Raw genomic sequence first — 72,089 nt, forward strand, 5'->3', positions numbered from 1 at the left:
AATTTCTTACCGAACACGTCTATCATTGCTTTAGCCGTGTTTAAGAATGGTCTTCCTAATATGAGAGGAACTTGAGAATTTTCTTCCATGTCCAGAACAACAAAATCTACTGGAAATACTAAAGTACCAACTTTAACTAGCATGTTCTCCATTATCCCTCTAGGATATTTTATTGATCTATCGGCTAGTTGTATGCTTATTCTGGTTGGTTTCAATTCTCCAAGGTCTAGTTTAGCGTATAGTGAATATGGCATTAGATTTATACTAGCACCTAAGTATGCCAATGCTTCTATTGAACTAAGACTACCCAGAAAACATGGAATTGTGAAACTTCCTGGATTAGATAATTTTTCTGGTATCTTATTCAACAGCACTGCTAAACAATTAGCATTCATAGTAACAGCCGAGAGTTCTTCCATTTTCTTTCTATTTGAGATTAGATCTTTCAAGAATTTAGCATATCTAGGCATTCCTGAAATCACATCAATGAAAGGAAGATTTACATTTATCTGTTTAAACATATCCAAGAATTTGGATTGCTCGGCTTCAAGTTTCTCTTTCTTCATTTTACTCGGATAAGGAAGTGGTGGTTGGTATGGTTTAACATAAGGTTTAGCCTTAACTGTGTTATCTTCATTAACCTTTTCAACTACCGGTTCTTTTTCCTTATCTTGATCAGGTTGTGGTTCTTGTGGAGTAAGAATAGCTTCATCAGAAGTTTCAGGTATTTCAGGTGGTTTAAGTGTTGTACCACTTCTTGTGGTAATAGCTTTAGCTGTTTCATTCCGGGGGTTAGCATTTGTATCACTAGGTAGACTTCCCGGTTTTCTTTCACCTATTAACCTTGCTAGGTTACTTACTTCTTGTTCCAGATTTTGAATAGAAGCTTGTTGATTTCTAAATGCTTGAGCATTTTGTTCATTAGTTTGTTTATGAGATGTAAAAAACTGCGTTTGAGTTTCAACTAGCTTCGTCATCATATCTTCTAAATTCGGCTTTTTATCATCGGTTTGTTGTGGTGGTTTGTTTTGAAAATTAGGTCTTTGCTGATTGTAAGTATTATTGGATACTTGTTGATTGCTAGGACCTTGTTGGTTGTTGTATGGAATATTTCTGTTATAATTCTGGTTTTGATTGTAAATCGGTCTTGGCGGTTGATAATTATTCTGATAATTATTTCCAGGCCTTTGGTTTATGTATGAAATATTCTCTCTTTGTTCCATTGTTAATTCAATACTGAGACAATCTTTTGTCAAATGTGGTCCTCCACACTGCTCACAACTAATTCGTATTGAGTGAATATCTTTAGTCATCTTTTCCATTCGTCTCTCGACATCATCTATCTTTGCGGAAATGGAATCTAAGTCATGGCTAGAATCGGCTCTAGCTGCTTTAGATGATCTAACGATGTCTTTTTCTTGGTGCCACTCATGTGAGTGGGAAGCAGTGTTATCAATAATTTTGTAAGCATCAGTTTCGGTTTTCTTCATAATAGAACCACCAGCTGCTATATCTATGTCTTTTCTTGTAGTGATGTCGCATCCTTGGTAGAATATTTGTACTATTTGACAGGTGTCTAAACCATGTTGCGGACATCCTCTTAACAACTTTCCATATCTAGTCCATGCCTCATATAGAGTTTCATTCGGCTTCTGTGTAAACGTAACAATTTCTGCTTGAAGTCTTACGGCTTTAGATGCAGGAAAGAATTGTTTAAGAATTTTTTCAACTAAAACATCCCATGTATCAATCGCCCCTTCAGGTAATGATTCCAACCAATCTTTGGCTTCTCCCTTTAAAGTCCAGGGAAATAACATGAGATATATCTGTTCATCCTCCACTTCTCGGATTTTAAATAGTGTGCAGATCCTATTAAAGGTACGTAGATGTTCATTTGGATCTTCCTTCGGCGCACCACTAAATTGGTATTGATTAGTTACCATGTGTAGAATTTGTCCTTTGATTTCATAATCTGGCACATTAATGTCTGGATGAGTAATTGCGTGACCTTGGCCAGTGCGTTTAGCTCTCATTCTGTCTTCCATACTTAAAGGTTCCAGATTCTCCATAATTGAACTTGTTGAATCGGAATCACTAGAGGATTCTGATTTAATGGTTCGTTCCTCAACAATCTCTGTTTGAATGATTGGTGGTTCCGGAGGAAAATTTAATGGTTCAGGATCTACGAATCGTTCCTGAATATTCTCCGGATTCTCAATTGTGAGGTCGGGTTCAAAAAATGGATTATCGAAAATTTGAACTGAAGTACTTGGTCGACTGGATGACGATTCTAAAGAAAAATCAACGGCAGTAATATTTGCTAAATGTTTTGATCTAGTTATAGGTGGTGAACGTACAAAAGGTGGTGAACGTCTTGCTCGGTGCATTCACTGAATATCCTATTAGTTTTAAAAAGGAAAGAAAAATTATAATAAGTTATCCAATCAATAGACTTTTCTGATTTTGCCCACGTTTCGAATAGCCAAAAGATGCAGCAGAGGGGCAGGATTCGTTTGGTCTCAATATAATTGAGGACTGTTTGGCTCCAATAACCCGGTCCACGTACAAATCCAACTATTACTACGAACCAGAAAATTTTGATGTATATTAATTTAACCACTTAAAATAAATTTTCGTAATTTTAAGAAATTTAGATAAGAAGTAGAATAAAAATCTATGTCCTAAAAACTAGAATAGCGAGAAATAAGAAAGAAAAAGATTTCGTCGAAAAAGGTCGAAAAAGAAAAATGGTTGAAAAATAAAAGGTAACGGAAAAATAAAAGAAACTTATAAAACTTAAAAATACTTGACTAACCTAACCTTATTACTACAACTAACTTAAAATTATAATCGCAAATTGAGATTACTAATTGGAATGATAATTGATACATAGGTAAAAGTTGTCTAAAATATTAAAGCTTACAGGAAAAACTAAATCCCAAATGGAAATAACTTAAAAAGAAACTAAAATTTAAAAAGGCGTCGCAAAATTCTAAAACACCTAAATCTTAGTCTAAAGAAAAAGCACTTAAGGAATTCTACGGCAAAGCCTAAAAATCTAGAAGTAAAAATAACTATGGCAAAAACTAAGTTTAAAACTAAATATGAGCGAAAAATACAAATATTACGCTAAAACGATTAAAAAGGGACAAAATATAAAAATATACAAAAAGTTGTAAAAAGTACAATTTTTTATAAAAATATTATTTTTATATTATTTATTTAATAAAACTACTAATTTTACAATTTAATTAAACTAATTAAACAAAATATTAATAAAAACTAAAATAAATAAAAAGTAAAACTTAAAATAAAACTAATAATAATAATAATAATAATTAGGGTTAAATAATAATAATAATAATTAATTACCCGTAATTAATTGCAGTTAGGGTTTCTGTCGGTGTCAGAGTTACTCCGCGAGTTGCGGTATTTAAAGCAGCAAACCTCGCGAGTCGCGGGGTTTCAAAATTCAACTGACAGGTTAAAAATTTGACGCGTTTTTCTTTTTATTTTTTTTTATTTTCTGTTTTATAATTTATGTTTATATCAAAATATTTGTATAATAAAAAAAAACTTATATTTAAAAACTTAAATAAAAATTGAACTTCTTTATAAATTTAAAAATATCTTAAAAATAGATTTATATAGATAAAAATATTTTTTTTTCGGTTTTTTTTTTTTATTAGCGTTGCGCTTCCGGCTTTTAAGAGAGTCCCCGGCAGCGGCGCCAAAAATAACTTGATGTTTCGCGAGGTGTATATAAAATAGCTTATATTTTTAGAGGAAATACTATTAAATACGATCCAATTTTACACAAGATATTTATTTATTTAGAGAATGGATATACTTAAACCTTGCTACAACACTTATAGGCAGTGTACCTAATCGTACAGTAGTGTAGTTTTTAGTAAGTCCGGTTCGTTCCACAGGGAATCTTTTTAAACAAAGCTTAACGCTATATTAGTTTACTTTTATAAAAATACAAATATATATATATAAGTAATATTATTATTATAAAGGGGGGTTTTTACCGTTTAATGACCGGTTTGTCGATTTTAAAACTTTAGTCGCAGTTAAAACCAAATGTAAAATATTAAAAATAAAACAAGACTTAAATTAAAGCGTAAAGTAAATAGCGATAATGAAATTGCGAATAATAAAAATGCGATAAAATAAACTTGCGATAATTAAAATGTACGATAATTAAAAGTGCAATAACAATAAAAATGCGATAATTAGAAGTGCAATTAAATATAAAATAAAGGAAATTAAATATGAAATAAAAGAATTATGCTTATTTAAACTTCCGTAATCATGATGTTTGACGTGTTGATTTTAGTTTTATGCCCATGGGTTAATTGTCCTTTGTCCTGGATTATTTAATATGTCCGTCTGGTTTTTGTCCATAACAGTCCATCAGTCATAAATATAAAGTGCGAGTATCTTCGTCAAATTATCCTTATACCCGAAGTTAAATATTCCAACTAATTGGGGACTTAAACTGTAACAAGATTTTAATACTTTGTTTAATAATTACACCAGGATGTCGACTGAGTGTAATCCAAGGTTTTAATATTTTGTTATCAATTATACCAAGTGTCCTTGTACATAATTTCACCCCTGTTTTAATTATTCTAGTGGCTATTAATCCATTCTCGTGTCCGGTTAAATGAACGATTATTCGTACATATAAATACCCCGCCCATCGTGTCCGATCGAGTGTATATGGTAATTTATAGGGACGCCCAATTGTAAATCTTTATATTAACATTAACAAACTATCATTTAGTTAAACAAATATAAAGCCCATTAATAGCCCATAGTCTAATTTCCACAAGTGTCGTTCTTTTGTCCAAACCCCAATTATGGTACAAAGCCCAATTACCCAATTTTAGTAATTAGCCCAACATCATGATTACTTCGGATTAAATAAGCATAATAATAACTTAGCTACGAGACATTAAATTAAAAAGATCGAACATAACTTACAATGATTAAAAATAGCGTAGCGTTACACGGACAGAATTTCGACTTACACCCTTACAACATTTGCTAACATACCCTTATTATTAGAATTATAATTAAAATTAAAATTAAAATATAAATTATAAATATAAATATTACGTATGAATGGAGAAGAGAAAGATAGATGATAAAAATGATCAGAATTCGGTTTGCTTTATAGGGAGTTTCAAAACTTGGGGCTCCGCGACTCGCGGTCCTTTTGGCCTTCAAACTCCGCGAGTCGCGGAGTTTGCTTTTACAGCTCACACGAGTTTGGCTCTTTGTTTACCGACGGTTTTATAAATAAATATAATATATTAAATAATTATAAGAATTATTTAAATATTATATTATATTTATGTGCATAGTTGACTTGTAATTTTTAGTCCGTTGCGTCGAGCGTTGAGAGTTGACTCTGGTCCCGGTTCCGGATTTTCGAACGTCCTTGCGTACAATTTTATATCTTGTACTTTGCGTTTTGAATCTTGTACTCTTGTAATTTCGAGACGTTTCTTATCAATAATTGGAACCTCTTTGATTGTCTTTTGTACTTTTGAGCTTTTTGGTCGTTTGCGTCTTCAATTCGTCGAATCTGTCTTTTGTCTTCACCTTTTATTATTTAAATGAATATCACTTGTAAATAGAACAATTGCAACTAAAAGCTTGTCTTTCTTGAGGAATAATGCTATGAAATATATGTTCGTTTTTAGCATTATCAAGGGTTTGTCTCGGATTCACGAACCTATATTAAGTATATATATTTATATGTTGGTCAATATCTGTCTAACAATTTAGGTCAAGTCGTAGTGTATCACAATCCTAATGCTCGAGACCAACATGCAAAAGTCAACAAAAGTCAACTTAACCCAAAATGACTTCCAAAATCTATACATGTTTATTATATAACTTATATATAGTCGTTTTATGTATTTAAATATATTTATCAGATCTTATTATACTAAATAATACAAGTCATTTATTAATAAATAAAAATTTATATTTAAATTCATATATGATAAAAATATACTTTTATATATCTCAAGTAATAAAATTTATAAAATTCACTTAATATCATAAAAATATAGTGGTATGTATTATTAATGTAATTATATTACGTGTGGTAAAAATATCTTTGTACGCATATTTATTTGATAAAATAATATTGATAATAATAATAATGATAAAAATAATAAAATGATAGTTTCAATAAAAATATTAATTTTTAGTAATAAAGATAATTTTAGTAATAACATCAACTGATAACAATTATAATAATCGTTTTAATAATAATATTAAAATTAATAATAATTCAGTTGACCATATCTTTTAATCCGTTCATCGAACCCACACGATTTCTAAATGAAAAGTTATTAATTTTTCTTTAGCTTTTCAACGACATGCATATCATATACCTTATCTCAGTAGCATATGTATCAAATTCGTGATTTATCATAAACTATTTAACGACGAAACTAAGCATACAAACATGCATAATCATATATACTCGAGCACTAGTCAGGGATACACTATTAATATATAAAAGATAAGATATGAATGCTCACGTATCAATATTGTGATTCAATATTGCAGGAAAGTACGTAGACGCAACGAAAATGATAAACGTTAGGTTGACCTCACGAGCAATACCCTCGAACAATACCCATAACCTCCATAGCTATAACCCATGATTTCCTTAGCTCTATCTCGTTTGAAAACTTATTTTGAAATCGTCTGAATATAACTCCGTCGTAGTATTTTAAGTATACTAATAATATCTTGAAATAATACTAAGTAAATATATATATGTAATTCGATTGAGAGAGTTTAGAGAAATATATTTTCAAGTTTCTATGAAATAATGAAACCTATTGAATTCTATTTATAATAGATTTTTGAATTATTAAAGTGAATTATTAAAGTATGAATTATTAAAGTGAATTATTAAAGTATGAATTATTAAAGTAAATTATTAAAGTATGAATTATTAAAGTAATTATTAAAGTATGAATTATTAAAGTAAATTATTAAAGTGAATTATTAAAGTTAAAATAAAGTAAAAGTAAAGTAAAGGTAAAGTTAAAGTATAGTAAAAGTATAAAACTATGTACGTATAATACGCGTATAAATATATTTAATATTAATTTAAATCGTTATATCATAAAACATTTTAGAAAAGTAGAATTATATATATTCATAATAGGTTTCAAGTTTTTAAATTACAGTCTGTTGGTGAAGCATGGGATAAAGTCCAAAGGTTTAATAAACGTATGAAATCATCTTAATGAAAAATGTCGAGTTACTTAACTTGTCGATATCCAACATCTAAGTTATTTACACTCCACGTTCTTACTTATAGATCACTTTACCATTTTCTGAATATTGTCAAAAAGAATAGATTTCTTAAATCACAGTGGACCTCATAACATTGGCCCCTAATCATATCATAATGTATCTGATAATTCAATCATTTGATATTATCTCTTAATTCTGTCGATAAATATATCGAAACAAATACGTTCATGTAAAGTATCATATATCTAATACTTTGTTAATGTTTTCAGTTAATATTATATATTATATATACATATCTATATACACATAATTGTTCGTGAATCGTCGAACACGGTCAAAGGGTAATTGATTACATGAATGTAGTTCCAAACTTTTTGAGATTCAACATTACAAATTCTACTTATCATGTCGGAAACATATAAAGGTTAGGTTTAAATTTGGTCGGAAATTTCCGGGTCGTCACACGTGCCATATGGCCCTTTTGTCCACAATTGTAGCAAGCATAAGAAAAATCTCCGGATGCATCTTTCTTCACACTACCAACACTCTCGGAACCCTTCTTGTTCTTTTTGTTTGAAAAGTTCGAATGGCTCGAACCTTCAATCTTTCTTTTGCCAAAAGTAAAGCCACTCTTCCTCAACATGAGCGCCTCAAAACCTTTGGCCATATTGAACAACTCATCAAAGCTTTTCACCACATTCACACTAATCTTCTCTTGATAACTATCATTTAAGATTCGATAGAAATCTTCCTTCAACATTTTATCATTCCCGACATAGTCCGGGCAAAATTGGGTCTTGGACAAGAAAACGGATTTGAGAGTGTTCAAATCCATCGACCCTTGCCTCAAGGAACGTAACTCGTCCTTAAGCCTTGTAAGATCGGCCGAAGTTCGGTATTCGTCGAAAATCTCCGCCTTGAATTCGTCCCAAGTGAATTCCATGCATTGTTCTTCACCATAAACTTGGATCTTTGCGTCCCACCACAATTTAGCATCGCCGCTCAACATACTACACCCGTACCTTGTCTTCTTATCAAGAAGACATTCACAAGTACGGAAGGCCCCCTCCATATCGGAGATCCATCGGGCACTCTTAAGAGGGTGTCGTTCACCTTCAAAGGTGGAAGGTTGAGAGCCCTTAAAATTCTTATAGAAAAAGTCCCGTCTTCCCACATTATCTTCGTGAAGAACGGCCTTAATTTGTTCCTTTACTACATTGACTAGTTGCTCGTCAATAGTGTCTAGGAACATCTTCTTAACATCTTCTAAGAAAGACGCATGATGACTTTTCAATATGGCCTCAACCTTGGCCGTGAACTCGGGGTCCTCACTTGTGCCCCCATTATCGGTGTCGTGTCCGTTTCTCATCTTCATTCTATAAAACGGAAGAGGTTAAACATTGAAACAAAAAGACATAACACACACACACACACACACACACACACACACACACACACACACACACACACACACACACACATATATATATATATATATATATATATATATATATATATATATATATATATATATATATATATATATATATACATATATATATATACACACATATACACCGCAACACCTCATCTTTCTCAACAACCATCGTACATCGCTTTTTTGACACGAATTGCACCAGTAATCATGGTAGCTAGTCATTATTACGCGAGCACTTCGCATTAAATCACTAGTACAATGTCTATCTCGCTTGATGATTGCAAATACAACACAAAACACTTAGCGCAAGGTTAGATCACATAAACCTAAGCACTAACGATTCCCAATCCGACCCGAAGTCCTACAAGTCCCGCATAAAGCGCACACACAATAAAGTCTAAGTCTAGGTACCTATCTCAAGTCGCCTAAATCCCTTAGACCATGCTCTGATACCACTTGTAACATCCCAAACCTTGATGCGCCCAAAATATGACCCAATTTTTTTTCTGGGCTAGTACATCTGGACGGCGTCCAGGATTCTGGACGGTGTCCAGTACTGAAGGCCTGGATGACGTCCAGCCTTTTGAGATGGCGTCCCAATGAACTGCCAGGGATTGTGTGACGACCAGAAAATTTTCGACCAAATTTAAACTTAATCTGAATATAATTTTGACACGATAAGCAAACTCTGTAATATTAAGTCTCGAAATTTTTGAAATGTTTTATGAAATCAAGTGACCTTGACTATTCCCGACGATTCACGAACCTGTAATTATAAACAGAAATGTTTATATAGATAATTATATATGTAAATAATTATACATAATAAATTAATGAACTATTTAGTGATTTAATTATTATGAAAGATATAATTTAAAATGATTGAAATTTATTATCTTGAATATATAAAGTATATTGATTAAAAGTTATTATCAGTAATATCGTTATTAAGTATTATTTGTATTATTATTATTATTATTATTATTAGATTATTATAAAAATAATTATAATTATTAATTAATAATCTTATTGATATATTATCATCATTTTTATTATTAGTTTCATTAATATTAATAAAATTAATATGAGATACTAATATAATGAATACTATTTTGTTTCATTATATAATTAATATACAAAAAAAAAAAAAAAATATATATATATATATATATATATATATATATATATATATATATAACGATATATAATGATACAAATGCAGATAAATACGTAATACATATGCATATATGAAATATAAGTATACATATATATACATATACATAATGTATGTATGTATGTATATATATATATATATATATACACACACACACAAACACTGATTTATACCCATAAATATATGAATAAGGGGGCATTCTGTTTAACATTACACTCTAAAAATCTTCTCATGTCTATTATCTTGAAGAAAAATTCGGAAGCCAAATAGATGTATCCAAAATTTATTGTTAACAATCAACATCAAAAGTTCCTTTTATTTTCTTTATCAATTTTTCTTGTTCTTCTTCTTCTGTGCACCTGTGACTTCATCAACACATAAACCTACCATATATTGAATCACACAACCACTTGCTACTACTTTAGAAAACATATGACCACACCTTTTATTTTTTTCTCTTATTCAATTCAAGTGTCTGCATCTTTCTTTGCCTATTTCTCTCTACATTTATATATATGTATATATATATATATATGTATGTAAATATAAAAAAATATATAAAAAAGTATGATTAATAGATATACAAGATGTCACTTAAACTAATTAAAATGAATGGATACAAATACATAATATATTACCTTCATCTATGCTCCAAAAGTTGTTTACAAAAGAGATAGTTACAGGGTCCTGAAGTTATTACAGTGACAAAGCCCAAACAACCTTGTCCCAATCACAAACAACCTTTCATATTCTTCTATAACACAAACTCCATCTATTATACCATACAATAACAACAACACAATTGGCACATAATAAGTATTCGTACAAATTAACTTTTTCTTTGAAGCAACCTTACCCATAATCTCATTATAATGAAACCACAAACAAATCAATATGAGGTAGTATACAAACTAATCTCATAAACTTTTAGAATGTAAAATCAGTTAGTAAACTCGAAAGCATAAAGACTTTAATTTTTAAATATAATCCAAACCAAATTGTGTCAGTAAGAGAAATCAAAATTTATCATATAAATATATATATACCTGTTTGACTGAATCATATCTTGGCAATCCTTCCTGATGAATCAAAAAGGACCATACCTGTTGCAATCGACGGAGACTTTGTAAACTCATCGAGATTCAACCAGAACCCTACAAACAACTATCATCAGACCTGCAAATTCCATGTAGCTGATACACGGTTACAACCTCTAATTAGGGTTATTAATTTTTTTTCATTCAATCAAACCTTCTAATCAATCACCATCACCACCTATTTTAAAACATTCTGATTCATCATCATTATCATACAAAACCTTTCCATCTTTAATGTTCAGGTTCGATTCAAAAGAAATAAAAATAAATAAATAAATAAAATACAGAATAAATCTATAAGGGATGAAGAGATTAAAAGAATAATAACGAATCAATTACCTGATCAATCGATGAAGGATGATAAGATGATGATCCTGATACAATAAAGATTGCTATTGATGAACTGATATTCGAGTGGGATAATACTCGAACGAAGATGATGATGAACCAATAATCTACTGTACACCGAAGAATTTCTGGATTAATTAGTCTGATTGATGAATTGAAGAACCCTAGATCGTATTCTTCCTCTTCCTCTGTAGTTGTCTTCGAATATATCGATCTGTTTTGGGAACCTTAGTATAAAACGCGTACTCTTATCATTAAATATTATCATTATTATTATTATTATTATTATTATTATTATTATTATTATTATTATTATTATTATTATTATTATTATTATTATTATTATTATTATTATTATTATTATTTTTATAATTATAATTATAATTATAATTATAATTATAATAATTATTACTATTATTACTATTATTATTATTATTATTATTATTATTATCATTATTTTTTATGACAAATAAATACTATACATATAAACACATATCTTTATTACACATAATTATATATTAAACATATTTTTATATAACAAATTATTGATATAATACTAATTATATATGTATATATACATTGATATAACTACAAACATTAATTACTTTAAATGTATATACATAATAAATGTAGATAAAACATAAGCTAAGATATAATAAATAAAATATATATATTCTACTTGCAATCTAGTATAAATTTTATATAACTACAACACTATATATATATATATATATATATATATATATATATATATATATATATATAACTATATATAACTTTTTAAATAACAAATACATTACTAAATTAAATAAGCAATATATATATAAACTAGTTTGATTATTATTACATGTTAAGTATATGTGTTAATATATATATACTTGATATAGGTTCGTGAATCCGAGGCCAACCCTATACTTGTTCAATGACGCCATATGTATTTTTACTACAAAATACAATAGGTGAGTTCATTTGATTCTCTTTTACTCTTTACATTTTTGGGACTGAGAATACATGCGCTACTTTTACAACTGCTTTATTAAATTCTTTTGAAATATATTTTGAACTGCGAATACATGAAATGCTTTTATAAATGTTTGACGAGATAGACACAAGCAAAACATTCCTCGAATGAATTATGTGGACTTGATAATTGCCACCATTGAATTATGTGGACGTGATAATTGCCACAATTGATATGAATATTATTCCCCTGATTATTATTGCTTGGTAACCTAAGAATTAGGGAACATCACTAATTTTAAGAATTAGTGCACGCCTAATTGACGCGAATCCTAAAGGTAGCTACCGGGTTTAACACCCCCACCCAGAATGTTCACTAGACGGAAGGGCTAGTGGGCGTGGTGTTTAGTACTTCGAAGTTTATATGATTATTATACAGACGAGATGTTCTGCTTTGGGGATATTATTATGCGCATTATATGTTAAGGTCGGTTACCAAGCCAAGCTATGAAGGCAATGAAAAGTGAATGTTATGTATCAAGAGAATGATTTTATACACAGATTATGTGTATGTTATTTTTGTGCACAAAATATGTGTACGGTTACTAAGATTTATGAAAGATGATTTCGTACACGAGAAAGGTGTACTGTATTTAAAAGATATCTCATGTACATTACAGGTGGGTATAGGATTCGGGCCCATTTGTACCATGCAACATTTAAATCTTGTGGTCTATCAAAATGATGAATTTTATTGTTTTATGATAAACCTATGAACTCACCAACCTTTTGGTTGACACTTGAAATCATGTTTATTCTCAGGTATGAAAGAAATCTTCCGCTGTGCATTTGCTCATTTTAAAGATATTACTTGGAGTCACTCATGACATATTTTAAAAGACGTTGCATTCGAGTCATCGAGTTAATCAAGATTATTATTAAGTCAATTATAGTTGGAGGTATTATGAAATAGTATGCTTGCCGTCAACTTTCGATGTAAAGAAAGTTTGTCTTTTAAAAACAAATGTAATATTTGTAAAATGCATCATATAGAGGTCAATTACCTCGCGATGTAATCAACTATTGTGAATCTTTTATATTGTATATGAACGGGGCATTTCAGACTGATCCCCGTGCTCAACTTACGCGAGCAGAAAACCCGCTTCCCGACACTTTCAAACGAAACCCTTTTTGCAACATGTCATTATAAGTTAAACTAAGATATTTCCACAATAAAATCGAGTTTTACAACATCGGGCCCACATCGGCCGTTTTACGTGTTTCGTTCAAAAATACAAGTTTCGACCGTACTAGTTTAATTTCTAAACTACACTAGAGCATGGTGTTTGGGCTTAAACTACCCAAATCTTGGCCGAACTTCCAACAAGCTAAACCCCCGAGAGCCACTACTAATCCAAACGAATACATTTGCCTTTATCCACGCCAGAGCCTAAAAAGGTAAACAACGAGAGGGTAAGCTGAAGCTTAGTGAATGCAATAATTATACACGTACATATACAATATACCTACTTGCAAACACATACACACATACCGCATACATGCTAGCAACACAATTAGTTTATCATCTCAAATACAAGCTATTAACCTCCAATACCACAAGCTAGTAATTCAATAGCATATATACAATTCGTACAATATAATATGCTTACGCTACAACACAGTAATCATGGTTAACCAATCGTACAAGGAATGGTACTCGAATTTCCCATCGGTGTTCATAACATCCGTTAGGATACTTAACACGTCGTACACTAATCCCACGGGTGGCATCTTAACACGTCGATACTTAACCCCGAGTGGTGTCTTAACACATTGACACTTCACTCTTCATATTACTTGAGGTGGCATCTTAACACGTCGACACTTCACCTCGAGTGGTGTCTTAACACATCGACACTTCACTCTTTGTCATACCTTGGGTGGCATCTTAACACGTCGATACTTCACCCCGAGTGGTGTCTTATCACATCGACACTTCACCCATTACGTTACATGGAGTGACGTCTTAGCACATCGACACTTCACTCGTCACGTGAACGTGGTGTCTTAGCACATCGACACTTCACATCTCACGCTACACAAATAAATACATTATATACCTACGCATATAATTATCCCACTCACCTGAACACGTCGGTGATGATTACACTTCCGTACTCTTCAAAGCAAAGTACCTAATACATTACGCACATATATCAATCATACATTCAAGTTGGTCAACCACCTTATTCACCATGCAAGTGCCATTTGGCCCATAGTGCAAACGTGACCCATTTGCACCATTCATTCTAACACTAGGTCAGGATTTCATCAAACCCTTACCAATAATTCGATTTTGGTCTTAATACACCTTTTAACACGTGGTTATCTCATTTTCATACCCATTAACCCACCTAGGTCATCAAAGACTCATTTGACCTATTTCAAGGTTAACACACTCATTTGGGTCACTATCATACCCAAATACACCCATTCACTTTAAACTCTAAGTGTGCTAGTGATTTACTATCATTTAAGACCCATATACACCATTTAACATTTTCAAACCCTAGGTTAGTCATCTTTGGGTCCTCATAACCCAAACTTACCCAAAAACCCCCAAAACTCTAACAATTGAGTTTTATGTTCATCTTTACCCCCAAACCCCAACCCTTAAACAATTAACAAGGGAATCAAGGTTAAGACTTACCACTACAATCAAAATGTAGCTAGGGAGTAGACGAACAACTTTAAAACACCACTCTGACCCGAAACAAGCTTCTTCCTCTTTGGATTGAGTTTTCTCCCACTAAAACCCTTCCCTCTATCTAGAATTTAAGTGGATGGGAAGTGGTGGTTGAAAAATGGAGTAATGGCACTCCATGAACTGACCTAGAGGCCGTAAACTCGCTCCATAGGTGAAATTACCAAACAGTCCCTTTAAAAATATCCTAAAAAAGTCAGCTGGCCCGCCAGACTATTTGGACGGCGTCCAAAAGTCTGGACGGCGTCCCGTCCTTTACATTGGGACGGCGTCCCATAATTCTGGACGGCGTCCCAAACAACTAGGAAAAACTGGATCTTACAACATGAGGGCGAGGGTGGAGTTTAATGGGAGTCGAGTAGTCCAACAACTAGTGATGGTGGTGGCGGTTTAATGATCCACAAAGAAGACGAAACAAGATGATCGATTTTACGAAGAAAAGAAGAAGGGAAGTATTAAGAAAGGTATGAACAACAATGAGGTTGATGGGTTTCTATGGGAACAAGGAATAAGACGAAAGCCGAAGCCTATTTTGATAAAGATGTCAATGGGAAAGGTGTCGAGCTTCTCAACGGTTGTGTAAGATGATTGTTTGTTTTTCGTTAATTTCTGTATTTCTTCCAATTTGGCAACAACTACATGCAGTATATAAACGATAACAATAATGTAATTCGAATAATTGAAGCAGTGTTCTTGATTGTAATTTAGTGATGGTGGTCGACAAGGAATCAAAGAGGAAGGACAGAATCAAGAATGGGGAAGAAAAATTATAAAGTTTGATAATGATTGGAAACAGATTCGTACGATTTGGGTATCGATATCTAACAAGAAACAAAATTATAAAGGTTGAGAGTGGTCTGCAATTTGGATTGTTGTATAGCCAGCCAATGTAGACAGAAGGATTCGAGTAGACAAGAAGAAAGAAAAAAAAATAAAAAGCTGAAAGTGATCTCTAACAGATTTTGTTTGCAATCGTGATTTATTCGATTGATAATTTCAATCATGTTAGACAATTCAATTAGAACAGATAGCGATGTCAAACAGATTCTGTATTTATCCGTGTTTTAATTTTTTTATATAATAAATATTAATATTAAATATAGTAATTAAAATTAATAATAATACTAATAATAATAATCATAATAATAGATAATATTAATGATATTAACTAAAAAAAATGATAATAATACAAATCATGATATTAATAATAATAACTAACCTAACAATAATAACAATAATTAATAATACTTATAGTAGTTATTGATGATAATAAAAATGATAACAATAATATTATTAATAATCCTAATAGTAATCCTAATTATAATGATAATAATAATATTAATAATCATAATAATATAACAATTTTTACATATTAAATTTTATGTTTATCTGTTATATATAATAATATTATTAATACTGATATTACTATTAATATTTATTTTAATGTAAGTAATAATAATATAGTAATTATATTTTCAACTTGTAATTACATTTAATATATTAATATTACAATCTATTAATTATGTAATTATATCATTCATTATATTATTTAAATATTTGATACTTATTCATTTTATATATATATATATATATATATATATATATATATATATATATATATATATATATATATATATATATATACATACATATTTATTTATAAGTACAAGTTCGTGAATCGTCGGGAATGGTCGAAGGTCAATTGAATATATGAAACAGTTCAAAATTTTTGAGACTCAACATTACAGACTTTGCTTATCGTGTCGAAATCATATAAAGATTAAGTTTAAATTTGGTCAAAAATTTTCGGGTCGTCACAGCTATCGTAACTTGTCTTTCAAACATAGTTTTGGTATATTGTCAATTTTTAAAAGGGCATTTATATTTACATAATTTTTTAATATATTTATTATACTTGTGCATTAACATATTATTACAGTAAAAAAAAATGTAACTAACCTTTTAACTATTAACAAAGGTTGTTACACCCATGTTAACATATAATATTATATTGTGTTTGTATAAAAAAATGTAGTATATCACTCCATTCTATTGTAGGCTATATGTCTAGAAAAGATACGTCACATAATTTTTAAAAAAGTGTTATAATGTAGGCTATTGGTGACCGATTACTCGAGTGTCCGTTAGTCCCAGGGACTGCACACGCAGGTAACCGGTCACCAATAACCTACATTAGAAAACTTTTTGAAACTACGTAACATATACTAATATTTTTCCGAGTATATAAATTACATTAAAATAAAATAAAAGTATAAAACTATTTGTTAGCTTTAACTACGTATTGAAAATGGGTGGATTTATAAATGTAATAAAATTAAGAAAAACTGATTTTTTTTCCTTTTTTAAATGTAAATTTACATATAAACTAATAGACAAAAGTTATGAATAGTACCAGACGCATTTTCGACTTTTCACCTTTTTTTTAATTTTTTTTTTAACTAAATTCCATTTTACCAACAAAGGCCCCCACATTTTATTGAAAAATTCAAATCGACGCCCAAACAGGGGGTAAAGTGTCAAATAAACATTTTCATAAAAAATCTCAAATAAACTCCACTCAAATATTCAACGGGTCATATCTTCTCGCTCGCAACGAGTTAAATTTTAAAGACACCATCGTTAAACTCGAAATAATTTTAGGAACACAATATCACTAGCTATACGCAAAACGGATGCTTTTTAAAAAACGCTAAATATTTGGGGTACTTTTCATACACGTTGATTTTGCGTTAAATTTTTAAAAGTCGACAATTACATAGCGAAACGCGGAGATGCACATATATTGTTAATTTAAAATAACATTTAAATCTCTCACTGGTTATACCTTTTAGTTCGACTCGAGTTGCGCTTCAACGATATCATCGTTAGCCACAAAATAATTTTACTAAACGCAATAAAATACATTAAAAATTGAAACCCAGCGCGAAGCCAGGGTTAAATAACTAGTTGAAAATAAAACATACTCGTACATATCATCACCATTCATCCACCCCACCGGTAGGGTGGTTGTGACCTCCGTCCTGCTTCGATACATCCAAGGAACAATTTCACATTTCAAATCAAAAAACTATAAACCCCCTTCTTCATTTACATTCATTCAATTCAATTCTATTTCAAATTATAATTTTCAAACAATGATGACTCAACTCCTGAATTCATCATTGTTCACTCCGACCACCACTAACCACTCCCTCCGCCGGTCACTAATCACCCACACACAACGCAAATCATCAACCCTAAAAATTAAAGCCAAGATCCGTGAGATCTTCATGCCAACATTATCATCCACCATGACTGAAGGCAAAATCGTCTCCTGGGTTAAATCAGAAGGCGACAAGTTATCTAAAGGCGAGCCTGTTGTTGTCGTTGAATCCGATAAAGCCGACATGGATGTCGAAACATTCTACGACGGTTATTTAGCCGCCATTATGGTCGAAGAAGGTGGTGTTGCTGCTGTGGGGTCCGCTATTGCATTTCTAGCCGAAACCGAGGATGAAATTCAACTAGCTGTTGATAAAGCTAAACAACAATCAACTGGTGTTGTGTCCGCACCTGTGCCAGCTGTCACACCCGAACATGTGACAGCTGTCACACCCGCACATGTGCCAGCTGTAGTAGCGGTTGCAGCGGCTACTAAGACGGTTTCGACGCACCCGGCGTCTGAGTGTGGGAAGAGGATTGTGGCTTCGCCTTATGCGAAGAAGCTTGCGAAAGAATTGAATGTTGATTTGAGTGGTGTGATTGGGAGTGGGCCATTGGGTAGGATTGTGGCTAAGGATGTTGAGGCTGCAGTTGTTGTTGGTGGTGCTGTTGTTGCTGACGTGGCGAAGCCATTGGTGGCGACGGGTGGGGTTGAGTTGGGTTCGGTTGTTCCGTTTACGACAATGCAGGATGCGGTTAGTAAGAATATGGTTGAGAGTCTTGGAGTACCTACTTTTAGAGTCGGATATACGATTACTACTGATGCCCTTGATGCTCTATACAAAAAGGTAGCACCTTTTTGTTGTTTTACATGTGTGATTGACTGTTTGAATAGTTTTGGTAACCGTTTGTGATTAGAATAAGTGATGAAGTATGTAATAGATGTTTTTATTTTAGGTAGAAGACGAGTGCATACATAGAATTAGTTCGCGTGTTTAAGTAACAACTTAAGAGAATTGTAGGTTAGCTTACCAAAGACAACACATGTTGGTGCTACAAGCACATCAAATATCATAAGAACTTTAGAGTTGAGTAACATAGTTGTGTATGAGACGTTCCATTATCCTAGTCGTAATAATCACTTTTAATGATGTTTGCTACTCCCTTCGTCCCAATTTAACAACTATCTTTCATTTTTAGGTTGTCCTAAATTAATAGTCCACTTCTGTATATAGATAAGAATAATTGGGTAAATATTTTTTTATACCCTTACTTTATGCGTATAAAACAAAAATGTAGGTAAAAAGTTAGGGGTAAAACTGTAAAGTAAACAATAAGTACAATGTAAAGTACACAATAAGTATAGTGTGATGGTGACATTTGTGATTTTTGTCTGGGAGTGTTAAATTGGGACGGAGGAAGTACTATAACAACATCATAGTCTTTTCATCGATTTTTATACAAAAGTGATGTCATGATAGTCTTTAGATCAAGATTTTTTTAGTAAAACATTTGTTTTCTTCATGGTTATATAATTTAATGTGATTAAGTGTCACTATCGTCGCGTGTAACTTCATAGATAAAGTCAAAGGGACTGACAATGACGGCATTATTAGCAAAAGCCACCGCACTTGCATTGGCTAAACACCCTGTTGTGAATTCGAGTTGTAGAGACGGAAAAAGCTTTACATACAACACCAATATCAACATTGCTGTTGCAGTGGCTATAGACGGTGGGTTGATTACTCCCGTACTTCAAAATGCGGATAAGGTTAACTCCTATGCATCTCTTACTCTTTTTAATTGATACCCGTGTATTATACTTATTACTTAAATTGTATGTTATGCTTGTTTTAGGTTGACATATATTCATTGTCAAGAAAATGGAAAGAGTTGGTCGACAAGGCACGTGCAAAGCAACTGCAACCTCAAGAATACACCACAGGTATTTTATCTGAAGTGGTTAAAATGGCCTAATAGGTTGTGCTGATCTGCATCCACCATTTTGTAATTAAATTGTTTAATCATACTTGTAAATAAGTGGTGCATTATGATTGCAAAAGCCTTATTAGTACAAATTTGACCTTTTCTGCTAATATAACACTTTAACAGATCTTTATGCATTTGAATATCAATTGACCTTTAGTTGTTAAATCTTTGAGAAGTCCATTTGCTGACCCGTTTGACCAATTTACGATAAAAGAGAACCCAAGGTCACAAATTGACTCATTTATCAGTAAATGAGTCAAAATGACCACCTTTATTAATAAGGTTGTTGCATCAAGGAGTGTATGTGCCAAAAAATGGAGTCCATACATTTGAAGAGTAGTTGGGAAACCATTTGTTATGACATTGTTCTAAGATTGATGTTTGGGCTAATCGATGACTCAATAATAATTAAATAAATTATTATTGAGAGTTGCTTATGCGGGATCTATAATGTTGTTTAGGTACATTTACTCTTTCAAACCTTGGAATGTTTGGAGTGGATCGATTTGATGCTATCTTTCCACCTGGAACTGTGAGTCTTCATTTTTATTCTCAACTACTTTAATGATGTCATTATGAGTTTCACATGATGAATATGATTTAACCAATTTATATGATCATGTTGGTGCAGGGTGCAATCATGGCTGTCGGGGCATCCGAGCCAACTGTCGTTGCTACCAAAGATGGCCGAATCGGTATGAAGAGTCAGATGCAGGTATTATTTCAATTACTTGCAATTGTTTCTAATCATCTTTTGTAGATATGCATTAGAAGTGGCAAAATGGGTGTATTATTCAAAATAGGCAGTTTTTTGCCAACGGTATTATTTTATATTTACTATCAACTATTATTTTTTGTAATAAATAATCAATGTCAAATATGTTAACAAAAGTAATATTACCTGATCATAATCTGTCTTTGTGGTTAAAATTTTTTGGCAAGTTTTATGAATAAAAAAAGGAATAAAAAATGCAAGAAAGTTGTGTATGTTATTTGTAAAAATTTAGAAAATGGAAATTTGAAAATTTAATTAACAGAGTGATGTATCCGTATGGTGGGTATATATTGATAAAAATGTATTTGCTTACTTGGGTGTTAATTATGGTGCAGGTAAATGTTACAGCTGATCGTCGCGTAATATACGGGGCAGATCTTGCTCAGTTCTTGCAAACCCTAGCAAAGATTATTGAGGATCCTAAAGACCTGACATTTTAACCTAATCGAAATTCTTAGAAACGAATGTATACCATGAGGTTCGGCTTTCAATCCACTGGTACTGTTGTCTATACCTTTGGCACGAGATTCTTGATCCAGGTCCCATGGGAACACATCATGACCTAATTTTTGAAGACTCAACACTCTTTTGTGAAATTTCAGACTAAATGAAAATTGTTTTGATTGTGTTCTTGATCGAATTTGTGTCCCTAGTTTCATTTATCGTTTATTAATAAACAAATTTCGCTCGCGTAAACTCACCAAAGATTGTACCCGTAGCCCACACCCATATAACCCCCTTGCCATATCTGATGTCTATAGTCTATATATGTAACTACAAATAAAGTATTTTAGCATTTGTTTTATAATCTATAATTGAACTCAGTGTTGGTAAAAAAGTCTGAGCGGTTAGGCCGCGTACATCTGAGTATAATATGCTCCCTTTTACCATGTGGCATGAACATGGAAAATCTTATTTGTTTCATACTGCCATACGTTATTTTCTTGCAGAGCTATTCAATGTCATACGGATGTTGAATATGTAATTTACTATTTACAAGAACTATTTTCCTAGATACATGCTCTATTAAAGATTGCAGTATGATATGTCATAAGACCTGCTACATATATATGGTTGTATATTGCTAAAGAACACAATCTTTCGACTAGACATAGTATGGGTGGTCTCAGTTTCTTGCATTAAGTAGCATACGTAGCACACTCTTCATTTTGGGTCTTGCTTCAGGGGAAACATTAACACAGGCTGAAGCAACCTTTAGGACCATCAACATCATCCCTTTTGTAGCTTGTGATGTTCCGCTTACGGTTGGGTCAAGGACCTTGTCCAGGTTATCTAATTGGCTAGACACCCACTTGGCTAATTCAGATCCTTCACTAACTGCTGCCTTTCCTGTCAATAGTTCAAGCAAAATCACACCGAAACTGTACACGTTTCCTGCCGTCGTCACCCTCATTGTGTACGCGTACTCTGAAACCCAAAAACACAATTGTAGGTTATAGTTTAACATGAATAGAGCTTAAACTAGAAAAAACTATGCGAGAGAAGTGTTTTATAAGTTAAAAAAAATAAAAAAATAAAAAACCTTTAATGTTGCTAGGAATGGCAATGGGTGAAAAAAACGGGTGATCTGCATCCGTACGGGGTCGGGTAAAACTTTGTTCATGTCGACTGGTCGCGGCGCTGCTTGTAAATTCCGACCCGTGAATTTGTGATACCCGTTTGAGCAACCCGCGGGTATACCCGTTAAACACGTTTCTTGTTTAGATAAAATTTTTCTTTGGCCCGTTTGAGATGAAAGACATACAACCAAATTCCACCCAGTACTTATGGATGGGTCAAAATAAGCACCACTACCTTAAACAGTAACCTATAGGTTTTAAAGATGATGGTAAACTTGATTAATAAAACAAGAAAAAGGATACCTGGAGGAATATAACCAACAGAACCAGCTAGAGCAGAAAGGTTTTCTGTACTCTTTGATGGATCAATCACTTTAGAAAGTTCTATATCTCCAATCAGAGGCTCGTTCAACGACTTCAACATAATCGCTTTACTCGAAAGATCAAGAAGTATAATCGGACCCGTCGGGTTTTCATGAAGAAAAGCCAGCCCGTTCGCAATACCAATCGCAACACTATACCTATTCGCCCAATCCAAATCACTTTCCAAACTTCCATGTAGAGCATCAAAAAGGTTACCTTTTTCATTGTATTCATACAACAGATACGCGCTATCGGTAGTCAACGCATACCCTAAAGGGATCATAACACTTGAATTTCTTAACCGCCCAACAACCTCTAATTCTTGTTCAAACAAATCATGGCTACCAAGTTGAACCATTTTGTCACTCCAGTTAACCTTTTTAACAAAGTAGATCTTACCCGACGGCATAACAGCTTTATAATACGTCGAAAGCCTCGTCTTTAAAACAATATTAGACGCATGAACCGCAGCCTCAACTGACTTTGCAAAGTCAACATAAGTCCTATGAATCACATTTAAGGTCAACAACTTGCTTTTTATCACTTGTGGCGGGGAACATTTCGGTTCCTCAACGTTAACCTTATTCATTCTCTTCGATACTACAAGGACCCAAACTACAACTACCATAAGCGCTACAACAGCTACCGTGGAAGCCACAATAATTCCCACAAAAACGGGCTTTTTGATATTCGGGCTGCCACGTTTAAACGAGTTTTGTGTCACGTTTGACACGTTATTACCTTCTGTCAACACGACAACGTTCGAACCAAATTGTGGAACTGTTCCTGTAAGCAAATTGTTCGAAAGAACTATAGTCGTCAAGCTTCTCATTTGAACCAAAAAGCCTGGAATATCGCCCGAGAATTTATTGTTCGAAAGATCCAAAACTTCAAGATCTTGTAATCTAGCCAGTGAATTCGGTATCGACCCGAAAAAGTTGTTGTGACTAAGATTCAAAGCAATCTGCAACTTAGTGGGTAGTAACCTTATAATACCCCCAAGTTTATTGCTCCCAAGTTGAAGCTCCAATAACGAGTTCATATCAGCAAACGAATCAGGAATTTCGCCTGTTAGCTCGTTGTCCTGTAACTCAAGATTCGTTAGCTTTCGTAACCTTGAAAGCGATGATGGGAGTGAACCATTTAACGAATTCGAACTCATATTTAGTTTCTCCAGCATCTGTAAATTGCCAACTTCATATGGGATCTCACCAAACAATTTGTTGTTTTGAAGTTGAAGTACTTGTAATCTGTTAAGTTCGCCCAATTCGGGAGGAACAGAACCGACTAAAAGATTATTTGATAAGTCCAAAAGTGTGAGATTTTTGAATAAGCTCAACCCGGATGGAATCACGCCACTTAAGCTATTATTATCGACTTCTAAATAAGTTAACGATAGAACAACGTTGTAACCAAACGACCACGATGGTATGGGCCCACTAAACCGGTTGCTACCGAGCCTCAACCTAACTAAACTCGTTGACATATTGGAAGGTAACGAACCGTTTAACGTATTACTAGTCAAGTCAACGGCTAGTAAATTCGGCTGGGACAACAAGTCGTTTGGGATTGACCCGTTTAAACGATTATAACTCAGGTCTAGATTAGTTAGGTACCTAGTTATTCCCTGTGGGATCGAACCTGTAAAATAGTTTAGGTTTGCTGCAAATCGTTTTAAAAAAGTCAACGTCGAAATTGACTGAGGGATTTCGCCAACTAGATTATTGACCGAAAGAACTAAAGTTTGCAACTTGGAGAGTTTACTGAGTTCTGGTATTGTCCCAGTGAGTTTATTTACACTAAGATCAATCAAAGAAAGATTAGTGTATTTTGTAATATCGATCGAGATGGGACCCGCAAATGAATTTTCAGAGAGCTGAAGCTCCTGAAAAAGCATTGACTTGCCTAATTTAGAAGGAATCGACCCGGTGAAGTTGTTGTGACTAATGTTTAAACTCCGAAGCTCGTTTAACTCATCAAACTGTGAGTCAATAGTAACAGAATTAAACAAGTTATGAGACAAATCAAGAACCTGTAAAGAACCTTGAAAAGTGTCTAAATTGCCACTCAATCTGTTGTTGCTGATGTTCAAAAGTTTCAAACCTGCACCACAAGAAGATGAAGATAGAAATAAAGGCGGGATCGATGTAAGTTGATTGTCGGACAGATCGATATCTGTCAGTGTTTCGAGTCTGCAAACAAGAGAAGACCAAGAATTGTTAACGTTGTTGGAAATGGATAAAGACGAGAGCGAAAGCTTGGTGATTGAGGAATTGTTTGCAGTGCAAAAAACACCCCTCCATGAACAGGGATTCGTTGAAACGTTCCAGTCGATGGTACGATTAATATTACTGGATTGCAGGAGTTGATTGTAGAGGTTGTTGATGGTGGTTATTTGAGTAGATGGTAATTCAGAGTAGACATACTGAAAATTGAATAAGAACAAGAGGGAAATGGTGTATAGATGATGCCTGCAAATTCTCATGTTAATTATATGGTTATGGTTGATTTTTTGGCATGTGAACTTAAATCAGGTGAGCTAATTAGTATATGTGTATGTAAAGATGGGTATATATGTTTTAATTGAGCATACTGTATGATTTTTGTTGCTGACGTGTATTAGGATAAAAATGGTAGCATAATGAGTCATGTGGAGAAGGTTGACTTGGACTGAGTTAGATGACTTGACCAGAGTTGTGGAATATTGGTAGCATGGCGTATGGAATTTGGCAGTGGAATTATGAACCAACGACTTGACTTACTTTTCATATTCATTTTTTTGGTTAATAAATTTAAAACAAGAGAAACCAACGCGTTTCATCATGAATGATACTTGTTGCATTAAAAGTGTGGGTCCGCTATGTATAAGCTCTTTGCAAATGTGAGTACAGGTTCGAGCCATATTCGGTGTCAAGAATTTTGCACCTCCTACCACAATGGAATTAGTCTTGTTCCCATTAGGAGGTATTCGGTGAAAATATATATTACATACATCTGATTCTTACCGGATGAGTTTGGTAAGTTTAGGAGAAACAAATAGTAAAAGTTTATGAGAAACAAATAGAAAAAGTAAAATAAAAGATCTCTTTTTCATTTTCAATTATATATATGTTGAACTTTCCTTCATTTAGCTTGAAAGTGAATTTGATAAAGGAGATTTTATTGTTCACAATAATTCGGTTACAAGTCTTTTTTGGTAGAACTATTCGTAGATATTTATATATTCATTTCATACATATATACATATACATATATTGATGTTGATGTATAAATAATAACAATGATAATACAGTAAAGTCCTGAGGTTCACTATCTTGAATTGACAGATAAAATCATATACGATCATGAATTAATTAAATCAATATAGATCTAAATAAAATATTCACCTTTCCCATATAACCTAAACAAGAAAAAAAGTCTGTTTTTACTCGTTTGTATAAAAATAATAATATAATATAATATATAATACTTATAATTAATAATTTAATAATAGTAATAAAATAACAAGAGCATAGCAAAAAGTAAGTTTAATACTTCATATGGAAACATCAGTTCGTATATGTGAACAAGGTTCGCCATCTTGGTGATTAGATGCATAAATAATTAAATATGTTGCTACCAATAATCTACACGAACCCGTATGCTTTTAAGTCCAATCCTTTTAAGGCTATAAATAAATCTATCTATAATAACAAGTACTAGTGTACTACGTTGGAGCTATATCCATCATGGAGCTTCTTAGGCATCTAATTTCTTCAATCACTCGCAATAAATCAAAATTCACTTTTTTTTTTTGGGAAAAAAAACGAAAACTTCATTATGAATCTTTGTCTCGAAAAGAGAAGAAACCAGAGATACATCAAGACAAAGACAAACACGGACTAGGCTCGTAAGCAGTAAACCAAACCACCAACGAAAGCGACCTAAAGCAAACTAAACCCGAGCCTCGCCATGAACTAACGAAATACATGACCAACAATCAAAAGAAATGAAAAATAAAACTAACCAACCAAACAAACTACAAAAGCACATTCTAACTATCGTCGTCGTTGTCGACACCACCGTCAGCACTAGCTTTGAACCAAAAAGTCGACTCGATTCTGACTCCAAATTTAAACCACCATTCCTGATCTCATTAAAAAAACTCTCATTTTCTAACAGACAACCCGACCCCGAACCCATGTAAGCCCACTCTATTAATCACTTATTTCCCATGTAATAAGCATTATGTTAAACAACATTTATTCAATTTTTGAGGACGATCAAACATTTAATTCACATGAATTCAAGCTTTCAAAACTAGCAGTGAGGCACGAGCCTCTCAAGTCATAAAACCTTATAGATACAAGCATAATATTTACAAGCACAGTACTGTATCTAATAAGTCGTAAACCTTATTAGATACTAAAAGCTGCTTCTTTAAAAGTTAAAAAAGCTGCAAAATTCATACTCGAGAGAATCTTACCATAATATCCATATGTTCACAGAGTAATTAAGCAATAATAACCCATAATAATGTAAATCATAATCATAATACTGTGAATTAGTTTGGTGATACCCACAACTTGTGAATGGCATGTAACTGACTGAAGTCGTTGGCCTTCAAAGATAACATGTAAAGTTCCTTGAGCTTCTTGACATCTCCAGTCTGCTGATTAGACGAAGCAGACGGTCTTTTCGTGGTTGAAGGTAAAGCAACAGCTAGCATACTCTTTAACGTCATCTGCAGCTGACTCCAAAATCTTTCATACACTCGATAATCATCTTTTTGTGTCGTAACTTGATCTACAGGCACGTGACGTCCTTCAAGCAAACTATTCAGAGCAGATTCGAGCATCTGCAATCAAATTGATTAAAAAGTTAGAATGATAATTATATTATTATGTGAAGTACATTCATAAGTCATACCAATAACCAATGTTGTAAAAATAGCAAATAGGGTTAATCAGAACCTTGTAAGAATTGGCCAAACCGGGGATTAATCGGATGTAGACCAATTTAGACTTTTGACAGACTAAATCTTGACTTTTGACCCATATGATCCGTTGACTAGCTTTGGTAAAATTAATTGACATGCTTCTAAAACCTAAAAATTGGGGATTAATCCCGATTCTTACAACCATGCCAATAATAACATTATTATATATATAAACTACAGGGGGATTTTCAACCCATTTATTAATGGGTCTATTCAGTTCGTTTCATCTCTAATAAGTTCTGTTGCCCAAAGAGAATCTCTTAAAGAATATAACCTCCTCAAACATTTAACAAATATAAATAAAACTACAATATCATAATAATATATGAACTTTGTTATCTTATCTGATACAACAAGTTACCAATTACCAAGTGTGTGTGAATATTATAAATAATTCATGAAAGAAATTTTGACGTACCGCATACGCATTAGATGATGAAAGAAATTTTGACGTACCGCATACGCATTAGATGACTTTGACAGGCCACACCATAAAGCTGCAATCTCTACCAAAATGGTCAAATACATTGTCGAATGTGTTTTCGGCCCATAAAACTGCATAGATTTCTGCCAATTCCTTTCAGCCATAGACGAGTACTGTTTCACCCTTTGAACTAAACTATTTTCACCTTTCAATAAATTACTATTTTTTCTCAAATCCATCTCCAATAATCTCAAACAACAATCTCTATGATAACACGCCAACTGAAAATACGCATACGCAGCCTCCTGTTTCCTTAAATCCCCCAATAATTCATACATTGATAAAGCCTCACTAATTGCATCATTAGCATTAATCTCATGTTTCCCAAATTCCATTTTAAATTTATGAACTTTAACACTTGTATTCTCTCTTGCTAAAAGCATTCCAAGCCTTAAATACGTATGACCAAATTGTGTACACACTTCATTTCGAAAATCACCGGTTTCACTATCGGAAGCATCAACTTCTTTTTTCGCTGCTTTATAGAACTTTAGTGATTCACAATACTGTAATTTTGCAGCTTCTAGTTTTTGCTTAAAAGCGTTACTCTTCATCACCTGTGATGTCATCTGTGATGTCATCTCTTCAGCAATTGCTCGTCTTCCATGGCCCAAATTTAAGTTGATTAAGATAATATTTTTATGATCAGAAACTTGTTTAAACGAGCTAATAGCTTCAGAAAAAGCTTGTTCAGCTTCATTAATTTCTTTTCGTCCCAATCTTCTCCTACCTATTTCATTGCAGACCCAACCTTTTTTCTTGAAAAGGGACTGTAACTCAGTAGAATTACTAGAATACCCCTTTAAACATTTAATTCCTTCTAAATAACAACTAAGAGCAGCAGTCAAATTATAGTCTGCATCTTCATGGTCTTCATAACGTTCTTGAAGGTATTTAAAAATTCCACCTTTATTTGGTTTCGTCTCAGTTGAATCAGTCTTTGCCACGTCATTTTCACTTGCAACATTTTGCAATAAACTTTTATTAACTAGTTTTTCAGAATGTTTTTTCCCATAAAACGGGCCCCGATTATTACCATTACTACTACTCGCACTACTACCACTACTAGCTCGATCACTTTGACAGCTACAGTTGACCAACGAACAAGATGAACAACTTTGACTAAATTTCCCGAGTTTTTTCTTGAGCCTTTCGAGCTCCTTTTCAACCTCGCGTGACACTTTTAACTCTCGAACAGGCGGTTTTTCACCATTTTTTATAATCTCCTTTTGCTTCTCTAAATGAAATTCAACATACACATCTCCAACTAAAGTCCATGCTTTAGCCCAAAAAAGGTAATGGGCAACTATAGATTTAGTATCATGAATATCTATCTCAAACGATGAGCTGGCACTCATCGATGAGATAAACCTTGAATCTTTTAAATGTTGTGGCATGGACCCATAAACTTTACACGCTACACGAACAACTTTAAAGGCTTGATCTGACTGACCATCATTTATATAAGCTTCACCAAGGGATAAATAAGATTCACCAAGTAAAAGAACAAGCTTCCATAGTTTATCATCTAGTTTTGATGTTGAAATCCACTTTCTTATATCACAAACTTCAATACAATCAACATCACCACATTCACAAACCGAAAATTCAACCGGTAAAGACGAACCATGATCGTGATCGTGATCATGATCATGATCAAAGTTGTTTTTGATATTTTCAGAGCCTTGTAGTTGTCTTTTCCATCTTAAAGACTTAATAGCTTGTGAGACGTGGTGTATGGCTGCTAATTTAGATGAGATTAGATCAACATTAGGTTGAATTACCGAGTTACAAGCTGGGTCCCGCGTTACAGTATCACCCGATTCATCCCCATTTGAATCCAGAAGTTTTCGGGGTCCATATTCATCGTGCGTATTCGGGTTACGGATTATTAACTCACTGAAGCGTTCATCTGCTTCTTCTTCAGCATCAACTACAATGTCTTTAGGGTTGAAAGGTAACACTTCTGATGTTAAACCTAAATCTTCATCGTAATCTAACAGTAACCTTGCAAATTGTTCATGAGCAAATGCACGTACCACCTATCGATCATAATGCATGGATTATGGATAAGTGGTGTGACATGAAAATTATATCATAATATAAATAATCATCTAATAAGTGTGAGAGAATATACCAGTTGATCTGGCTGGTCAAGGAAATCAAGACATTTCTTTAAGAAACTTGCAGACCTTGACCTATTGTGAGGAGACTGCATCATCATAAAACCATATATTAGATAAATATGTCTTTTTCTATTCATTATTTCTATTACTATTAAAGTAGACAAAAACGGGTCTATTTAGGTTAAGCTTGCTCATTTCTCCTTTTTTTTAAAAGTTACCTGAAGGAGAAACAAGTTTGATTGAATTAAAGAGACAATCATGATTGAAAGGTTATGTTTTAGGTTCAACCCAATCGCACCAACCATTTTGCCACTTCTATCTACAGTTTCTAGGCAACAGACAGATTATTTATATTAATTATATATTAAATATTAAATGTAGAGATTAAAGAAAAAAGAATAACAACCGAAAGTGAAAGCCGGTGAGCAACACGGTAGAGTAGAGTTCCTAAAGAAAGTAAAGAATCACTTCTCCCTCTACTAATTAAAGAAGGTATAAACGAGAAGTCATCATCACAACTGTTGGTTGCACGGCTCTTTGGGATTATAGAAAGATCGAAAAGTTGAATGTTATCCTCGCCAGCATTTTTGTAAAGCTGTACATATCCAAAACAACAATCAATAAACTAGCATAAGAATAAGCATGAAATTGACCCAATAAGCATTGAAAAGTACCCAATAAGCTCCAGGATCTTGCTTGCAATTTTCTTGAAGGAATCGCAAAACAGAATGACCGTTTTGTCTAACGATATGAGGATGAAAAGCTGGAGTACCATCTTCTGATATACCTTTTGAAAGAAAAATATCGTCTGTTTTGAGTAGCTCGTATCCCTGAACAACACCATTTTGATGATAACAGATAGCTAATTCGGGTACACTTGCCATCACATTATCAAGCCAAGCTTCAAGCCAAGTCAATGGTGTCACCTGCAACAGATAAATACATTGATATAACAGCCTCTTTTAATAAGTATAAATAAAAAAGACTAAGTCATGATGCAATCTAACCTGTCTGGAAACATCCCACAAGTGCAAGCTAACTGCAGCATATTTTTCATTACTGAATATGAGCAAGTCGCTCCCCAAATACATGCGCAGATTATTGAATTTCCAAAACAAAACCCTTAAAAAACCATCTCTTTTCATTCTTCTATGCATATCTGACTCTTGCATTGAGGGTCTCGGCTTTTCGTTGACTTGTGAAACCTTCTTACCATCATCACGATCTTTGTTTCTTTGGTTCTTCCCTCCTAAAAAAATACTATCTTGTTTTGCTTTCGGGTATTTAAACCATTCATACCGTTCCTCTTGATCAGAACCTGAATTAGCAGGTAGAGAAGATGAGTTGACCCGCTCGTTTGACTCGGAATTTTGAGGCGACGGACAATCGCACGCTTCCATCCTAACAGAATGCATAGCAAAGTTCCAAAATAAAGACTTCTCTGAACTTTGAGACTGCTTATGTCTTCTAGCCACCTTTTCACCCTCTTCAACATCAGGTCTGGAGTAAAATTTTAATCAAGTGTTAGTACAATTTATAGCAGAAATAGTCAATAGAGCGAGTTGGGTCGAGTCAGACTGGGTTGGCCCGCGACACCTTTTCTCCAAATACTTTTTACTGTTTCGTATCTGGTAACTAATAACTGTATATTGTTTCAAGAATTATACAATTATACATCTTAGATAGGATTAATTTTAACGGTTTTATGTAATAAATATTAGAATACAAGCAGAGCAGCTTTCACGTGGCCTTTATAATTTACTCAATTAAGTGAATTACACAAACTCAATGAAGCCGATATATAAGTGAACCCATTGAAATAACATTTACTTGATAAATATCAATAGTTGTAAAAGGTAAGCCATATGAAGATAAAGCGTACCCTGTATTTAATACAAGAGACTGTCCAATACGGTGTACTGCAATTGAAAGGCGGGCCCTGGAATATGGTATCTTGAAAATTTGCTTCAAAATATCAGCAGGAGCGATTACATCGATTTCATCTTCATAATCAGTTAAACCAGATACCGCAAGGGCTTCTCCTTTTCTTCTAAGGTTTGATGCAATGGCTCCACTGTCACAAGGTAAATCTACAACGTACATCAAGAAAAGTTTTTAAAAAAATGTGTGTTGAATAAACAAACAAAATATCCTTGCGTGAGAAACACACAACAACAACAACGAAAAGATCCTTGTTGAAGAAAATTGTTAAGGATAATATATTCTCAATTGGAAGGATCTCCACTTATTTTTCTTTGTTGCATCTTTTTGGCCAGTGGTGAGGACATTGTCGTTGGCAATGGTCTAAGCTAACCGAAAGAAAGCTAATCGAAGTAGCAAGCCCACAACACACATTAATGACATACATTGACAATCAATCATGGTTAAGGATCAAGTGTTAAGTGGGATTAACAAATAATTAACAAAATTCCATACACTAAGGCCATTCAATAGTAGTACCTCCAGCAGTGGTAGGAACAGGAAGCATTGGTACGAGTTGATGAGGTATATCATTTCTCGGCAGCGGCATTTTCAGATTAGTCTCCGTCGGAATTACTCTGTACCTCGGCGCTACTTCTCTGAACGGTAAAAGTTCAAATAAAAACCTAAATATTAGTAAACTACTAAAAAGTCACAATTTGAATAATTTAAGTTAGCAAATTCATAACACTAACTGAATTGTAACTAATTTGATGAACAACTTGAATCATCATATACAGTATATAGAAGATAAATAAAAACCTAAATATTAGTAAACTACTCAAAAGTCACAATTTGAATAAATTAAGTTAGCAAATTCATAACACTAACTGAATTGTAAATCATTTGATGAACAATTTGAATCATATTCAGTATACAGATAAATAAAAACCTAAATATTAATAAACCACTTAAAAGTCGCAATTTGAATAATTTAAGTTAGCAAATTCATAACACTAACTGAAGTGTAAATTATTTGATGAACAAATTGAATTTATATATAGTATATAGATAAATAAACATAATTAATAAGTAAGAACTTACGGTGAGGATGAAGAAGAAGGAACAAGAGCAGAAGAAGAAGATTGAGAAGAATCATCGAAGAAGGGTTTATGAGTAGAAACAGGAATTGAACCAATTAGAAAACCAACTGGTTCTTCAGCTTTCACTATTTCCATCTCACCTACAATCGGAGATGTTGATCCTGATTTCGACATCATCATCCTTCTTTTCAAAAACTAATAATAATAATAATATAAATAAATAATCAAGTAATTATACTACTCGTTGCTCGTTTGTTGTGAAATTATAACTATTATATTATAATTATAATTATAATAATAATAATAATTTAATTATTATGATTATGATTGCTTTTATAACGGAAAACGAAAGATTCACCACCGATAACCAATTTTTTTCGTTAAACCCTAGCTCCTTCTTCGTGTTTATTACTCCGTATTGCTTTGATGAAAATTACTTTACTCACGCAACTTTCACGCTTCTAGAAAATTCTACCCCCATCTACGGTGTTAATCTGTGCTGTAATACTCTTATTCTCCTTATATTCTTTTATGAATTTTGATAGGGAGGATTTAAATTTTTTTTTTTTTTTTTTAATTGATAGTAAAAGGTAGAAAGTCTTGTGGGTTTACCGGGAGGGCGGGTAATCCGACCTCAATCTCTGATATACGCAGTTCATCAGGATTACTTTATGGTTGTTTCCAACCCATCCCTAGCCACCACTAAATATTCATCCTAGACAGAATTCGAACCTGAAACCTCTTGCAAGGAACTCAAAGCCCTAACCTGGTAAAGTGACTAGTAATCAATCATGTGTACATCATCTTTACAACAGTTCCAAAGGGATATTGTTAGTAAAGTTAAAAAAATAATTACATTTACTTTTTATCGGTTTATAAGTATTTATTCGCGAAATTAATAATAATAAAACATTATGCATCTTCGTCCAATCTGAATATGGAAAGGGTATCTTCATCATTTAGGTCTGCTTTGAGGTATTCATTATCTTCAAAATTCGATTAGGCAAAATAGTGGGAAACTCATTAAACCAATATCAAAGAGCAAGAAAGCAGTGTGCAACTGTAGAGAAATTTTGGTTATTTATGTATAGTCTCGATGGAGTTTATGTTTCTTTAAGTTAGCTTGAGTTTTTGTTAGGTTGTGTGTTGTTTTTTTAGCTAAATTGGCTGTGTCGGATGCATAAGATTCAAGGACAAAGCATGATAGGGGCAAGGAGTTGTAGTCCTTCAAATAAAAGTGAAATTTGTAATTTTTTTGGGTACTAGCGTTTGAGATTTTAAATCAGGTAGATTGAAATTAGTATGAATGAGATAAGAACAAAACTCTGAGAGACCACTAAAGTTGTATTGTCAATTAAAAGTTGACATTATTCATCTGTCACACAAAAATATATTTCAAACTAAATATATATTGCAAGTTAATGAAATCAACCTAGATAAGAACATTTGTATATCCGTATATACTCTATTACCTTAACATTTAATGTACAAGATACCAAATTGGTGCGAAATTCGGGATTGTAAAGGTAGCTTAGTCGGCCGGTTAGTCGGAAAATGTTTGTACCTCTGCTGACTTTTCAAAGTACTTGGATGTTCTGTAACAAATATACGAACCAAATTGAATATTCCATCGCTGTTCACATACCGAAAACCTCATGTATTTGAATGTTTTGTTATTGTTCATAAACCAAAAATAGAACGAACCAAATTGACCCATGTGTTGAAAATGTATTTTTGTTTGCTTTAGGGTCAGCAAAAAAAGCTTACATGTTTTATAATTTACAAAGAAAGCACGTTTTCACTAAAATGAATTGTGACTTCCTTAGAATTAAATATTTCTATAACACACACGAGTCAAGGGAGGATTAATATAATGACACGGCGAGTTGGCTAAAAGAATTTCTTCATCAAAAGAAGTTAACTAAACAACGAAGTCATCACACGGAAGAAAAACATAAACAGGGCAAGAAACTCAAATAGAAGATGAACTACAAAGTTATAGTCAAGCTAATTCAACTCAACAAGATATTGTAACCAAACCACAAAGTTCAAGTCAGGGATCAACTTAAAAAGATACTCCGTATTATGGAAGATACCAACCTCAATAGAACAGGCATTAACGTAAAAGAACTAGAGATATACAATGTATCCTATGGAATCTTTGAAGACAAATGACCCATGAGCGCAATGTATCCTACCTCGAGCCAAAAATCTAGTAGGATGTTGAGACGTTTACAAGAAAATAGATGATCCCACTAAAAATATAAAGTTGACTCGTGGCAAGAGGATACACTCAAACTTGTGGAGTTCTCATCAGTAGCAAAAATTGAACCCCCCCCCCCCCCCCCCCCTCCCCCCCCCCCTCCCTCTATGCACGTGTACGTGTTTATTTCTCACGAAACTTGAACTCACAACCACTTAATTGATGAACTAATTGATGAAGTGCTTTTCACACACACAAAATAAGGGGAAAAAAAATAATTGATAAACTCTCATACAACTATTTGATACTAATCAATATTTAATGGATGATGACAATGATAAATTCATCATGAGTTTTATATATTGTTTATACAAGACAAACCTACCAAGTACAATTATCAAAATTGATGATAAATTTATCATTGATGAGGGAAAAAAAAATCAATATTGTGGGCAAGGTGGTGGTGGTGTAACTAGAAGGTTGTATATAGTGGAGAAGAGCTCCATGTTGTAAAACCTTACAAACTTTTAAAACTAGAGAATGCAACAATAACACATGAAGATGTCAACAAATATGAAACAACAACAACAAAAATACATTCTAGACTAATGATTGGAGTACTTCTCAATTACAAAAAGATGTGAAACAAGTAATAAAAGAACCCCCAGAGTTCCTAAACCAACCAAATTTGATTACTCTATGTGAACCTTACACTTGTACACCTTTTGATTCGTTGGCAATTCATATTAGTTGTAGATGTGCAGATTTTTTTCAAAATATAATCCTGTCATACAGGGAAAAGCATGCACGTATGCGCCAACCTCTAAGTTATCAGGGGAGTGTAACAGCTGGAGAATCTTGATACCCTGTGATGCCCAAAATCCGAATTCGAGTGTTTGGCTGTACAGTTCAATATAGAAAAATCAGAAACAAACTATACTTGACATCCATTTTACAATATGAATCATTACTAATCAGATTTTGTGGACTTTAAGTTATGGTATAATCAATGTAGGAACACAATATGCTTGTCCTGGAGCATTATTTATATCAATTCAATGATATATGTTAAGATTTTAGATCAAACTTAGGAAAAAAAGACCACCTTTTTCCCACCGATGGTATTAAAATTTTGAAAATTTAAAATGGAAATGGAATTTTTCATTGAACTCATGTTACATGAGTAATGTCTGGTAAAAGGAAACGATGAGATTTTTTCAGGTTACGGCGAGTAGTTTTATTCATATGTAGATGGCCTAACCAGGTTGTCCGGCGACCATTTCTGACCCTTTCCCTGACCACCCTAAAAAGTGCCGCTGGTGAAGTTTGAACTTGAGATCTCTTGTGAGAATATCAAGAAGTCAACCACTAGACTATCTTGTGATGGTTGGTAAAAGAATTAAAACATAACCAGTCTAATAAAACCATCATATCACATGCATATAACCGGCCATTAACATAGTATTCTAGAACCACCCATTAATTAAAATGAATTTTAAAAGTTGAAATTAAATACCTGTCTGTGACCAATGTTCCTCCTATAATTCTTCTTCTTCTTGTACTTGAAGACCACCACCTTCGGATCCAGACCCTACATAGTGCGTGATAAAATCCATGAGCGCAAATGACTAACAAAACTTTTTTTTATATATAAAAAAAAAAGAAAAATATGATGTGAATAATAATAAGAAAATGAAGTACCTGTTCCTCGACTACTGCGTGTACAGCTGCATTAGGCACTACAGGGTACCCAATGTATGTGCTCGTTTTTGTGCCAACCAGTAACACCTTGTTTAAGATTATCTGCATAATACCGAATATATATAGAGCAAAATAATGCTCAGATGCATATGTATACGCTGAACTCAAAAATCACATAGATACCGTATTAGTATCTCACAGAAGTATCAAATGGGTCCCACAGGGTTCAGGTCACAAAGGTAATTTAGGTTAAAGGTTGAAACTGGAAGGGTCAGGCTTTGTTACATATAAACTTTATTTTCAAAATTTAAGATTTCTTGAATAATGAGGAGTCTGATGGAAAATTATATTATATAAATAATGAAATTATATCTGGAACGAATGCTTTATAAGGTTTCAGGCGTTTAAAATACACTTGAAACGATTCTCAATTCAATCGACTTGCTTCATTTTATGAAAAAGAGTTACATCAAACAAACCATTTGGCCCGTTTAAGATATAACATGACTCATATTGACCCATTCATAAGTATCTTTATTCAAACTGCAACTGGTGAAATATCATTTCATTATGTATAAATTTAACAGCATTATGCCCTGTTCAATCTCTCGTAGTAAAAAGGATACACAAAATAAATAAATAAATGAAATTGATCATACATTCTTATAGACAGACCAGCAATTCCAAATATAATTTCTTTAGCATAATAATAACTCTGTTAATAAACATTCTGCACTGTAGAGACAACGGTAACATGAAAATAGCAATGTTGACAAATGAAGACCATACAAAAATATTTGATATGTCAATTTAGAAGTAAATGAAGCATCAAAGTCCATAATATATTGTTCTTAGGGCTTACTTTATCATCGACATTAGCACCTTTCAGTCTCTGGGTGTATAGAAAACGTCCAGGAAAAACAATATATTGTCGACCACCAATCTGAACATAGTCAAAACATAAACTAATCATCCAAACGATTTTTGAAAATTTCAAAAGGTTAGCACGAATTCATGAAACAGCAAGCTCAGTCCAATCCATAAAATGTTAAATGTACTGGAAGATATTAAAACGTGCGACTAGTCCAACCGACATTCCCTAAACCCTTCTTTCAAATATTCATTTCCGTTGCTAAGGGTGCGTTTGTTTACCTCTTAATTGAATGGTTCAACGCTAAATGTTGAACCATTCAGCATTCAACAACGCGTTTGTTTCTGACCTCTGAAATATCTCTTAACCATTAAGCACCTAAATTTTATGTAATATGCTCTTTAAATTATATCAAGAACACTTATTAAACAACTATGTTGTAGTTCTTGTTCATGTCAAAGGTTAATAAAGTACTTTTACATCATTCACATTATTCGTTCAAAATGATTATCAATCAGGTTATTTCATTCAGAAGCAACTTCATCCAGAACCTTTGAATCTATGAGCCATTCAACGCTAAATCATTCAGTTTCATCAAACACACCCTAACCCTAAATGTGCCTAAAAAATGCTTATAAAACACCCTATATATGGACCTTACTTAATAGGCACACAAATCATTTTTCATTGTGAAATCAACAAGTTTACCATCCTATAACAACATCAAATGTATATTTTCATGGGTAAGCATAAAAAAAAGAAACATATATAAATTAATTTAAATTATAAATATATAAAAACAAGAGGGGGATTGTACCATAACAACAGCAAAGACTTGTTCACCTTTGGAATCTTGGTTTAGGGTTTGTTGAGCAGCAACAATGTCAATATCACCAACAGCACCAGATTCTGATTCAATGGTTGCTGGGATTTCAGTTTCAGAAACCTTAGGCACAATCCTACTGCAACTAGATGATGAAAATTTGTTAAATTTGAGGGAAGAGGTTGAAAGTGCAGAAGATGGAAAATTGATAGATGTTTTGTGGTTGAAGATGGAAGGTGAGCAATAAGAGAAGCTCATCATCGCCATTGCCATCGCCATTTTTGACAAAACCTTGCTTTGGGTGTGATTGTTGCTATCTAATCCAGTATCTTATCCAAGGTAAATATATGAACCGATAACCCATTTATACCTCTGCTCCATTCACCTGTAATTTTTACCCACTCAAGTTTTACTTTTGACACTTTTTACCTCATAATTCATAGTTTATGTTTTTTCAATTAAGGAGTATTTTTTATCTCAAAAATAATAATAATAAAATAAAATAAATTTTTTTTTTTTTTGAACGGCAATATCGACATACCCCCATTTGTCACTCACACACGCGTTAATAGAAAATCCAATTTGCGATAATGTTGATAGTATCATCAAAGGTTGAAAACCTCCTGTTTGGAGTGAGAATCGAACCTGAGTTGGCAGTAATCCAAGTGGATGTTACATTCTTACCCATACCACTTAATTAATTTTTTTTAAAAAACAAAAAAAAAAATAAATTAAAGGAACGCAAAAGTTACAAATTGATGTAGACTCTAACCAATCTACCTGCAAAGATCGAACGATCTTCTTGAAGTACGTACAACAATTGCACCGAATGTAAATAACATCGACCTAATATACGATTGTAATTTGTAGCCACCAATCCCCGAGTCTTCATGGAATCATATCAACAAGGCATCGAAAGTAGTCGCTGCAGAAATCAATTGAAAGCGAAGGAAAATAGAGAAATCTGAGTTCCCCCTGAGACCACATGAACACACGAGGGTAAAGACAAAAAACATGAGAACTGTCTAAAATTTTATGCAAAACCATTTAAAACTCCAGTCAACTTAACAACTTACCCCCAACCACATACAAAGTCATCGCGATTTGAATCGCCATAGTCAAAATAATTACACTCACGTGTGGTTTTCTGAACAACCATCTACAACTAAAACCATAGAAACACCGAAGTATATGAGAAAACGGTAGTCCGATACTAATAAATAACCTACCCAAACTCTAAACTGCCAACGTAATCACCTAAAATCACCGCCATATATACTCGAGAACCCATCGTCGGGAACCCAAGAGAACCAACTTAAACCCAATAGTCCAACCCACCAAACCCACGACAACACCACCTGATGGTAGCAAACCTTCCCGAAGAAGCCGAGGAACTGGGAGTTCAAAAACCGTCAGTCTCCACCATAAGGAAACCGGCGTCGAGAATGATGGAATGACCGGAAGAAGTAAAGGACGGGAAAGAAGAGAAAGACGCAACAGTGGGGAAAACAAGGGAAAAGATGTGAGGGAAGGAAAGACAAAGGCACGAGCTTCGACGACCACCGACTACGGTGACCAACAAATCATTGAACCTAAACAACCAAACAAAAACATTTAAACCAAACCAACCAACCACCTTGAAACTCAAGGATCTCTACTAGGACCAACCTCATACACCTAAGACCGACCAGAAATTGCAAGAAACCACCACTACCTTGAAAAGATCCGTCCATACAAACCGACTTAAAGGACCCACCATATAGAGCGTGTTAGAGGGTGTGCAAGATAGGTCATCGAACATGGCCCAAATTGTGAAATGACCCATAATTCTATTTTTTTTTACATATACTTGTTTTATTATCGGTATAAATATGAAAAAAATGAAACTTACAGCCAAAAAATGTTTTTTTCTCCTTTTCACATAAATTATCTCAAGTGAGAAGTCATTTTGATTGAAAGATCTCAAAATAATAACTTGTTTTGCTATTTATAATGATCACCTTTTAATAGTAGGAACTATTATCTTTTTATATATATTGTAAATTTTAACGTTTATAAGCCTTTTTTTACATGTCGAAAAACAAGGACTTATGAGACGTTCCTGCCAGCTGAAAACCAAAAGATATGAGAATAAGACCCAAACCACCAAACTAATCCCTCGACAAACGTCATAACCACGAAATCTATCCCCACCTCGAAACAAGGGAAGCAAGTGCAATGAAGCAGTGACAACCGAAAAACAGCGAAGTCCGCCAACCTTGCCGGAAAACACGTATATGGGCTAAAATATATATAATGACTGATGAAAAGGAGAGCAACGCCATCCAAACATACCCGAAACCAAAGAAACTTAGAATACGAGTGTCACCTCATCGTGTGAGATTTGGAGATGGTAACATAAAAAAGGAGAATGAACCCAACCAAACCTTGAAAATATAGATATAAATGTAATTACGTGAGACTATCATCATTTCATGTTAAATCACTTTGATAATAATTAAGAATTTCAAACTGTTCACTTTTTCAACACAGTAATCACTTAGTCAATCACTTAATTGATTCAGTCATCACTTCCGAAGTAAGGACAAAATTAATGACTAGAGGGCTTTCATTCACTACTTTCTTTTTCCGTAATTAGATCGTTTAATTGTTCGCAAGATGTAAATGATCACCTTCCAATAGTTGACGGTTCTGATAAAAATCGACCGGCTTCAAAGAACTCGGTCATAGCAAGAACGAGTTTTCTCGATATGAAAGGTGCAAAATAACACTCAGGACAAAGAATCGACTTCGAATAAAAACGAAAATTAAACTGCGTTTATAAATTTATTCCAAATGTATTAATGTGTAATTGTAATCCTAGTCATCACTTTCTTTAGTTTTTGTTACATAATAAAAAATAAAAAGTATAAAAAACAAAATATTGCATATCAAGAAGAGCCAATTGTGCCAATAGGAAAGAAGCAATCTCACCTTATCCACACTCTCACCACAAACCTATTTCCTATCTATCAATAACACCCACAACCTTATTTATCTTAGCTAATTTTCATACATATAAACTATATTCCATCAAAATCACTTCTGTATTACACACACTGACACACACCAAATATAATGGCCACCATGAACTCTAGTGTGTTGGCATGCAACTATGCAGTCTCAAGTGGTCTTGGTTCACAAGGTTCTTTGAACTCAAAGGTGCCCAGTTCCGTGAGTTACAAGTTGCCGGTCATCAAAGCTAAGCAGACCGTCGAAGGTCAATCACAACAAGGCCGAAGAGCCGCCCTACTTTCGCTCGGTGCAGCACTTTTCGCCACCGCAGCCTCCTCCGTTAATGCCGGCGTTATTGATGACTATCTTGAAAAGTCCAAAGTTAACAAGGTAATTACTGTTTTATATTTTCATTTTAGATGTCCGAGTTTTAATTGTCTACTTTTAAAAGTAGATAAAAATAAAATAATTATTTAAAGTTACTTAATTGCCCTCGAATATATTATACGATAATGTGCCAAGTAACATAAAAAGATGAATAAAAAGTTAATGGTCAAACTGTTATCTTGCAACAAGTAATGTGTAAAGTATTTATGTTTATCCGGTAACAATAAAATTGGGACATGAATTATAATATAGTCTTCTATATTGATAGGTCAAAGACTGGTAAAATTAGTAGTAACTTTTTCTTTGATGTTCTTTATTTATTTATTTATTCATTATATTTTATATTGGTGATTGAATTAGGAATTAAATGACCAAAAGAGGTTGGCAACAAGTGGTGCTAATTTTGCAAGAGCATACACAGTTCAATTCGGAACATGCACCTTCCCTTACAACTTTACAGGCTGCCAAGATCTTGCTAAGTTAAAGGTTTAATTTCAACTCTTACTTTTTATCACTTTCAGTTCGCAAAACTTATCATGTTCAAATGTTTTATATTTGAATTGAAACGACGATTCAATTCCACATACGAAGAGGTTAACAGTATTCTTAAAATTCAATTCCACGTATGTTTTTGCTTTTTTAATTTATAAATTTAAGATGGATTTTAATTGTGTTAACGTCGTGTTACAGAAAGTACCATTCATTTCTGATGATTTAGAGTTGGAGTGCAAAGGGAAGGACAAGTTCAAGTGTGGTTCAAATGTGTTCTGGAAATGGTGATGAAATGTAATTCTTGTGTAGCATTTATGTAAACCATGCTTGTATTTATGGACACCTTAACTATTGTTTGTGCAATGTCTATATTACATTCGCCAATGCTTTGCACTTCAATTTAAAACATGGCCAAATATTAGGGTGAGCAAGATGTGCACTCACACAAAGGCCCAATATCCAAAATTGACAGGACGGTCTTGATTTAGAAGGTGTTTGTTTTGTGGATTTCGGATTAAGGAATGAGATTGAAATTAATAGAAGGTATTTATTTTGTTGGTTTAGTAATAAAAATTACATGACTAATTAAATTGCTAGCAAAAACTAAGTCAAGAGAAAAATAAAACGGTCAAAAGGTACTTCCATATTTAAACAAAAAAATCCATATTCTTTTCGAGTATATAGGGGGTATTAGGGGTTAATATAGCACCGATAGAAACATTAATTTGCTAATTGCTATGTATAATAATATATTTCTTATTGGTTCGACTTGAGAGAGACTATAAGTCTTACTCAAACTCAAATTCCACAAAATACGCATGGTTTTTTGCATTATGAAGGATAATATATATACCTGCAAAGCCGTGTTAACTTACAACTCTGTTCTATGAAGAACGAATTAATAAATAAGAAAAGACCACACCACTGATAGGATCTTAAATAGTTTGGTTTGGTTGGATTATATTGATGAAGACGATGATGATTATGAAGTTTGTGGTGTTTCTAACTATTTTTGGTTGTTTATTAATTCGGTTAGTGTTCGGTGATGTTGTTTTGGTGGACAAATATAATTTGAATGTCATCTTGTCATTAACTTCAGCTCCAACTACCTTTGGTATGTGTTAAATATTAAGTGTATTTTTTCAAAATTTTTTGGTTATACGTATGCATAAATGGATATAAACTGATAAGATGACCTTTCTTCCCAATATGTAACTTATATAAGTTGTTCCGATTTAACTTATATATGTAACTTATATAAGATGACCTTGTTTATTGCATGGCCAATAGATGCTTGCTCACCCTTGATCAATAATAGTTCATCAATGGAACACGCTTACAACGCAAACTACTCCCCATTTGTATTAATAGTTGATGGAGGATGTAGGTATGTGGATAAAGTTAGAAGAGCACAAGATGCAGGATTCATGGCTGCAATTATTTACAATCCTCATGACAACATTCTTTTTCCAAGTATAACTTTTTCCTATCTACATTTATTTGTCACTATATATGATAATTGTCCACTAACTTTGACTTTAAAGTATGATATTATACAAACTAAGAATTTTACATATAAAATTAAAAAAGAACGATTATGAAAAGTCAAAAGTACACACTTATAGTGGGATAGATGGAGTATGAGTTATAAGTTTGATTATGTAATTAAATGCACAATCTAGTTTACACAGATGTTAAGAAATAGGAAGCTGTCATGCTGTTGTATTATTATCCTTTTATTTCTAAGGGAAGTAACAACATTGCAAGCAAGGACAGACCTAATATGTCTCCAATGGGGTCAACTAATAAAAAAAAAAGTATGAGTTTGGTGTTGAAGTATATAGTGTAGATTCGAGACATACCCGGAAGTTAGTAGCGGAAGCGAAAGATCGTTTGATTATATTGTCGAGAAAAACAATCCAAAAAGGAAAGCTTTCATTATTCAAAACCTAAACTTTCATTTTTTTGGACATCAGTTTGGGATAACCCAGGGGGACTAAACCACCCACGCGTTCATCTCTCGTAGTTGAATAACCCTCCCCCAACTGCTGCCTTGGAGGAAACCCGGACCAATCCGAGGGCATGGCCGGTAAAAACCCCCCTCTCCGTTGCCGCCCCCACACTAAGCGAAAGGCGATCTTGGTGGATATTTCAGGTCAGGAATAACATTGAGTGCAATGTTGCAGTTCAATGGAGTCGAACTCCTGACCTCTTTTCTAAGAGAGTCAGACTACTACCAGTTGAGCTACAACTCAATCTTATGTTATCTATCTATCTCGTTGTTTTAGTACGTATATGTTAGTTTTTCCTTGTTAGTTTCAACGCGGTGATGGAGTCCCTATTTCTATGGTAACAAAAGTGAAATCCACAAGCACATGAAGAGTCTCCATAAATTTCATTAATCGTAAGATTACTAATTAATCATTAATATAAATGAGTATTTAGTTCATAACAATTACCAACATAATAATATATTGTTCCTTATTAAATACTACTACGGAAGTTAGTGCTTGGATTGAATTCGAGTCGAACTCCAAGTTCCAACAGATTTAGACTTGGTATAAACACACTCTTAAAAACTGCTAATTATCTTATATTACTTATGATTATTATTACTGTTATTACTACTATATATATATATATATATATATATATATATATATATATATATATATATATATATATATATATATATATATAGGGCAGGATCAATGGGGAAGTAACCAATCGGGGGGAAGCAAAATATTTTTTTTTTCGTTTTTTTTCGTTTTTTTTCCGGCATCAAGATCACACTAAAATATGAACATTTAGAAGAGACACTTCGTGATGAATGTTATTATTTAGGCGGGAAAACGATCGACAAAAATAACATTCAAGATAATATTGTTCGTGAAGAATATGAACGTTTTTTTTTTTTTATGTTTTGTGAAGTAAAATTTAGCCCGATTTAGAGTTTAGGGTTTAGGGTTTGGTGTTTTGGGTTTATTCCATAAACCCAAAACACCAAACCCAAAACCCTAAACTCTAAACCGTTCATGTTAAAAACTCAATCTAAATCCTAAATCTAAACCCTAAACCCTAAATTTCTAAACCCTAATATCTAAACCCTATAAACCCTAATATCTAAACCCTAATATCTAAACCCCAATAGCTAAAAACTCAAAATACGCTCGAAAAACACGATAATTGTTATATATTACTTCTTCGAGCGTTTTTCCGCCAAAATAAAAACATTTATCACAAAGTGTCTCTACTAAATGTTCATATTTTCATCTCATCTATAATGTTCGTGAACAAAGTTTTTTCAAAAAATGAAAAAAAAAAATTTGTTTCCCCCTGCTTCCCCCGAATGGTTACTTCCCTCTTGATCCTACCACTATATATATATATATATATATATATATATATATATATATATATATATATATATATATATATATATATATATATATATATATATATATCTGTGTGTGTGTGTGTGTGTGTGTGTGGGGGCAGGATCAATGGGGAAGTAGCCAATCGGGGGGAAGCGGGGGGAAGCACTTTTTTTTTTGTTTTTTTGGAATTTTTTTTTCCGGCATCAAGATCACACGAAAATATGAACATTTAGAAGAGACACTTCGTGATGAATGTTATTATTTAGGCGGGAAAACGATCGACAAAAATAACATTCAAGATAATATTGTTCGTGAAGAATATAAACGTTTTTTGTTTCATGTTTTGTGAAGTAAAATTTAGCCCGATTTAGAGTTTAGGGTTTAGGGTTTAGGGTTTGGTGTTTTGAGTTTATTCCATAAACCCAAAACACCAAACCCTAAACTCTAAACTCTAAACCCTAAACTCTAAACCGTTCGTGTTAACAACTCAATCTAAACCCTAAATCTAAATTTCTAAACCCTAATATCTAAACCTTATAAACCCTAATATCTAAACCTCAATACCTAAAACCTCAATATACGCTCGAAAAACACGATAATTGTTATATATTACTTCTTCGAGAGTTTTCCCGCCAAACTAAAAACATTTATCACAAAGTGTCTCTACTAAATGTTCATATTTTCATCCAATCTATAATGTTCGTGAACAAAGTTTTTTCAAAAAAAGAAAAAAAAAGTTTTTGCTTCCCCCCGCTTCCCCCTGATTGGTTACTTCCCTCTTGATCCTACCACTATATATATATATATATATATATATATATATATATATATATATATATATATATATATATATATATATATAATTACAAAGCTAAGTGTTAATCTAATGATAACTTCATTGTTTGAATAAAATATTTCTGGAAAGTTTATTCATTAGAAGTGCACCTAAGATGGATTTTGACCTGTTTGACCTTAAGGGGTCAATTTCTTTTATAGCATTTGAGAATTAGAATATTCTTTGACAAACTTAATGCAGGACATTAATCAATTTGTATTCCTGAGTCACTAATACTTTTTATGCATCTAAAAAACATGTTCATGTGTATATTTGAAAGTTTGAGTATTTACATGTTCTTCTTCCTCATATATATATTCTTATGCCATCATAAATGTAATTGCAGTGACAGGGGATTCAAATGGTATACATATACCTGCAGTGACTGTTTCAAGTAGATCGGGCTTAAAACTTCTAAAATATGTTGGCCAAAATAATATTGAAGTATGGCTAACTTATAGCGACGCCATGTCAACATGGTTCTTCATGGCCTTAGTCGCTTTAGTAGTTTACATATTATTACAATCTATAGCTTATTGCGTTGAACAAATGCGCCACAGAAGCCCACAAGGTTCTCGTGTTAGAAGAAGATTTCGTGGTATGCGTAGTCGGTTGGTAAATGCGATGCCGAGCATTACATTTACTGAAACATTAGAAGACAATTGCACTTCAGCAACATGTACTATATGCCTTGAGGATTATAACGTTGGCGATAAAATTAGAATTCTCCCGTGTCACCATAGTAAGTCTGTTTGTGCTTGTAAATTGGCCATTATTGCACCTAATATACGTGTTGTCAACGCTTATGCAATATTTGGTTTCAAACTGATTAACCAAATAATTGAAGCTAATCAAAGCTGAAAAACACTAAACTTAATATAATCGGTTTTTGGTTCATTTTCTCAAATTTAAATTCGATTTTTGATTCGATTTTACTTTTCTGAATTTGGTTTAATCGAAAACCAAATTTGAAACCGGTACTAATAATATACTTCGTATTAGTCTGATTTTAAAATCAAAGTCAAACATAAAATCGATTTGTTATGATTAATTTAATTAAATATTGAAGTTTTAATTGAAACCGAACCGAATTTGAATTTTGATTTTTCGGTTTCGGTTTCAGTTTCGGTTTTGAATTTGAATATGATTTTTTTTTCGATTTTCAGTTTTACCTTCAAAATTTTCATATAACCGAACAAATCGAACTGAAATAACTGAGAAAATCGAAAATCGAACCGAACAATACCCCTAAATGCCAACTAACAGCTAATTAGTACAGTAATTATATATATATATATATATATATATATATATATATATATATATATATATATATATGTATATATATATAGTAACTATAACTTTTGTTTATCTTTTATTTTGACAGAATTTCATACAAGTTGTGTTGATGCTTGGCTAAAATCGTGGAAGGCGTTTTGTCCTGTTTGCAAGCGTGATTTGAATAAAAGGGTAAGCGAACCACTAACCACGGAGCACACGCCGTTACTATCATCAAGCACAACCAAAAATCATCAACTGAACTAGGGATGACAATGAACATCTGATCCGATGGATATCCATCTGATGAATATCTATCTGATCCGATCTAAATGGATGAATATTAGATATGGATATGGATGTTTATTGAAATGGATAGATGACAATTTGTAATCCATCGATGAATCCGATTTCACCCAATTAAATATATAATATAAACATATAGTATATTGTTATAATTCAGTAGGCTTATAACTACCTTTAGTGACGTGTTATAATTCAGTAGGCTTATAACTACCTTTAGTGGCCTGGTTTTTGACTGTGGACTATTGATAATTATTAGAAGATATAAAGAAAGAGAGAGAGAAAGTATATATGAAATATATATCAGAAGTGCATCTAATGTAATATCACATGGTACATATTTATAGTACATATAATTACTGTTCAACTTTGAATTCTTATGATAATTGGCAGCCATCATTTTTGACAAGTTCATAACACTCCCCCTTGAATGACAATTTATTTTCATTAGAGATCAACTAGTACTGCCTCGTTAAAAACCTTGGCCAAAGAAAAACCCAGTGGGATAAAAACTTTAACTAAGGAAAAAAGAGTGCAGTATAGAGTTGACTCCCCCCTCAAGTAGACATCGCTGAGCTGTTACATCTTTTGAACATGCCTCATGCCAATATTGTGAACGTATTTTCTGAAAATAGCAGTGGGAAGTGCTTAATGAGATTTTGAGTATGATGATACTAAAGATCTGTATTTGTTTATAAACTCTCCTGGCGGATGGGTAATACCGGGGGTGGCTCTTTATGATACTATGCAATTTGTACTACCAGATGTACATACAATATGCATGGGATCAGCCGCTTCAATGGGATCTTTTATCCTGGTCGGAGGAGAAATTACCAAACGTTTAGCATTCCCTCACGCTTGGCGCCAATGAGGCTTTTATTTGAGAGAAAAAAGAAGACTATGCCTTCGCCATATGAAATATGAATATTAAGTAATAATAGCATGGCACTTTGAATTCGATATAATAAATTTTGTTTTCGAAACATTAGATTAGATTATGTATCGAGAGAGTAATATGAGAAAAAAGGTATTTCCTATTTTATTATTGATTATTATATTATTATTATATTATTTAATTTTATTATTATTGATAGGAAATAGGAATTCTCTTGTTAAGACCCTATGAATTGATTAAAACCCCAGATTCATACTAGAACCACGATGATTCAATAAATAAAAATACTAAGAGCCCAAAGGTTCCCTGAGTAAGAACCATCGGATCATCACTTATTTCACGAATAGATAATAACCAAAAATCCGAAGAAAGATTTGTCTTTGAGTAAAAATAAGCATAAAAAGGCATTGGAAAGAAGAAAAAATTTCTATTTATATTTATAATCACTAATCTATAATCTAATTCTTGGAAAGTTTTTTGGAGCCTGGCCGCGAGGTTTGCATATTAACTATGAATCATAGTTCAAATATTTCTTAATATAATAATATTTTATATATTTGATATATATATATTCCGTGTTCCAGATACTAGAAAAAATATCCGACGAAGTAGAATCATCTCTATCAAGATGACAGACCTATTCTCTGTACTATCAATAGGATCAATTAAAATGAAATGATTGAATAATTGAAAAATTAGATTATTCAGGAATACGCATTGAATGCTGAGATTACGCATTGAATTTCTGGTAGTAGATCCATAATCAAAGAAGTTTTTATTATTATTGCAGAAGAAATGAAACAAAAGATACGGTAGAGCTAGGATAGTTATTGTATGAGGTCTACCCAGTGCTAGATGCAGAGGCGCATAATAGATCGATATGAACATTATGAGCTGTCCCGTAATAAAACCAGTTGTTGCTGATACCGGCAGCGGATCACGAAATCTTGGTCATCTTCTCTATCTAATATCTAATGAATGGGGAGTCTGCTTTAAAAATGAAAATCGTCCGCCCTGCACCCACCCCCCGAGCATATGCTTCAACAGGAATCACACAAGGGTAGATTATAAACCTCTAGTAAAATGACCGCCCGTAACCCAGCAGATAAAGTACATTACATAGCATTACATAGTCCGTTTTAGGGATTGGCGACTTACCCATTCAGTGACTTTGGCACTGGACGTTCCCCAAACGGGTACTGTCGGGTCGGGTGAATTCAATAATAGATGCCTGTTGGCATTCCAACCTTCCTTCGCCTTTCATGGCCACATATCTTTCCGGCTAAGGAATGGGAAATCCTTCTCCTGTTGGGTGATTCTCCATTATTAATATTTTTTTTATTCCCGGCGTTACTTTTTTTTTATTTTTTTTCATTATTTCTATTTGATTTCTGATTGTGTTTCTTCTATCAAGTCTATGTTTCATTTCTTTTTCGGCCTGTGAATAATTTGTCCAACCTGTAGATCGATTTTGAGTAAGTGATTCATGAATTATCTGAGTGCTGATTATAGAATCCCTTTTTGTTTGAGTTTCACTTGATTCATATATTTCTGTCGGTATAAATAATGGAATTTTATTTTCTTTTAAAAGTTCTTTTATTTTTTTTTTTTACAAAGAAAACTGCTTTTGCTTGTTTTTTTGTTATTATATTTGACGATACATTCCGTACCTTGCGAAAAAACCGATCCTTATCATTTGATTGAATAGTTGACCCAGCCCCTTGTTGTTTGAAAAAACCCTCCACTTCAATTGGTATTTTTTCACGAAAAGCAGACATGAGATAACAAATCCAGTGTTTCACTAAGATTTCGAATAGTGGTCCCGAATTCAAGTTGATTCTATTTTGCCTCTTCCTCAGAGAAAGACGATCAAACAATTACATAAATCAGTTAATAAAAGAAGAGAAAAAGCTTTTATTGTGTCACTTAAGTTATATAGGAATTCCTGAGCCCAAGAGTTAAGAATAACAAGTTCTTTATTACCCAAAATAGAATAACCGCTTAGAATAATGAAACAGATTATATTTGTCGAGAAGTGCAAAATCGTATGAATACGACCCTCGTTGTGTATCTTGATTAATTGGATTGTTTCTTTGTGAATTCCTATACGAAGGTTTTGTAGATGTGTCTCCGAGTATTCTTTGAATCACTCACATATTCTTCTGAATTATATGTATCTGCGAGACTCATTTGGAAAAACGATAGACGTAGGTATATCCAAGAACAAACAATTTTGATAGGAAAGATCCCTCTAATGAGTTGTGTCATTGATCTCAACCAAAAACATTCTCGAGTAGCTTCATGTAATGCAATCACTTCGGCATGATTTGATGATGTTGCAACAAGTGTTTATTTTTTAGAACGCCATGATATTGCGGTACCTCCATTTAGGAGTACATATCCAGTTTGAGATTTAGCTTTATGTGGATCAGATAAATAACCTGCATCTGCATAACCAACCAAATCTTATTTTGATTCATTAGAATAAAATAATCCTAAATCAGTAGTTCCTCGAAGGTATCGAAATATGTGTTTGATCCCATTCCAGTGTCTTTTGGTAGGAGCTGAGCTGAACCTTGCCAACAAATTAACTGCAAAAGAAATGTCAGGTCTTGTACAATTTGTAAGATACATAAGAGCTCCAATTGCACTAAGATATGGTACTTCTGGTCCCAGGATATCTTCATGATCTTCACAGGGACGAAATGGATCAGTGTCAACATTAAGTGATCTAACAACCATAGGAGTACTTAATGGTTTTGCCTTGTCCATATTGAAACGTTTTAAAATCTTTTTCGTATAAGTTGTTTGATGTACAAGTAAACCATTAGGCATATGCTCAATCTGCAAACCAAGGCAATACTTGGTTTTTCCGAGATCTTTCATTTCAAATTCTTTCTTTAGAAGTTGAATAGCTTCATAGATCTCTTTATTTGTACCTATGATGTTAAGATCATCAACATAAACGGCTATGATCACATATCCGGATGTTGTTTTCTTAATGAATACACATGGGCAAATAAGATTATTGGTATACCCTTTGCTTATCAAGTAATCACTTAATCGTTTATACCGATTGTTTCAACCCATATAAAGACCTTTGTAACTTGATTGAGTATATTTCTTTGGGTTTTGCATTGGTTGCTTCTGATACCTTAAATCATTCAGGTATCTTCATATATATATCACTATCAAGTGATCCATATAGATAAGCAGTCACAACATCCATGAGATGCTTTTCTAAATTTTTAGAAACTGCCAGGCTGATTAAGTATCTAAAAGTAATTGCATCCATAACAGGAGAATAAGTTTTCTCATAATCAATTTCTGGTCTTTAAGAAAAACCTTGAGCTACAAGTCTAGCTTTATACCTTGTAACTTCATTTTTCTCATTTCTTTTTCGCACAAAAATCCATCTATATCCCACAAGTTTCACATCTTTAGGTGTGAGAATGATAGATCCGAAAACTTTTCTTTTATTGAGCGATTCAAATTCAGCTCGTATGGCTCCTCTCCAATGATCCCAATCATGTCTATTTTGACATTCCATGACAGATTTTGGTTCTGGATCATCATCATCATTCATGATGTTAAATGCAACATTATATGAAAATATCTCATCAAGATTTTTCATTTCAATTCGGTTCCATGATATTTTTGAATGTGCATAATTCATTGAAAATTCCGTATTGACTTCATCAATCTCCTCTGCAGAAGGAGTATTGATTTGTGGTTCTTCTTGAACACTTTCTTTTACCTCATTATCAGCTGATTTTCTTTTTCGAGGATTTTTATCTTTGGAACCAATTGGTCTCGCACGTTTCTGGCGTGACAAAGACTCAAGAGTGACATTATTGTCAGCTTTTGGAATTTCAATTCGAGCTGGAGCATTTGCTGCTGGTATATATGATTTAGTCACTCTTTTTGTATCTGTAAATGCATCAGGAAATTTATTCGCAAGTTCTTGCATATGCATTATTTTTTGAACTTCGGTCTCACATTCTTTTGTGCGAGGATCAAGATACATTAATTGAGGTTCACACCATGAAACATCATTTTCTTTATTTTTTATTTATTCCCCTAATCTAGGGAACAATGTTTCATTAAAGTGACAATCAGCAAAACGTGTTGTAAAAACATCACTCGTCATGGGTTCAATATATCTTATGATTGAAGATGTTTCATATCCAACATATATTCCCATCCTTCTTTGAGGACCCATTTTAGTGCGTTGTGGTGGTGCGACAGGAACATAATGTGATGACCCGGAAAATTTCGACTAATTTAAACCAATTCTCTATATGATTTAATATTATGTAAACCGGTATATATATATATATATATATATATATATATATATATATATAATTATAAGATGTACAAGTAAAATACTATTTGCTACAGTAAAAACGACTTTGCTACAGTAAAACACTATTTGCTACAGTGAAAACGACTTTGCTACAGTAGCTACAGTGAAAACGACTTTGCTACAGCAAACACTATTTGCTACAGTAAACACTATTGCTACAGTAACACACTATTTGCTACAGTAAACACTATTTGCTACAGTACACTATTTGATGTCGAAGAACTAGAAAACAAAGCAGAAATGAGCTGTCCAGCCTAGCCATGCGATCGCATGGCAAAAGCACTGAAAACTCATGCGATCGCATGGGGATCAAAATCAGGAAAAGTGCCTATAAAAAGCCAGCTTGCTCGACGAGTTTCATACACCATTTCTCTTTTCTTTATTCTGTAACTTATATTTATAATTATGATTATAATTTTAATTTTAATTTAAGTTTAATAATAATAAGGAATATTACACGGGTGTTTTAATTCGGGTTTCAAACCGTTTTTAACTAAAGAAATATTGGGTATTGTTCGGGGTATTGTTCTTAAATCCAAGGCCAACCATACAGTCGTCTACTATCATTACGTCTACGCAATTTGCCTACAATATTGAACCTCAATATTGAACCGTGAGTTTATAGTCTCCATTTTTAAATACTTAAAATAATTTTGGGCTGAGAATACATGCAAGTTATTTTAAACGCAATAAGACACAAGTACATAATAAAATCCACACTGAGTTAAACCGAAAATCCCTTAGCTTTGGTAACTAGTAGCTGCCAGTACATATGATATGGACTGGTGGGCGCGAATAATTGTATATAGATCCATAGGGCTTGACATCCCCGTCTGAGCTAGAGCGCTAGCCTTTTAATGGACGTATGTTATTTGAGTTTATGACACGTTGGTTTGCGTGTATTAAAACGAATGGGGTAATTATCATTATAACGTTAAAGTTTAGTTACCAGGGTGCTCTGTTACGTAGAATCTATTGATAAACTTTTGATGAAATCTTGTGGTCTATCTTTATATATATTTATGACTCGAGCAATTAAACCTATAACTCACCAACATTCGTGTTGACTTTTTAGCATGTTTTATTCTCAGGTCCTTAGACTGCTTCCGCTGTGATGTGCTTGTTGCCTGCATGGAGTCTCTCATGCTTTGTATAAAGTTTATTGCATTCTAAATAAAACTGCATTGTGTAATAAATAATTTGACTGTGATGTCAAACTGTATGATAAAAACTTATGTATTTTGGGGATTTGCTTATACCTAAGCACTCACCCACACGTTTATAACTTTCTATGTTTAGAAAGTTGCTTATTTTAATGAATGCAATATTTTATCAAAACGTATCATATAGAGGTCAAAACCTCACTGTGGAATCAATGATTAACGTGCCGCGTCGATAGCGATTTTGATGGGTCGTTACAGTTGGTATCCGAGCTTGAGGTTATAGGGAACCAGAATTTGCATTAATGTGTTTAACTGGTAATTGTTAGTATGCATTAGTGAGTCTGGACTATGACCATATCTGTTTTTACCGATTTTTTGCTTATCATTTTGTCAAAAACATTATATGTGATATATTTATATACTAACGTCATTGTTGTTTCAATTATGTGATAGATGACTTCTTCTAATCCTATCATTTTGTACGACTCGGAATCAGAAACTGAATCTATTCTATCCACAACTAAAAAGAGCGTTCCAATACATATTAAAGAAGAAATTGTGTTAGCTGGGGAATCTCAACTTCAGGTTAACCCAGAGGAGGTCCCAGCTCCACCCAACTTTAGTTTTCCAGAGCCACAGTATCGTTGGCATGGACCCATGATCCCTGGAGTAAACGAGGATCGTCCATTTCTAAACGAACATGGACATTGGGCCAGATACACCGCCGACGGGCGGGTTGTGCCGATTACGCCTGGCAGATTTCGGTTCATGACCACCGGTACATATTCTCGTACACATGATTCAGACAGTTCGTCATCATATTCTCCTACACATGACTCAGACAGTTCGTCATCAGACGAGATCAGTGAGGAAGAGGATTTCGCTAATGAAATAAAAGAAGTCACTAAGGAGAAATTCTAACTTGCTATAGATAATAAAAACAACTACAAAAATAAAAAGTCCTTAATTATTAAAAAGGAACAGGACCATTCGATCCGTAATCACCCTTATTGTATTAAACCCACTGAGGCAACGGGTACCTCAAAACCCCAACCAAAAATTAAATACACTGCTAGAATGTATGTCGGACCTTGCACACACAAACAATTGGCAGAGAGAACCAAATGGGAAGAAGTTTCTGATAGTTCTGAATAAACGACCTCGCAACCATAAATCTTCCATGCGCTATTCTATTGCTTATGTGTGCTACTCTATCTTGTTATGTAGAATAAGCATATGTAAAATATCGGTATTGTATGGTATTGTATTATTTTGGTTTATTAATAATAAATGCATGGAATGATTATTTGTATTATTACTACTTATTATTATTATTATTATTATTATTATTACATAATAACGTAGTAACTCACTATAATTTTTCATAGTGGAATATTATTAGGATTTTAGTAGTTAATTCCTTGTACTATCTATTATGTATGAACTTAACGGGTAGGTAATACCCTATAAATAATTATAAAATGCTAATAAGAAGAAAAGGCTTTTATAATAATTGGTTCATATTATTAATATGCTACGATTAACTATTGACAACTCATTTTACCTATAATATTCTATATGATTAAATTATCTCTGTTGTGTTTATTGAAGAAACATGTCTCAAATGTCGGATGATGAGTTTGAGGAACTAGTCGAGAAACGTGTGAATGAAAGAATTGCTGCAGCTGAGGCAGCAAAAGCAACAGCCGAAGCAGCAGCCGTAAACACAAACTCACGAAACGGATGCTCATACAAAACTTTTCAAGGATACAAACCACAGACGTTTAGTGGAACTGAGGGACCAGTCGGTTTAACCCGATGGTTTGAAAAGATGGAGTCCGTTTTCAAAATCAGTAATTATGCGGACGGAGACAAGTCAAAGTATGCTTCGTGCACGTTGTAAGACGGTGCACTTACTTGGTGGAACAATTATGCTAAAGCAGAAGGAGTAGATACGGCATATGATATCTCTTGGGAAGAACTGAAAAAGATGCTAATCGAGGAGTACTGTCCTCGAAACGAGATCAGAAAAATGGAATCTGAGTTACGTAATCTGAAGGTTTTCGGAGCGAATCTCAATAACTATGAAAGGCGTTTCATGGAACTAGCCTTGTTGTGTCCCGAGTTGGTGCCAAACGAGAAACGAAAGATAGAAATGTATATTGACGGTTTATCGATCAATATCAAAGGAAATGTTACATCGTCCAAACCAAATACGATGCAGGAAGCTGATAATGCTAAAAACGAACATATATTTCATAGCATTATTCCTCAAGAAAGACAAGCTTTTAGTTGCAATTGTTCTATTTACAAGTGATATTCGTTTAAACAATAAAAGGTGAAGACAAAAGACAGATTCGACGAATTGAAGACGCAAACGACCAAAAAGCTCAAAAGTACAAAATACAATCAAAGAGGTTCCAATTATTGATAAGAAACATCTCGAAATTACAAGAGTACAAGATTCAAAACGCAAAGTACAAGATATTAAATTATACGCAAGGACGTTTGAAAATCCGGAACCGGGACCAGAGTCAACTCTCAACGCTCGACGCAACGGACTAAAAATTACAAGTCAACTATGCACATAAATATAATATAATATTTAAATAATTCTTATAATTATTTATATATTATAATAAATAATAAAAACCGTCGGCAAGAAAGACTCCAAACTGGACTGAGCTGTAATTTCAATCTCCGCGACTCGCGGAGTTTGAAGGCCTAAAATGCCGCGAGTCACGGAGCCCCAAGTTTTGAAAGTCCCTATAAAAGCAACCGAATTCTGAGCATTTTTCATCATCTTTTTTTCCTTTTTCTCTCAATATATACGTAATATATATATATAATTTAATTTTAATTTTAATTTTAATTTTAATCATAATAATAAGAGTATGTTAGCGAATGTTGTAAGGGTGTAAGTCGAAATTCTGTCCGTGTAACGCTACGCTATTTTTAATCATTGTAAGTTATGTTCAACCTTTTTACATTAATGTCTCGTAGCTAAGTTATTATTATGCTTATTTAATCCAAAGTAATCATGATGTTGGGCTAATTACTAAAATTGGGTAATTGGGCTTTATACCATACTTGGGGTTTGGATAAAAGAACGACACTTGTGGAAATTAGACTATGGGCTATTAATGGGTTTTATATTAACTAAACAATACCTTGTTAATTTAATATACAAACTTATAATTCGACGTATTTATATATAACCACATACGCTTAATCGGACACGATGGGCGGGACATTTATAAGTACGAATTATTGTTCATTTGACCGGACACGGAGATGGATTAATAGTCAATGGACTCATTAAAACAGGGGTGAATTACATTCAAGGGTAATTGGTGTAATTGTTAACAAAGTAGTAAAACCTTGGTTTACACGCAGTCGATAACCTGGTGTATTCATTAAACAAAGTATTAAAACCTTGTTACAATTCGAATCCCCAATTAGTTGGAATATTTGACTTCGGGAATAAGAATAATTTGACGAAGGTTTTCGCTCTTTATATTTATGACTGATGGACTATTATGGACAAATCCGTATGGACATATTATATAATCCAGGACAAAGGACAATTAACCCATGGGCATAAAACTAAAATGAACACGTCAAACATCATGATTACGGAAGTTTAAATAAGCATAATTCTTTTATTTCATATTTAATTTCCTTTATTTTATATTTAATTGCACTTCTAATTATCGCATTTTTATTTATTGTTATTGTATTTAATTGCACTTTTAATTTTCGTACTTTTTAATTATCGCAAGTTTATTTTATCGCACTTTTATTATTCGCAATTTCATTATCGTTATTTACTTTATGCTTTAATTTAAGTCTTGTATTTATTTTTAATATTTTACATTTGGTTTTAACTGCGACTAAAGTTTTAAAATCGACAAACCGGTCATTAAACGGTAAAAACCCCCCTTTATAATAATAATATTACTTATATATATATTTGTATTTTTATAAAAGTAAACTAATATAGCGTTAAGCCTTGTTTAAAAAGATTCCATGTGGAACGAACCGGACTTACTAAAAACTACACTACTGTACGATTAGGTACACTGCCTATAAGTGTTGTAACAAAGTTTAAGTATATCCATTCTATAAATAAATAAATATCTTGTGTAAAATTGTATCGTATTTAATAGTATTTTCCTGTAAAAATTAATAGCTATTTTCTATACACCTCGCACGACATCAAGTTATTTTTGGTGCCGCTGCCGGGGACTCTTTTAAAAGCCGGAAGCGCAACGCTAATATAAAAAAAAAAAAAAAATTTAGTTAACTTTTATTAAAATTCGTTTTTGTAAAAATACGTTTTAATTATTCGAAAATATAAAAAGAAAAACAAAAATTTAAATATTTTTAGGAGTTTGATAAATATTTAAGTTTTATAAAGTTTCTTTAGTTTGAAAAAATATAAGTTTTATTTAATTTATTTTATAAATATATTTTATAAATATAAAAAACCGAAAAAAATATATAAATATATATAAATCTATTTTTTTTAATGTTATAAAGTATTTTATTTTTATCTTAGTTATTAAAGATAAGTTTTATTTAAATTATATAAATATTTTAATTAGATAATATAAACAGAAAATATAAAAACAGAAAACAGAAAATAAAAAAAAAATAAAGAAAAACGCGTCGAATTTTAAACCTGTCAGTTGAATTTCTGAACTCCGCGACTCGCGGGGTTTGGTGCCTTGAATACCATAACTCGCGGAGGGGACCTGACACCAACAGGAAGCCCTAATCCTGCATTTATTACTGAGTATTATTAATTATTATTAATTAAATTATAATTAGGGTTAAATATTTAATTAATTTAGTATTTAATTTAAGTTTTAATTAATTTGTATATTTAGTTTATTAAGTTTAATTAAATTGTAAAATTAATAGTTTTAATAAATAAATAATATAAAAATAATATTTTTATAAAAAATTGTACTTTTTACAACTTTTTGTATATTTTTATATTTTGTTCCTTTTTAATCGTTTTAGCGTAACTTTTGTATTTTTCGCTCATATTTAGTTTTAAACTTAGTTTTTGCCATAGTTATTTTTACTTCTAGATTTTTAGGCTTTGCCGTAGAATTCCTTAAGTGCTTTTTCTTTAGACTAAGATTTAGGTACTTTAGAATTTTGCGACGCCTTTTTAAGTTTTAGTTTCTTTTTAAGTTATTTCCATTTGGGATTTAGTTTTTTCTGTAAGCTTTAATATTTTTAGACACCTTTTACTATGTATCAATTATCATTCCAATTAGTAATCTCAATTTGCGATTATAATTTTAAGTTGGTTGTAGTAATAAGGTTAGGTTAGTCAATTGTTTTTAAGTTTTATAAGTTTCTTTTATTTTTCCGTCACCTTTTATTTTTCAAACATTTTTCTTTTTCGACCTTTTTTGACGAGCTCTTTTTCTTTCTTATTTCTCGCTATTCTAGTTTTAGGACATAGATTTTTATTCTACTTCTTATCTAAATTTCTTAAAATTACGAAAATTTATTTTAAGTGGTTAAGTTGATAGACATCAAAATTTTCTGGTTCGTAGTAATAGTTGGATTTGTACGTGGACCGGGTTATTGGAGCCAAACAGTCCTCAATTATATTGAGACCAAACGAATCCTGCCCCTCTGCTGCATCTTTTGGCTATTCGAAACGTGGGCAAAATCAGAAAAGTCTATTGATTGGATAACTTATTATAATTATTCTTTCCTTTTAAAAACTAATAGGATATTCAGTGAATGCACCGAGCAAGACGTTCACCACCTTTTGTACGTTCACCACCTGTAACTAGATCAAGACATTTAGCAAATATTACTGCCGTTGATTTTTCTTTAGAAACGTCATCCAGTCGACCAAGTACTTCAGTTCAAATTTCCAATAATCCATTTTTTGAACCCGACCTCACAATTGAGAATCCGGAGAATATTCAGGAACGGTTCGTAGATCCTGAACCACTAAACTTTCCCCCGGAACCACCAATCATTCAAACAGAGATTGTTGAGGAACGAACCATTAAATCAGAATCCTCTAGTGATTCCGATTCAACAAATTCAATTATGGAGAATCTGGAACCTTTAAGTATGGAAGACCGAATGAGAGCTAAACGCACTGGCCAAGGTCACGCAATTACTCATCCAGACATTAATGCGCCAGATTATGAAATCAAAGGACAAATTCTACACATGGTGACTAATCAATGCCAATTTAGTGGTGCGCCGAAGGAAGATCCAAATGAACATCTACGTACCTTTAATAGGATCTGCACACTATTTAAAATCCGAGAAGTGGAGGATGAACAGATATATCTCATGTTATTTCCCTGGACTTTAAAGGGAGAAGCCAAAGATTGGTTGGAATCGTTACCTAAAGGGGCGATTGATACATGGGATGTTTTAGTTGACAAATTTCTTAAACAATTCTTTCCGGCATCTAAAGCCGTAAGACTTCAAGCAGAAATTGTTACGTTCACACAAAAGCCGAATGAAACTCTATATGAGGCGTGGACAAGATATGGAAAGTTGTTAAGAGGATGTCCGCAACATGGTTTAGACACCTGTCAAATAGTACAAATATTCTACCAAGGATGCGATATCACTACAAGGAAAGACATAGATATAGCAGCTGGTGGTTCTATTATGAAGAAAACCGAAACTGATGCTTACAAAATTATTGATAACACTGCTTCCCACTCACATGAGTGGCACCAAGAAAAAGATATCGTTAGATCATCTAAAGCAGCTAGAGCCGATTCTAGCCATGACTTAGATTCCATTTCCGCAAAGATAGATGCTGTGGAAAGACGAATGGAAAAGATTACTAAAGATATTCACTCAATACGAATTAGTTGTGAGCAGTGTGGAGGACCATATTTGACAAAAGATTGTCTCAGTATTGAATTAACAATGGAACAAAGAGAGAATATTTCATACATAAACCAAAGGCCTGGAAATAATTATCAGAATAATTATCAACCGCCAAGACCTATTTACAATCAAAACCAGAATTATAACCGAAATATTCCATACAACAACCAACAAGGTCCTAGCAATCAACAAGTATCCAATAATACTTACAATCAGCAAAGACCTAATTTTCAAAACAAAACACCACAACAAACCGATGATAAAAAGCCGAATTTAGAAGATATGATGACGAAGCTAGTTGAAACTCAAATGCAGTTTTTCACATCTCAAAAACAAACCAATGAACAAAATGCTCAAGCATTTAGAAATCAACAAGCTTCTATTCAAAATCTGGAACAAGAAGTAAGTAACCTAGCAAGGTTAATAGGTGAAAGAAAACCGGGAAGTCTACCTAGTGATACAAATGCTAACCCCCGGAATGAAACAGCTAAAGCCATTACCACAAGAAGTGGTACAACACTTAAACCACCTGAAATATCTGTAACTTCTGATGAAGCTATTCCTACTCCACAAGAACCACAACCTGAACAAGATAAGGAAAAAGAACCGGTAGTTGAAAAGGTTAATGAAGATAACACAGTTAAGGCTAAAGCTTATGTTAAACCGTACCAACCACCACTTCCTTATCCGAGTAAAATGAAGAAAGAGAAACTTGAAGCCGAGCAATCCAAATTCTTGGATATGTTTAAACAGATAAATGTAAATCTTCCTTTCATTGATGTGATTTCAGGAATGCCTAGATATGCTAAATTCTTGAAAGATCTAATCTCAAATAGAAAGAAAATGGAAGAACTCTCGGCTGTTACTATGAATGCTAATTGTTCAGCAGTGCTGTTGAATAAGATACCAGAAAAACTATCTGATCCAGGAAGTTTCACAATTCCATATTTTCTGGGTAGTCTTAGTTCAATAGAAGCATTGGCAGACTTAGGTGCTAGTATAAATCTAATGCCGTATTCACTATACGCTAAACTAGACCTTGGAGAATTGAAACCAATCAGAATAAGCATACAACTAGCCGATAGATCAATAAAATATCCTAGAGGGATAATGGAGAACATGCTAGTTAAAGTTGGTACTTTAGTATTTCCAGTAGATTTTGTTGTTTTGGACATGGAAGAAGATTCTCAAGTTCCTCTCATATTAGGAAGACCATTCTTAAACACGGCTAAAGCAATGATAGACGTGTTCGGTAAAAAATTGACCCAAAGTATAGAGGATGAGAGTGTTACCTTTTCAGTTGATAGAGCAATGCAACAACCGCAATCTGCAGATGATACATGTTATTATATTCAAACTATAGATGCACATGCAGAATTATTAAAAGAATTTCCAGAATTACAAGGAACAGGAGAATGTTCTTTAGGAGAAGGTAATGAACCAATTGATGAAACTGAAATGTTAGCTACACTTATAGCTAATGGATATGAACCAACAACAGAAGAAATTCAAATGCTAAAAGAAGAAGACAGATATCGATATAAATCATCGATAGAAGAACCTCCGAAATTAGAGTTAAAGCCACTTCCAAACCATTTGGAATACGCTTATTTACATGGTGAATCTGAATTACCTGTAATAATATCGTCTTCTCTTACTGAAAATGAGAAATCATAACTCATTTCTGTGTTGAAAGCTCATAAACCAGCCATTGCATGGAAGATTCATGATATTAAAGGAATAAGTCCTTCGTATTGCACACATAAAATCCTTATGGAAGAAGGTCATAAAATGTATGTGCAACGCCAACGAAGACTAAATCCTAATATGCAAGATGTAGTTAAGAAAGAGATTATTAAACTGCTAGACGCAGGTCTAATTTATCCAATCTCTGATAGTCCATGGGTAAGCCCAGTTCAATGCGTGCCTAAGAAGGGTGGCATGACTGTCATTACAAATGAGAAAAATGAGCTTATTCCTACTAGGACTGTAACAGGATGGCGTGTGTGTATTGATTATAGAAAATTAAATGACGCCACCAGAAAAGATCACTTTCCCTTACCTTTTATAGATCAAATGTTGGAAAGATTAGCCGGAAATAGTTACTATTGTTTTCTAGATGGATTTTCCGGATATTTTCAAATTCCAATAGCACCCGAAGACCAAGAGAAAACCACATTCACGTGCCCTTATGGTACTTTTGCTTACAAACGCATGCCATTTGGACTTTGTAACGCCCCTGCAACCTTTCAAAGGTGTATGATGGCGATTTTTCATGACATGATAGAAGAATGCATGGAAGTATTCATGGATGACTTTTCAGTCTTCGGTGATACATTTGAATCATGTCTAGTTAATCTGGAACGAATGCTTATTAGATGCGAACAATCAAATCTAGTACTTAATTGGGAGAAATGCCATTTCATGGTTAAAGAAGGCATCGTTCTTGGTCATAAAATTTCAAAAGAAGGAATTGAAGTGGATAGAGCTAAAGTAGATGTAATTGCTAAACTTCCACATCCCACCAATGTTAGAGGAGTTAGGAGTTTTCTAGGGCATGCCGGTTTTTACCGACGTTTCATAAAAGATTTTTCTAAAATTGCCACTCCTATGAATAAACTCCTAGAAAAGGATGCTCCATTCATCTTTTCATATGAGTGTATCAAATCATTTAATATTCTTAAAGAAAAACTAACTAATGCGCCGATCATGATAGCACCAAATTGGAATCTACCATTTGAACTAATGTGCGATGCAAGTGATTTTGCAATGGGAGCCGTTTTAGGACAAAGGATTGAAAAATGATTACAACCTATATATTATGCTAGTAAGACGTTACAAGGAGCACAAACGAACTATACAACTACTGAGAAAGAACTCCTTGCTATTGTCTTTGCTTTTGACAAATTTCGATCATATCTCGTTCTAGCAAAAACGGTGGTCTATACCGACCATTCTGCTCTTAGATACCTATTTTCAAAACAAGATGCTAAACCAAGATTAATCCGTTGGATCTTACTCTTACAAGAGTTTGATATTGAAATCCGAGATAAAAGAGGAGCAGAAAATCTCGCCGCTGATCATCTTTCTCGTCTTGAAAATCCTGAATTAGAAGTTCTGAATGAATCGGCCATACAAGACAACTTTCCTGATGAATATCTATTGAAGATAGATTATAAAGAAATTCCATGGTTTGCAGACTATGCAAACTACTTAGTTTGTGGATTCCTTGAAAAAGGATTATCGTACCAAAAACGAAAGAAATTCTTCAGTGATATAAAACACTATTTCTGGGAAGATCCACATTTGTTTAAAAGTTGTCCAGATGGAATAATACGCCGATGTGTATTTGGAGATGAAGCTAGTAAAATATTAAACCATTGTCACACAGGACCAACAGGAGGACATTATGGGCCTCAACTAACAGCAAGAAAAGTTTATGATGCTGGATTCTATTGGCCTACAATTTACAAAGACGCACACCTTCTTTGCAAATCCTGTGATGCTTGTCAAAGGGCCGGAAAAATAAGTCAACGTGATGAAATGCCACAAAATGTCATCCAAGTATGTGAAATATTTGACATTTGGGGTATTGACTTTATGGGTCCATTTCCAAAATCTCATAATAATCTATATATACTCGTAGCCATTGATTATGTATCTAAATGGGCGGAAGCACAAGCTCTCCCAACTAACAATGCACGAGTTGTAGTCAACTTTTTAAAACGTATTTTTGCAAGGTTTGGAACACCGAAAGCTTTAATAAGTGATCGGGGTACTCATTTCTGTAATAATCAACTTGAGAAAGTTCTTAAAAGATATGGAGTAACTCATAAAATCTCCACCGCATATCATCCACAAACAAGTGGACAAGTTGAAAATACCAACCGAGCTTTAAAACGTATTCTAGAGAAAACCGTAGGATCAAATTCGAAGGAATGGTCCATTAAATTGGAGGATGCACTCTGGGCTTTTAGAACAGCCTACAAAACTCCAATTGGAACCACACCTTTTAGACTTGTTTATGGAAAAGCATGTCATCTTCCAGTAGAAATTGAACACAAAGCATTTTGGGCTTTGAAGACATGTAATCTTGATTTACATGAAGCCGGACGTCTACGATTAAGTCAACTAAATGAATTAGAAGAATTAAGGCATGAAGCATACGAAAAATCGTTAATCTATAAAGAAAGAACGAAGAAATGGCATGATAAAAGAATCAGAAGTTCAAAAGAATTTAAAGAAGGAGACAGAGTTCTTCTTTTCAATTCGCGATTCAAGCTATTTCCTGGAAAATTGAAATCAAGATGGTCTGGACCATTCATAGTCAAAAGAATTTTCCCATACGGAACGATAGAATTAATAAATTCAAATGGGATTGAATTTAAAGTTAATGGTCACAGAGTTAAACATTATATAGATAGTCCGATGGAAGTCGAAAACGAAGTTAATCACAATTTCGACACCACAGCTAACTAAGTGTGGGGAGAATCAAGTCTTTAAAGGATAATATGTATTTCTGTTAGAGTTCGATTGTCTATTTTCGTGTAGTTCTCGAAAATGGAACCTGAATGGTCTTTCCCTAGCAGACCCTAAAGAACTAGTCTTCTCCCCCCATTCTGAATTTTTATTTTTTTAGGTTTTTACGAAATGAAGACTGCTTGTGAACTAAACCATGGTCTAATGCTACACGCTTTGATCACTAAACGTAATAATGACACACTTCCGAGTGAAATAGTATCAGTAATCAGAGAAAGAATGGACGGAGTTAGAAAAGAATCCAGATGCGAAGATAATAAGTTACAATTTGGTAAAGGAAAATCAAAATCCGCAGCGAAAAGAAGAGCACGACACCTAGAAAGATGTCACAAATGCGGAAAATGGTCACACGGAGGTAAATGTTCAAATAATCAAACCTATTCAAACACCGAATTTGTTACTTTATGCAGAGACGGACCGTTCGTATGTTTAGAAGAAAAGACACTGAATGCTCGAGGTTACGCCTTTGTAGCCATGTAAAACTAATTAAACCGACTATCTTATGAATGGGATAGATCATATAACTAAGAAATCTATTTCACAGGTAAGTCTGTACAGTTTTTATTTTATTTTTTTTATTTTTAACCTTTTGATAATAAACGTTAATTTGTTAACTAAAAAGTATTAAATTGGTATTGAATAAAATTAGGTTTGGCGACCGAAATTATTGATATCATACAAAAATTTATTACATCACTACGAAATTTAACGTTTATTCTTAAGGTATAAATATCTTTAATCAATCAACTCAAAATATTTCAAAAATTCGTCATGAGTTAAATTAGGTTTTGGAACCGAAATTACTTTACCGAAAAGAGGGGCGCATATTTTTGATAATATTTGATTGATTAAAGTGGGATAAAAAGCCAAAAAGATTTTTAATTTTATTTTTACCATGTTTTTAAAATTAATATTTAAATCTTAAATTAATATTGTAAACTTTGTAAAAACAATATTTTTAAAATTGTAAATATTTGAATTTTTAAATTAAGCTTGGTGTGAATTTATAATATTTGAATTTTTAAATTAAGTTTGGTGTGAATTTATAATATGAATTTTTAAATTAAGTTTGGTGTGAATTTTTAAAATATGAATTTTTAATTTTATGCATTTTAAATTGTAAGTTTGGTGTGAAATTTTAATATTAATTTTGAATTTTATATTTAAATTGTGTGAATTTAAAAACAAAAATTTACTTTATCTCATTAAGTTAAAAATATGATTTTTAAAATTCGTCGTAAGTTGAAGACTAGGTCTTTGAACCGAAATTACTTTACCCAAGGGAGGGACGAGAATTTTTATTATCATTATTTTTAATCTTATTGAATTAAAGTATGCCAAAAACATTAAAAAAGCCAAAAATCTTAGCTTTTAAAACAATCGCTACAAAAAGACAAATTTTAAAATTTTGTCGAAGGACGGACTAGGACATCGATCCGAAACGACCTCGTCCTAAATAACAAGAGAAACAAAATTTTAAATTAATTAATTAATTGTTTTAATTAGTATAAGATGTTATAAAAAAAAAAAAAGCAAACTCCGCGACTCGCGGAGTTTGAAGCTTTAAACACCGCGAGTCGCGGGAGGATCGGATTGCAGAAAAAAAAATAAGAGCTGAAATAGCTCAGTCCACACAACCCACAACACAAAACACTGCGAACAAAAACCCGAAAAATACACTCCAAAATCACAATTTTTAACCGTTAATCATCAAATCTTTTACTAAAATCATGTTGAGAAGGATGCTATCTAGGAATTACTCAAGAAAAACGGTAAATTTCTACACCTAAACACCATTTAATCCGAAATTTGTGTTCTTGAGCAATTTTTTCCCCAATTTAATTTTGATGCTTTTTAGTGTAATTAGGCTTAAATTGTTTATGTATTATGCTTGTATAACCTAGATTGATGCTATTTAACATGATTAGAAGCCTTAAACTTCAAATTTTGAGTAATCTAGGGTTTGTGTTCTTGAGCAAATTTGGGGCTTTTTGATATAAACAGGTTATGGCCAATTTTTGTCATGAATTGTTGCTAAATTAAGTAGTGTAACATGCCTAGGTAGTTAAATGATCCAAACTTTGAGCCTAAACATGATTTTGAAAATTAAAGTGGACTTTTTCAAGTCTAAAATTCATGAACTTGATTTTTGAAAGATAATGCCATTTGAAACTTGTTTAATTGCTAGTAATGATTATTTTGACATGTTATTTGAGTTGAATGCTTATGAACTTGGCGAACATTTTCGTATATGCTTATTTGAAAAAGTGTAGATTTGATAAAAATGTGAAAATGAGCTTAAGTTTGATATAAATTGATCATGTCATTGTAATTATTTTGATTGATGATTTTTCTGACACTAATGCATATTTGGATGCACAAAAATTGTGTTTGATGTGTTTTGCAGACTGAAAGGGGTGAATCTTCATCCCAAGCTCGCAATGCTCCTGCTGAGAATGCGGAACAACAGGAGGTGGATAACTACTACAAGCAGGATATACCTCATCCAGTCATGACCTTTTCTGATATGCACTTGGAAGAGTTGCACCCGAACCTGAGATTTGACAGACTTTGGATAGATTATCCAAAATACCAAAGGGGTTTGCATACTCTTCATTCTAAGGTTGTTGAGGTACCGAGGGTCATAGAATGGGGACCCTTAGAAGCTGTAGAATTGGCCGGGCCAATTAGGGAATTACTTGTACAGAGGTATGGTAATTCTACTTTTAATGACTGGGTACGTTTATTCACCATGCGTAGACCTGTATATAAAGTATGGTGTGAAGAATTGTTATGTAGTATAGAATTAAATGATCGGGTAGCTAGTTTAACCGACCGATCATTTATTAGATTTTTGTTAGGAGGTTCGATGCGCCACATGTCTTTACTAGACATGGCTCAGGCTTTACGTATATATACGCCGGAGGAGTTAGCATCTGCCGATTGTAGAGGGTTGAAACTAAACGGTAGAAAGATAGATGAAAATTTTGATACACACGGTGTGTGGAGTCAAATGACAAGCCATCACCGTTTCAAAGGGGGAAATTACTCTTATTTGGATATAGATAGAGCCGAATTAAGAGTGATTCATAGGTTTTTAGCTAATTCGATTACACAAAGAGGTAAGAACAAGGAAAAGGTAAAGAACAGGATTTGTTTTACCATATGTGTATTCGAGACCCACAAAGCGCTGTAAGTATACCTTATTGTGTGGGTTATTATTTATCAGCTATGGTTAGGGGGATGCGACCGCATAGCATAATAGGAGGTGGTATTTTTATTACTTTGATTGGTGAATATTTCGGTGTGGATATAAGTCGGGAGGGATTATTAGTAGAAGAACCAGAACCCCGCGATACTATAGGTTTAAATGTATACCATGGTGCGAAAGTTTTGAAGAGGCGAAATAATGCCGCAGTACAATACCATGGTAGACATCCACAGGTTGAGAGAAACCAACAGCAAGGTAATGTAGGAGGGGGAAATGAAATGCAAGAAATGCAAAGGTTTATAGCTTCACAGGAGTACGAAAATGCTAGACAGAGAGCATTTGAAGATTGGCAAGTTCATCAGAACCAAATCATAGCTCATTGCCAACATATAGGTAGAAACTATATTCCTACACCAAAACCCATCTTCCCTCCCTGGTCTATAGAGATGCAACTACCGTATCCTACGTATAACCCTGCCGAAGCATTCTATAGCACATATGGTTATGCCTGGAACCCCTATTGGTACCAGTATCATCCCTAGTCTACTTAGTTTTATTTAATTTGTAATTTGTAATATTGATACATTTAATACTTATGTTAATATTGTAATAGTTTTTATAATTTTCTAACTTTTATTCCTAGATTTTAATAATTTTTGAATGTGGGGTAATATACCAAACTTCAAAAATATGTATATATGTTTGCAGTTTATCTTATGTACACAACAGGGTAAAACAACGCATTTTCAAAGACTGGCATTAAGTTCAGCAAAAGCAACTAATTTTGACGACAAGATGCAAAATATATGTGGAATAACAACAAGACGGAATGAACAAATGATGTGCACCATTTATCATTCAGCAAACAAACGCCAATATATTTGGAAACTTTGGTAAAAATTTAATCATTTTCACACAAATCACCCTCAATAATTTAAATTGTTACTGATTTCTTGCAAATGAGGGCATTGCAAGATCTTAAGTGTGGGAAGGGGTTAAATTCTTTCGGATTTTAAAATTTTTACTTTAAACACTGGGTTACCATTAAAAATACTAGTAAAGCAGTAGTTGTATTAGAATCTAGTGCTCTCTGATAATAAAGAACAGCCATAGTCTTATATACTGACTACCCAATTCTAGTAAAATTTTACAAAATTTTCAATTAAATGAACTCAAAATCATGTTTATACATATTTATGAACGATAAAACTAGGTTTTAACACCGAAATTATTGTAACCTCGGAAAGGACATAAATTGAGAAACAAACCAAAATGTTAAAATTCATTTAAAATGGAATAGAGGACGATAAAAAGGAAAATAAAAGCCAAGTGTGGGAAAATTTACCAAGTTATCTTAAACATATATCACATATATCTGTAACAAATAACTGAAAATACTTTTGCTTTGAACTAAACTAAACTGTTCTACCCGATGAAAGAAAAGAAGAGATGGATCTACACGATGAATCAATTCCATCATTAAAAGGAAGTAAAGTCTTCCGAAAAAGAAACGCGCTTCTTGATTTAGGTCAGGAAGTTGTCGTCCAGACCAGCTGTAGGTTGACGAAAAATCTAGAAAAATCATCACTAAAATCAGCAGGAAATCCACGGACCTCAGCATTAAACAGGGTCGCCAAGTGGTCAGATTTATCCTAACCATGAGAAGGATTTATCTTGTAAAATGGGGGGCACCATGCAAATTAGCTGGATAAGACTAATAAATCAGATCCCCAGAAAGGATAATCTCCTTAAAAGATCAAAAATAGCTTTTAAGCCTGATATTACTCAATCCTAGAGATTGACCTTAAAGATTGAGAATTCAAACTCATGGAATTCAATGATATCTAAACTCGAGCTTGAACGAGAAAATATTTTGATCAAAATTACAAACCGATTTGTTTTCTGAAAACCCTATTTTCAATGCGTTCATTACCATTGAACGTAAAATCCTAGGAATTCACCTGGAATTCATTAGGTCACCTGAACCAAATCGGGTGTCAACCGTAAGAACGGTGGTTGCATAGCATGGTTAAAGACAAGACCTTGTGCCAGACTGAAAAATTATAAGGGTGAGCTTTACTATTGCTCCTACCAAGGATAGTAATTGCGTCCGACACGTTATAGACCATAATTAAAAGCATGTCAGGGGACATTGCCTTAACAGTTGCTTGTTCAACGCTTTCCTTTACAACCG

At 33.1% G+C, this 72,089-nt stretch overlaps 6 protein-coding genes across 6 annotated transcripts; 3 read left to right on the top strand and 3 right to left on the bottom strand.

The window, feature by feature from the left end:
* Positions 1 to 18,109: 18,109 nt before the first annotated feature.
* Positions 18,110 to 22,415, top strand: LOC139902956 (dihydrolipoyllysine-residue acetyltransferase component 5 of pyruvate dehydrogenase complex, chloroplastic-like). Its single transcript, XM_071885679.1, has 6 exons — positions 18,110 to 19,090; positions 19,822 to 20,013; positions 20,100 to 20,187; positions 20,693 to 20,763; positions 20,863 to 20,946; positions 21,342 to 22,415. Exons 1-6 carry the CDS (start codon positions 18,236 to 18,238, stop codon positions 21,444 to 21,446), a joined length of 1,395 nt encoding a protein of 464 aa, XP_071741780.1. The 5' UTR covers positions 18,110 to 18,235; the 3' UTR covers positions 21,447 to 22,415.
* LOC139902955 (uncharacterized) lies at positions 21,910 to 25,496 on the bottom strand. The gene is made up of 2 exons (XM_071885678.1): positions 22,890 to 25,496; positions 21,910 to 22,434 (listed from the first exon to the last, which is right to left on the bottom strand). Exons 1-2 carry the CDS (start codon positions 25,432 to 25,434, stop codon positions 22,133 to 22,135), a joined length of 2,847 nt encoding a protein of 948 aa, XP_071741779.1. The 5' UTR covers positions 25,435 to 25,496; the 3' UTR covers positions 21,910 to 22,132.
* Positions 25,497 to 27,241: 1,745 nt separating this feature from the next.
* Positions 27,242 to 33,765, bottom strand: LOC139898927 (uncharacterized). Its single transcript, XM_071881731.1, has 9 exons — positions 33,562 to 33,765; positions 32,998 to 33,116; positions 32,420 to 32,627; positions 31,545 to 32,037; positions 31,212 to 31,463; positions 30,944 to 31,132; positions 30,549 to 30,623; positions 28,384 to 30,453; positions 27,242 to 27,786 (listed from the first exon to the last, which is right to left on the bottom strand). Exons 1-9 carry the CDS (start codon positions 33,738 to 33,740, stop codon positions 27,493 to 27,495), a joined length of 3,879 nt encoding a protein of 1,292 aa, XP_071737832.1. The 5' UTR covers positions 33,741 to 33,765; the 3' UTR covers positions 27,242 to 27,492.
* A 2,785-nt stretch (positions 33,766 to 36,550) lies between these two features.
* Positions 36,551 to 39,484, bottom strand: LOC139898929 (large ribosomal subunit protein bL21c-like). Its single transcript, XM_071881732.1, has 5 exons — positions 39,153 to 39,484; positions 38,327 to 38,407; positions 37,465 to 37,566; positions 37,280 to 37,354; positions 36,551 to 36,663 (listed from the first exon to the last, which is right to left on the bottom strand). The coding sequence occupies exons 1-5, from the start codon at positions 39,435 to 39,437 to the stop codon at positions 36,595 to 36,597; spliced, it is 612 nt and encodes a 203-aa protein (XP_071737833.1). The 5' UTR covers positions 39,438 to 39,484; the 3' UTR covers positions 36,551 to 36,594.
* Positions 39,485 to 42,210: 2,726 nt separating this feature from the next.
* Positions 42,211 to 43,415, top strand: LOC139898930 (photosystem I reaction center subunit N, chloroplastic). Its single transcript, XM_071881733.1, has 3 exons — positions 42,211 to 42,542; positions 42,900 to 43,025; positions 43,230 to 43,415. The coding sequence occupies exons 1-3, from the start codon at positions 42,276 to 42,278 to the stop codon at positions 43,317 to 43,319; spliced, it is 483 nt and encodes a 160-aa protein (XP_071737834.1). The 5' UTR covers positions 42,211 to 42,275; the 3' UTR covers positions 43,320 to 43,415.
* Positions 43,416 to 44,304: 889 nt separating this feature from the next.
* Positions 44,305 to 49,095, top strand: LOC139898931 (receptor homology region, transmembrane domain- and RING domain-containing protein 2). The gene is made up of 3 exons (XM_071881734.1): positions 44,305 to 44,504; positions 47,590 to 47,985; positions 48,631 to 49,095. The coding sequence occupies exons 1-3, from the start codon at positions 44,357 to 44,359 to the stop codon at positions 48,786 to 48,788; spliced, it is 702 nt and encodes a 233-aa protein (XP_071737835.1). The 5' UTR covers positions 44,305 to 44,356; the 3' UTR covers positions 48,789 to 49,095.
* Positions 49,096 to 72,089: the final 22,994 nt, after the last annotated feature.

The sequence above is a fragment of the Rutidosis leptorrhynchoides genome, chromosome 3, assembly GCF_046630445.1.
Source record: "Rutidosis leptorrhynchoides isolate AG116_Rl617_1_P2 chromosome 3, CSIRO_AGI_Rlap_v1, whole genome shotgun sequence".
Classification (NCBI taxonomy): Eukaryota; Viridiplantae; Streptophyta; class Magnoliopsida; order Asterales; family Asteraceae; genus Rutidosis; species Rutidosis leptorrhynchoides.

Bases quoted from the DNA above. Each gene is read 5' to 3' on its own strand.
- LOC139902956 (XM_071885679.1), top strand. From the start codon at position 18,236: ATGATGACTCAACTCCTGAATTCATCATTGTTCACTCCGACCACCACT. The intron at 20,014-20,099 runs GTTAACTCCTAT...TGCTTGTTTTAG, and splicing joins TACTTCAAAATGCGGATAAG to GTTGACATATATTCATTGTC. The intron at 20,947-21,341 runs GTATTATTTCAA...ATTATGGTGCAG, and splicing joins GTATGAAGAGTCAGATGCAG to GTAAATGTTACAGCTGATCG.
- LOC139902955 (XM_071885678.1), bottom strand. From the start codon at position 25,434: ATGAGAATTTGCAGGCATCATCTATACACCATTTCCCTCTTGTTCTTA. The intron at 22,435-22,889 runs GTATCCTTTTTC...TTTGGGTTTCAG, and splicing joins TGTTGGTTATATTCCTCCAG to AGTACGCGTACACAATGAGG.
- LOC139898927 (XM_071881731.1), bottom strand. From the start codon at position 33,740: ATGATGATGTCGAAATCAGGATCAACATCTCCGATTGTAGGTGAGATG. The intron at 33,117-33,561 runs GTAAGTTCTTAC...TTTACCGTTCAG, and splicing joins CCTTCTTCTTCATCCTCACC to AGAAGTAGCGCCGAGGTACA. The intron at 27,787-28,383 runs GTACGTCAAAAT...ATTTGATTGCAG, and splicing joins AGTCATCTAATGCGTATGCG to ATGCTCGAATCTGCTCTGAA.
- LOC139898929 (XM_071881732.1), bottom strand. From the start codon at position 39,437: ATGGCGATGGCAATGGCGATGATGAGCTTCTCTTATTGCTCACCTTCC. The intron at 37,567-38,326 runs GTAAGCCCTAAG...GGTATTATGCAG, and splicing joins GTGCTAATGTCGATGATAAA to ATAATCTTAAACAAGGTGTT. The intron at 37,355-37,464 runs GTACTTCATTTT...CGCACTATGTAG, and splicing joins ACGCAGTAGTCGAGGAACAG to GGTCTGGATCCGAAGGTGGT.
- LOC139898930 (XM_071881733.1), top strand. From the start codon at position 42,276: ATGGCCACCATGAACTCTAGTGTGTTGGCATGCAACTATGCAGTCTCA. The intron at 42,543-42,899 runs GTAATTACTGTT...TGATTGAATTAG, and splicing joins AAAAGTCCAAAGTTAACAAG to GAATTAAATGACCAAAAGAG. The intron at 43,026-43,229 runs GTTTAATTTCAA...GTCGTGTTACAG, and splicing joins AAGATCTTGCTAAGTTAAAG to AAAGTACCATTCATTTCTGA.
- LOC139898931 (XM_071881734.1), top strand. From the start codon at position 44,357: ATGGAACACGCTTACAACGCAAACTACTCCCCATTTGTATTAATAGTT. The intron at 44,505-47,589 runs GTATAACTTTTT...ATGTAATTGCAG, and splicing joins TGACAACATTCTTTTTCCAA to TGACAGGGGATTCAAATGGT. The intron at 47,986-48,630 runs GTAAGTCTGTTT...TTATTTTGACAG, and splicing joins AATTCTCCCGTGTCACCATA to AATTTCATACAAGTTGTGTT.